This window comes from Macaca nemestrina, chromosome 18 (assembly GCF_043159975.1).
Source record: "Macaca nemestrina isolate mMacNem1 chromosome 18, mMacNem.hap1, whole genome shotgun sequence".
Lineage (NCBI taxonomy): Eukaryota > Metazoa > Chordata > Mammalia > Primates > Cercopithecidae > Macaca > Macaca nemestrina.
Window position 1 is genome coordinate 57,831,316 of NC_092142.1, and position 65,946 is coordinate 57,897,261.

General features: G+C 43.8%; 1 protein-coding gene and 1 non-coding gene across 2 annotated transcripts; both read right to left on the reverse strand.

Annotated features, from left to right (window-relative positions):
• Nucleotides 1-263: 263 nt before the first annotated feature.
• On the reverse strand, nt 264-26,097 carry LOC105491499 (glutamic-oxaloacetic transaminase 2). The gene is made up of 10 exons (XM_011757981.2): nt 25,965-26,097; nt 15,268-15,424; nt 13,678-13,806; nt 10,329-10,388; nt 9,669-9,830; nt 9,044-9,148; nt 7,502-7,652; nt 6,858-7,023; nt 2,530-2,680; nt 264-1,422 (listed from the first exon to the last, which is right to left on the reverse strand). Exons 1-10 carry the CDS (start codon nt 26,051-26,053, stop codon nt 1,300-1,302), a joined length of 1,293 nt encoding a protein of 430 aa, XP_011756283.1. The 5' UTR covers nt 26,054-26,097; the 3' UTR covers nt 264-1,299.
• An 11,196-nt stretch (nt 26,098-37,293) lies between these two features.
• Nucleotides 37,294-37,400, reverse strand: LOC112428300 (U6 spliceosomal RNA). Its single transcript, XR_003020340.1, has one exon. It is a non-coding gene; the product is annotated as a U6 spliceosomal RNA (small nuclear RNA).
• Between the last annotated feature and the right edge of the window lie 28,546 nt (nt 37,401-65,946).

The following is a 65,946-nucleotide window of genomic DNA, read 5'->3' on the forward strand; positions in this document are numbered from 1 at the left end:
TATATCCACAGTATCCTTCATGGGACTCCATTTGTTCCCCACAAGGTCCAAGAGATTACACCCACATTCTCAGCATCTTTGGACTGCACAAACTGAATGGCAACACAAAGAAGAAAACGATGAATCTTCAGCCAATATTTGGAAGAGTGCCTACATCTACTGGCTTATGATCAGCTACACGATTCCAAACTCCTAGGATATTTATTTACCCACTCTTACTCCTTCCTCCCATTAAAGAAAAAAGATAACTTAGTAGACAGTAGTTGGGTCTACAGTAATTTTATTGTAACAGAGAAACCAGGCCGCAATAAGTCTACATGGTTAGAGCAGATGGTGGTTCTTTCCAGTGGGTGAAGCCTGAACCCAGCTAGCAGCACACAAAGCCTAGAATATCCTCTTTCCTGGTACCACCCTGCGCCACAACTCACGGTGTGAGATGAGCGGCTGTATACCACATTCAACAAAGGGAGGAGGTCCAACTGGGCAGAGACAACATCCCAACCAGAGAAACTTACACAATCATTCAAGAGGATGCCTAAAGTACAGTTTCCTACTCTCCACTATTCTTTGCTGAGAAAGGTGAGGGTATGGCATCAGCAGAAAATTTTGTTCTTCATTCTTAAATAAATCTCGATAGGATGGAGTTGATGGTCAGTCAAGCAGTAGAATGGGATGAAAATCTGCAGTAGTTAAAAATGTTTGTACATAAGGAAAAGAACAGCAATGACAAGGGAGAAAAAGAGAGCCTTCTCTTTTTCTTACATAAGACAGGAAATTGCATTATTTTCCTTGCTGGAGTGGCAGCAGCCTCATTGGTTTTCATAAAACAGCATTTCTGCAGTGCGGCCTGTTGATAAGGTTGCTCCAAGATGGGAGGACAGACACAAGGTTGACTGCTCACGACAGAACTAGGTCTTCTCTCAAAGCCTCTAACGTGTGTTATTTCTCACAAGGAACCTGACACTTCAGTTAAAGCTTCTGAAATATTGCAATGGCATAATTGACAGGTTTTTTGGTGCGATGACTTTCTTGCACATGTAAACTCTTTGAGAAAAGTTGGAGATAAAAGGACAGGGGAGAGAGTTTGGTTTAATGTTCCAGACACCAGCCATGGATGCCTCTGCCCTGTGTCACTACATGTTCTTTTCGGAGAAACATTCAAATGCTGAGTGTTACACACTGTGGTTGAAAGAAATGATCCACTCACCACCATCCACCCTCTCTCATCGTCTGTGTGAAGCTCTCAATAGCAGAGGCTGAAGACAGAAAGGTTGTCTCTGTTTCCTTGCACCAGGGACATTACTTGGTGACCTGGTGAATGGCATGGGCAAGGTAGCCCACATTGCCGGAGGTGACCCCTGCCACAGAGATGCGGCCGTCCTTGGTCATGTAGATGGAGAACTCCTTGGTCAGTCGCTCCACCTGCAGAGAAGAAAGAGTTTGGGTACCTCTTCCCGGTAGGGGGGATTCTCCCCGGCCTGGCATGGTACAGCAGCCAACTTATTAAAGTTCCATTTCCTCGCTTAAACCCTGTTCCCAGAATTTGCTGTTAACTTGGAATAAAATAAGAATAAAAAGCTACTTTAAGGCTGGGCGTGGTGGCTCACGCCTATAATCCCAGCTATTCAGGAGGCTGAGGCAGGAGAATAGCTGGAACCTGGAACCTGGGAGGCAGAGGCTGCAGTGAGCCGAGATTGCGCCACTGCACTCCAGTCTGGGTGACAGAGTGAGACTCCATTTCGGAAAAAAAAAAAAGCTACTTTAAAGTAGGATGATGAATTCTGAGGCATAAATAGATGGGGAAAAACACCTTTAGATTCAGCAGAGCCAGGATTCAATTACGAAACAGCTATTTCTCCTGTTGCTCTCTTGGGAGAAGCAACAGTGATCATGAACATGATCAAAACAAGCTCTGCTCTTTAGAAGTTTGTGAGTTCATGGGTGATACAGAGAGGTAAACAACTAAAAAAAAAAAAAGAAAAGCCAAATAAATGCTAAAAAGTATTACAATACTTTTACCTAAAAGGGCTCCAAAATAACTGTTTTAATTATTTTTAGGTTAACTTTGAATAGGTGGGTGATCTATGAAGAATCCTCCTGGGGCTGGGCTCAGTGGCTCACACCTGTAATCCCAGTAGTTTGGGAGACCAATGTGGGCGGATCGCTTGAGTCCAGTAGTTCAAGACAAGCCTGGGCAACATGGCAAAGCTACGTCTCTACAAAAAATATAAAAATTAGCCAGGTGTGGTAGCATTCACTTGTAGTCCCAGCTGCTTGGGAGGCTGAGGCAGGAGGATCACTTAAGCCCTGGGAGGTGGAGGTTGCAGTGAGCTGAGATTGCACCACTACACTCCAGCCTGGGTGTCAGAGCAAGACTGTCTCAAAACAAAAACAAAAACAAAAACAAAACAAAACAAAACAAAAAACCCAAAAACATTAAATAAAAAAGAAAAAAGAAAAAAAAAAGAATCCTTCTGGTTTGCAAAGACTGATCAGTTAGTCTGCTGCAGAGAAATCAGAATCACTCACCTGTTCAGGCTTTAACCCTGTGAAACAGAACATGCCAATTTGGTCAGTGATGTGTTGCCAGTTGTGGGTGGAACCCTCCTTCTTGAGGTTGGAGACCAGTTGAGTCCGCATGCCAATGATGCGGTCGGCCATGCCTTTCACTTCTTGCAACCTGTAAAGAAATCCTGAGATGCAGCTTATTCTGCCTAAGCACTGACAGATATGCCGGAGTTTGCAGCATTCTTACCCCCGACCTGAGCGCTCCCCTAGCGTGCCTCAATTCTCAGGCCATGAGTGAATCACATGCTGTCACTGGCCAGGTAAGAAAGCTATTTTATAGCATTCTGTTTTATATCAGAACACTATTTCCATCAGGCAACTAAAACAGTTAACACATTTGAGTAGAGACAGTCCTTGACTTACAGTTTTTCAACTTTATGACGGCACAAAAGCAATATGCATTCAATAGAAACCGTACTTTAAGTATCCATACAGCCATTTTGTTTCTTTCAGTATGTTATTGAATAAATTACATGAGACATTCAGCACTTCATTATAAAATGGCTTTGTGTTAGATGATTTTGCTCAACTGTAGCCTAATACCTGTTCTGAGCATGTTTAAAGTATGCTAGGGTAAGCTATGATGTTTGGTAGGTTAAGCGTATTAAATGCATTTTCTTTTCCTTCCTTTTTCTAAAAAAAAAAATGTAGAGATGGGGTTTTGCCATGTTGCCCGGTTTGGTTTCAAACTCTGAGGTTCAAGCAATCCTCCTGCTTTGGCCTCCCAAAGTGCTGGGATTACAAATGTTAGCCACCACGCCTGGCCTGTTTCTTTTTTTAAGATATAGGGTCTCAGTCTATCACCCAGCTGGAGTACAATGGTATGATCATGGCTCACTGCAGCCTCAATCTTCTAGGCTCAAGTGATCCTCCTGCCTCAGTCTCCCAAGAGGTGGGACCACAAGTGCATTCCACCATGCCTCGCTAATTTTTTTTTTTTTTGTAGAGACAGGGTCTCCCTATTTGCCCAGGTTGGTCTGGAACTCCTGGGCTCAGGTGATTCTCCCACTTTAGCCTCCCAATGTGCTAGGATTACAGACATAAGACTGGCCTTAAATGCATTTTTAATTTATGACAGGCTTACTGGGATGTAACCCCATTGTAATTGCATACGTATTAAGAAAAGTGAATGAATCACTCTAAAACCTACTAAGATTAAGGTAAAAGCTGTGGGTTAAACAAAAAAAATGACCTTATTTTTGACATGGATGAAATATACATTCTCATCTCCACAATTGAGACAATATACTACGAATCTACAATGAGCGAAGCTATCGTAGGTGGTGAAACCGTCTCTAATAAAAACACAGAAATTAGCCAGGCATGGCGGTGGGTGCCTGTGATCCCAGCTCAGGGGAGCCTGAGACAGGAGAATTGCTTGAACCCATGAGGCGGAGGTTGCAGTGAGCCGAGATTGTGGCACTGCACTCCAGCCCAGGCCACAGAGCAAGATTCTCTCAAAAACAACAACAACAAGAAAGTCATGTGTGTATCTTTCTCATCGGATTATAACCACCCTGAGGGTAGTCATTAACACAGTCTGGCATCTTTGTCTACTACAAACTCTCAAATTGTGTACTGAAATGCAAGCACTAAAAAAAATCTTCATAACCAGAGAATATGAAAATATTTTAGAAAATATTAAGTAAAAAAAGTTTAGTATAATTCTAAGTGACAAAACCAAAACCAGTCCTGCTCATACATATATAACAGTATGTCACAACTACAGATAACAATGGGTGGCTGGGCCCGGTGGTTCACGCCTGTAATCCCAGTACTTTGGGAGGCCGAGATGAGCGGATCACCTAAGGTCGGGAGTTCGAGACTGGCCTGATCAACATGGAGAAACCCTGTCTCTACTAAAAATACAAAATTAGCTGGCCATGGTAGCACATGCCTGTAATCCCAGCTACTCCGGAGGCTGAGGCAGGAGAATCGCTTGAACCCAGGAGGCGGAGGTTGCAGTGAGGCAAGATTGTGCCATTGCACTTCAGCCTGGGCAACAAGAGCAAAACTCTGTCTCAAAAACAAACAAACAAACAAAACAAAACAAAACAAAAAACCCGAAAAACCACACACACAAACTTAAAAAACAAATAAACAAAAAACAAACAAACAATGGGCAAGGGAAAAAAAAAAAAGCTGAGTTAGAATAGCTAGAGTTATGGTTTTTTCCCTTTCACAAACTTTCTGAAATATACTTACATGTTAATATCATGCTGCAAAAAAAAATGACTTAAAAAGTAGTCAATTTTTTGGTAAGTCTAGCGTGAACCTATTATATCATAAAGAACTATCCTGAGCTGGGTGCAGTGGCTCACAGCTGTAATCCAAGCACTTTGGAAGGCTGAGGTGGGAGGATGACTTGAGCCTAGGAGTTTGAGACTGACCTGGATAACACAGTGAGACCTTGTCTTTATAAAAAAATCAAAAGGAAAAAACAAAACAAAACAAAACAAAAAAACAAAAAAAACTATCCTGAACCAGACTCTTAGTATTTACTTTAATGTTCATGACACAGAAACTGAAGACAGAAAAATAGTTGCAACATGATGACTAGGGGAGGTACATATCAAGTTTCTTAGAGATAGCAGATTTAGCTTTTCTACCCAAGTGCTGCTCAGAGATGTGACCTCTCAACTAAGCAGCTACACAGAATAAACTCATATAACAAATCACGCCTTCCACAGGCATCATGGTTTTATAAACTCATAGAGTAGGGGTTGGCATACTTTCTGTAAATGGCCAAAGAATAATTATTTTAGGCTTTACGGGCCATATGGTCTCTGCCTGCTACAACTGCTCACTTGGCCATGGCAGCAAAGAAGTAGCTATACAAAACGCATAAATAGATGGGTACAGCTGTGTTCCAATAAAGCTTTATTTACAAGAATAGGAAGCAAACTGGATTGACTCTCAGAACAGTTTGCCAACCCCTTTCTGGAGCAGTGTTTTCTAAATTATGTGTCATGACCCATTGGTAGGTTATATTTTTATTTTTTAATTTTCTTTTAATAGAGACACAGTCTTGCTATGTTGCCCAGGCTGGTCTCGAACTCTTGGGTTCAAGGGATCCACCCACCTTGGCCTCCCAAAGTGCATGCTGGGATTATAGGTGTGAACCACGTTGCCTGGCTTAGTATGTTAAATTCAACTTAGTAAGATGCAACTGGCTGGGCATAGTGGCCTTAAATATATTTCTTATGTGGATTGTGGTCAAAAAGATTGAGTAACACTAATTCACAGAACAGATGTTGAGAGTCAGATACTACAGATAATAAAAAACAGGCTGAGTGCAGTGGTTCACACCTGCAATCTCAGCACTTAGGGAGTCCGTGGTGGGAGGATCATTTGAGCCCAGGGGTTTGAGGGAGACCAGCCTGGGCAAGACAGCCAAGTCCCTGTCTCTACAATAAAACACAAAGAAATGCAAAAATACTGATTCAATGCTAGCAATTATTAGGACACAAACAAAAATATGTTTTTAAGGAAGTTTTCCTATGTGAGGTACTTAATTTGAAACTGATTTTAGGGGAAAGCAGGTTCTATTTAACGCGGAGATAACGGAATAAAAGGAACTACCAATTAAAAATTATGTCTGTCTCTTACAGAGAAATACCAACTAATTTGGTTCAAAGTGCTAACAAATACTTGGGAGGCTGAGGCTGGAGGACTGTTTGAGGCCAGAAGTACAAAGTTACAGTGACTTAGGATTGCAACACTGCACTCCAGCTTGGGTGACAGAGCAAGACCCTGTCTCAACCAATCTCTCTTTCTCTCTCTCTCTCTCTATATGTATGTGTGTGTGTGTGTGTGTGTGTGTGTGTGTGTATATATATATATTTGAAACGGAGTTTTGCTCTTGTTGCCCAGGCTGGAGTGCAATGGTGCAATCTCAGCTCACTGCAACCTCCGCCTCCCAGGTTCAAGCAATTCTCCTGCCTCAGCCTCCCAGGTAGCTGGGATTACAGGTATGCACCAACCACACCTGGCTAATTTTGTATTTTCAGTAGAGACGGGGTTTCTCCATGTTGGTCAGGCTGGTCTCGAACTTCCAACCTCAGGTGATCCACTCAGCTCGGCCTCCCAAAGTACTGGGATTACAGGCATGAGCCACTGCACCCGGCCTCAGTTTTTTAAACAAGGAATGCACATTTTTTGCTCCCTTCCCTGCCTTCGCATATGGAATCTATGGGGTACTGTATATCACTAGAGGTCAATTAAAAACTAGCTTTGAAGGAGCAGTGGTGGGAATAGGTGGGTGGCTGGGGAGTGGCATAAGCCTTTACCATTGTTTTCGCAAATCTGGGGTGTTCAGAATGGCAGCAGCAATCCGGGCCCCATTGAGGGGAGGGTTGGAATACATGGGACGGATCAAGATCTTCAACTGTGACTCTACCCTTTTGGCTTCATCCGCATCTTTGCAGACCATAGTGAAGGCTCCTACACGCTCACCTGAAAGACAAAAATGGATCTTGTCTTCTACTTCTACTATCTAATGTGCTAAAGCAAATCATGAGTGTATTTGCTACGCATTATCTGTTTCCATCCAAAGGACCCCAAAATAACTTTATTATAAATAAAAAGCTTTCAACAACCAGAATGGTGAACTGAGGCACAAGGAAGTTTTGAGTACTCAGAGTATTCAAAGGTATTTTTTATTGTATCTATCTTCTTGGCTGACGCATTTGTTACTTTTTGTTTAGAGAAGCAGTAATCAGTTTCCTTTGCTGGAAAAATTTAAGAATACTGAAGAATATATGGCTAAGAAAATCAGTAAAATCTACGATACCAGTCTTTCATCTTAGGGTAGGGAGGGATGTGGACATGGATGGACACACACACACACACCCACCCACCCCACAAGCTCTATGCCTTCGTGGCATTCTCTCCCAGCATGAGAACATGTGTCATGCTGGGTGCCGTAGCTTACCATATAAGCCCATGTTCTTGGCGTATGACTGGCAGAGACAAACATTAATGCCCTGTTCGATGAAGTGGCGCACAGCCCAGGCATCCTTATCACCATCACCACTGGCAAAGCCTTGGTAGGCCATGTCAAAGAATGCAAAGAGATTCCTTTTCTGAGAAGGAACAAAAGATCGAAGCTTCAGCAGTCTGTCTGAAGAGGCCCTAGATGTTTATAAAAATCTGAAAGACGTTTCTGTGAGGTGGGCATGGTCCCAATAAGCACAATAAGCCTTTTCTGGGGCTAACGTAATCTTGGAAGACTCATCTTACATCCAGGGCTCACGAGACAACCTCATTAGAACCATTTTATCTTGAAAGTGCTTTCCAAATGCTGTTTCTGTCTCATTCTGTGTGCAGCTTAGATTTGACAGAAGTTAAAGAAAGGGAAACTGGCCAGGCACGGTGGCCCATGTCTATAATCCCTGCACTTTTGGAGGCCAAGGTGGGAGGACTGCTTGAGCCCAGGAGTTTGAGATCAGCCTGGGCAACAAAGTGAGATGCTGTCTCTATAAAAACTAGAAAGAATTAGCCAGGCAGGTGTGGCACACATGTCTGCAGTCCGAGCGACTCAGGGGCTGAGCTAGGAGGATTGTTTGAACCCTGGAGGTAGAGGTTGCTGTGAGCCATGACTGTGCCACTGTGTTCTGGCTTAAGGTGACAGAGTGAGACTCTGTCTCAAAAGAGAAAAAAAAAAAAAAGAGAGAGAGAGAGAAAAGAAAGGGAAATGAAAAGGAGTGAAAAGGGAAAACAGGGAGATGAGACAACAGGAATAATATTTTCCTCTCTAGGAATTTTGACTAGTGTCTTCTCTGACAGCTGTCTACACTTTTAGAGTGATCATGGCGATGCTGCAAAGGAAAGGCCATGAAAAAGTGTTTAAACAGATCACTAAGCAACCACTGACCAGGGTGAATGTAGGCATCAACAGCAGACATCCTGGGGTCAGTAGACAGGTTTTATCAGAGTTCCCTACATCCAGGATGAGGAAAAAAATTATTTTCTTTTTTCCTTTTTAGAGACAGAGTTTTGCTCTTGTTGCTCAGGCTGGAGTGCAGTGGCACGATCTCGGCTCACCACAATCTCCACCTCCTGGGTTCAAGTGATTCTCCTGCCTCAGCCTACCAAGTAGCTAGGATTACAGGCATGGGCCACTACGCCCAGTTAATTTTGTATTTTTAGTAGAGACAGGGTTTCTCCATGTTGGCCAGGCTGGTCTCGAACTGACCTCAGGTAGATCCACTTGCCTAGGCCTCCCAAAGTGCTGGGATTACAGGCGTGAGCCACTGCGCCTGGCCAGAAAAAATTACTTTCAAATGCTCATGCGTCATCAATCCCAGAACTGCTAATCACGCAAATGGGGAGCCCTTTTCTGGCAGCTTAACCACCTGTATCGACATTTCACGCAGGTTCAAGGTTAAGACTCTCTGTTAAGACATTGCCAAATTAAGCCTCCAAAGCTGGTTACTAAACACAGAACTGTCGCCAGTGAGTTCATCCTCCTCACCTTTACCACTGTTGCTATTTCCTTCCATTGTTCCGGACGCGGGTCCACTCCCGTGGGATTGTGGGCGCAGGCATGCAGAAGAAGAACACTCTGCTCTGGTATTTTCTAAAGAGAAAAACAGCCAAGAGATGACTTTGAAGCTTTAAGGCAAACAGTTTATCTGAAATGCCACAGGATTGTCATCATTTGATAAGTAACAAAGGTAACCAGAAGTCTGGGAATCACCTCTTCTCCAGTATTTTTTTTTTTTGAGACGGAGTCTCGCTGTGTCTCCCAGGCTGGAGTGCAGTGGCGTGATCTCGGCTCACTGCAAGCTCCGCCTCCCGGGTTCACGCCATTCTCCCGCCTCAACCTCCCAAGTAGCTGAGACTACAGGCGCCCGCCACCACGCCTGGCTAGTTTTTTGTATTTTTAGTAGAGACGGGGTTTCACCATGTTAGCCAGGATAGTCTCGATCTCCTGACCTCGTGATCCACCCGCCTCGGCCTCCCAAAGTGCTGGGATTACAGGCTTGAGCCACCGCGCCCGGCCTTCCTCCAGTATTTTAACTCAGATATTGGAACACGGTGGGAGACATCAAATGTCTGCAAGCAAGTTTTATTCTCACCCTGAAAGCCACACTTACTGAAATATCCTCCACAGCGCCTGTGAAGTCAAAACCGCAAGTCTTGGGGTCATAATACCGATAACCTTGTAGCTGCATGCCAGCATCCCTGAAGATGGGTGTGTGGTTTCCCCAGCTTGGTTTGGGCAGAAAGACATCTCGGCTGAACTTAAAAAATCTTTGCTAAAAGATGGGACGAAAGGAAACAGAAAAATGAACAAAGGAGACGCAAAAAAATGTTGACGTGTTTTACTGAGGGAACATTTTTCTCCACTGAAACCCAGTTTCTCTCAATGGTTGAGCAGTATTGACTCAGCAGTAAGACTGCCTGGGTTGGAATAGTCTCCGACAGTTATACTGGCTGTATAGCCAAGGACCTTTCTGGGTCTTGCTTTCTTCACTTGTAAATGGGGTTAATTGTACCTCTGTCATAGGGATTAAACAAGTTAAAAGGCAAAAGCTCTCTAGTAAATAGTTTCTAGTGAACTTAATTTACCTTCATCACTACTATATCTTTCTTGTAATTTCTTTAAAGTCCTTTCATTTTTTCATCAGAGAATAGGACATCTGCAAATTCATGGAAAGAAGAAATCTACTGCATCAACAGTCAAATATACACACAACAGGAAGCCCTGTCATCTGGAATTTATAGTTCTTTCCTGAAGAAGCTTCCAGACTCACCAGAAAACTGGCTCCGATCCTTAAGGCTCCAGTTCCAGAAATGGTCTGCACAGTGACAAACTGAAGGAGAGATACCCACGGTCAGTGATGTGCGACACTCTCTATACAGGACCAGCCCAGGGGCACTGCTCTGTCCAAGACCCTTCCGTACTTCAGAAGCTCATTCTTTATGGCCTGTTAGTATCATTCCATGTTACACGGGAAACTTTCAGAACACAAACATTCCTCCCCAATATGAAAAAGGGGTGAATTATATAAAAGATATAAAAAGACACTGAGAGGCTGGGTGTGGTGGCTCATGCCTGTAATCCCAGAACTTTAGGAGGCCAAGGCGGGTGAATCGCCTGAGGTCAGGAGTTCGAGACCAGCCTGGCAAACATGGCGAGATCCTGTCTCTACTAAAAATACAAAAATTAGCTGGGCATGGTGGTGCACACCTGTAATCCCAGCTACTCAAAAGGTTGAGGCACGAGAATTGCTTGAACCTGCGAGGTGGAGGATGCAGCTGTAGAGGACTACGTGCTCACAAACAGCGTGTTCCCGATAAGTCCTGCTCTCGCAAACGAAGCACGGCGTTCCCCATAAGTCCTGCTCTCGCAAACGAAGCACGGCGTTCCCCATAAGTCCTGCTCTCGCAAACGAAGCAGGGCGTTGGGGGCCTGTTTAAATGTAAACATCTTGAAAATCCAGAAAGTCAGGGAAAGGTCAGAAAAACAACAATGTGTCTTGTGACTTGGCAACATTCCACAAACGACTGTATAAAATAAAGTGGAGCGCGCCATTTGAGACGGCCGCCATGTTTGTTTTGTCTTGTGTTGTCTTGTGTGTTCATTCCTTTGTTTAGGAAACACGCGGACCCAAACATGCAGTGAGCCGAAATTGTGCCACTGCATTCTAGTGTGGGTGAGTGAGACCCTGTCTCAAAAATAAATAAATAAACAAACAAACAAATAAATAAATAAATAAAAAGACACTGAGAATAGTCACTACATTAAGACATTACTCTAGAATTATACAAAGTAGAATGACTCTCTAAACATCAAAGTTCCTTGAAAAGCAAGTCAACAAATATATAAGGATAACATTACAACATTTTAAAGGTTTTCTGGCCAGGCGCAGTGGCTCACACCTGTAATGCCAGGACTTTGGGAGACCGAGTTGGGCGGATCACCGGAGGCTGGGAGTTCGAGATCAGCCTGATCAACATGGAGAAACCCTGTCTCAACTAAAAATACAAAATTAGCTAGGTGTGGTGGCACATGCCTGTAATCTCAGCTACTCGGGAAGGCTGAGGCAGGAGAATTGCTTGAACCTGGGAGGCGGAGATTGTGGTGAGCTGAGGTCGTGCCATTGCACTCCAGCCTGGGCAACAAGAGCGAAACTCCATCTCAAAATAAATAAATAAGTAAATAAATAAATAAATAAATAAAGGTTTTCTAAGAGGTCCCCTTCTATGTGTTTTCATAATCTGAAAATATTCATGTTTTGGGTAATAGGAAGATGCCTGAGGTGAATCTGCTTATTCAAATTGGTCAGCTTTAAGGGACAAACAAGAAATCACTGTAGGTTTAAGAGGTTTTCATTTGTTGTTTTTAAAGGCATTGTAGAAGTACAAGGCTCTACAAAGCACAAATGTATTTTCTGGACTGGGGTGGCAGTAGATTAAAGAGGGAAAAACCCAACTAAAAACTTATTTTTAAATAGTTTGTCTCTGCAAACTTTGGCATGATGGAAATAAAAACCTCACTGTAGGTCTGATAATACTATGATTCACAAAGGCACAACAGCTTTTTTTTTTTTTTTTTGAGACAGGTCACCCTCTGCACTGTCACCCAGGCTACAGTGCAATGGCATAAACTCGGGTCATTGCAACTTCCACCTCCTGGGTTCCAGCAATCCTCCCACATCAGCCTCCCCAGTAGCTGGGACTACAGGCGTGCGCCACCACATCGAGCTAATTTTTGTATTTTTAGTAGAGACGGGGGTCTCACCATATTGGCCAGGCTGTTCTCGAACTCCTGACCTCAAGTGATCCACCTGCCTCGGCCCCCGAAAGCAATGGGATTACAGGCGTGAGCCACTGCACCCGGCCGAGGCACAACTTATAAAAGACAAGTTAATGTTATTTTAAGGTAGGCCAGTTTCATACTTAGGTTATTATCTAGATGGAGCAGAGACTAGGCAAAAAAACACATGAATTAAAAAGTACAGAAATTTTTAGGAGGGGCTAACAGGCAGTTGACTGTATGGACAGAACTAAACCACATCTATTTGATGTAGGATAATTACTACCTAACCCTGGGGTTGAGGTTGTTGTGCTTTACTCTGAGTTAACAAATTCACGTGTGGACTTAGACCAGTCTTGTAAATAAAGTGTATTTATTCTGGCTTTTCAGAGGGGGAAGGGAAGAGAAAATATTGACTTAAAGTTGCTAGTTTGTATGTTTCTTCACTCCCCAGGCTCACCTAGAAAAACATACAAATGCACTCATTAAAAAACATGTTTTTTTCCAAAATAAAGTGAACCACAACGTGCACGAGTTCACATGTTGGGAGCGTGGTCTTTTTTCTGTGTCCACACGGGCTGTGAAGGGATAGCAGAGGGCTGCCAGACTGGTTCAGTGCCCACAGTCCACCCATGGCTTGTTTCCTGCTTTTGCTGCTTCTGTGCAAGTTGGAAGCTTAGGACATGAGGGTTTGGGCTAATTGCAGGCCTAAAACTTGGCGTAGTTAACATTTCTAAAGCATATTCAATGTAAAATGAACGTAAGCAGGTAGAGACTAACAGCAAAAGTAACGTCAAATCTATCAGTCACATGACTACCACATTTTCAGGATTACTAGTAGTACATTTTTGGAATTGGTGTCATGTAGATTATTTTATTTAATGATGGCAATTTACTATCAAATAAGAATTATTAGAAATAGTGTGGCCTCCTCAAAACAATCATTACACACAAAATAAGTTATCTTTTCATATTTCTTAAATTTTTTTTTTTTGAGACAGAGTTTTGCTCTCGTTGCCTAGGCTGGAGTGCAATGGTGCGATTTCGGCTCACTGCAACCTCCACCCTCCAGGTTCAAGTGATTCTCCTGCCTCAGCCTCCCGAGTAGCTGGGATTACAGGCATGCGCCACCACGCCTGGCTAATTTTGTATTTTTAGTAGAGACGGGGTTTCTCCATGTTGGTCAGGCTGGTCTCAAACTCCCCACCTCAGATGATCTGCCCGCCTTGGCCTGCCAAAGTGCTGGGATTACAGGTGTGAGTCACCACGCCTGGCCTAAAATTGTTTAAATAACTACAAATTTGTTAAAGACCTGGGATGATGCCAGAGCCTGCTCAGCTTACCCGGCCACTCTTCAAGACTTCGCTGTTCTCACCCAGGGCTAGTTCTGCAGATGCCTTGCAAAATTCAGCCAGTCCCCCAATGGGCAGGTATTCCTTGTCCAAATTTTTTGCGGCAATCTGGGCCTCGGCCTAGACAAGAGAAAATACATTCATTGAGTTTCTTTTCCTTACTCGGAATTACTATGATTAATATTTAAAGTTTTATAAGTTAAGTTTTGGAGGTAGTCTTTTTTTTTGAGACAGAGTTTTGCTCTGTCACCCATGCTGGAGTACAGTGGTGTGATCTCGGCTCACTGTAACCTCCACCTCCCAGGTTCAAGTGATTGTCCTGCTTCAGCCTCCTAAGTAGCTGGGACTACAGGCACCTGCCACCATGCCTGGCTAATTTTGTATTTTTAGTAGATATGGGGTTTCACTATGTTGGCCAGGCTGGTCTCAAACTCCTGACCTCAAGTGATCCACCTGCCTCAGCCTCCCAAAGTGCTGAGACTATAGGCGTGAGCCACTGCGCCTGGCCAAACCTTTTTTTAAAATTTGAAGTTACTCTCTGAGAAGAATGGTAGGTAGAATGCTTGATAGTTTATACTGAAGAACAGAAATACTTACTTTTTAAAATTGTATTTTATTGTTTAAGTTAAGTTTTATGTGGATGGGTATGGTCTCTCTTGGTTACAATTTAACATAAAATGAGATTCTTGGAATGCACAAAACCAAGGTTTAAAAGCAACACCTAAAATAGATATAAGATGATTAAATCAAACTAAATACATACAGGAGAAGCATTTCAAGCTATATGCCAGTCTAAGAGCTTCAAAGGGTTAACAGTGATAGCCACACATCTTCGTGCTTTGGCATTGGAGGCCTGGCTGTCCCTTACTAGTTGTGTTACCCTAGGCAAGTTATTTAGCCTTCCTGAGCCTTGGTTTCCTCCTTTGTTAAATGGAGGAACTATTTCTACCTCTCACAGTGTTCAGAAGTGTGAATGAGGGTATGTACAATAGTGCTTGGTTGTGATGCAGGTTGCAGTAGCAAATACTTACTGAATAACTTAAAAAATTAGTCTAAAGGGATTTGTTACATTATTTAGTTAATGAATAAAGATGCTACTAATAAAAATATAACAAAAGAGGTGAAAAAAATTCCATAGCTCAGCAGGAAGAAAGGACGGAGCATGCCTGTGTACAAAGGTTTGATTAAGGTAATCACAGTTAGAGAAAGGGAAAATAACAATAGTAATCCACGAAGAGCTATTCCTCTCACCAAGAGACAGTGCTTAAAGTCTTGGTCATCTCGTGCACCTTCAGGATTAAACTAGACATAGCTAAGCATTTCTAAAGCATATTTAATGTCTATTTTACAGATGATCACAGAACCATAGAAAGTTCAATCTTGGAAAAAAACAGATGGTTCCAACCTCTTACCTTTACAGCCAAGGAGACTATAGCCCAGAAAACCCGAGTGATTCATGCCATTAGTGCCAGAACTAAAGCCCAGGGCTCCTGATTCCCGGTCCAGCACTATTCCTGCCACTCTCCAGGGCTCTCTTCAGTTTATTCATCCCACTCAGAAGGAGATGAATGGCAAGCTCACCTTGCGGACGCTAGGCAGCACGTAAGGCTTTCCGTTATCATCCCGGTAGGCACCAACTCCCAGATTCATCTTTTTGCTATTGGTGTCCCTCTTAAAGGCTTCAGTGACTCCCAGAATGGGATCTGGAGGTCCCATTTCCACATGGGTCCACCAGGAGCTGAAATGAGAAATACATTAGCTCGATCCCATTAGCTAGATCCAAGATCCATTTTACTTATTTATTTATGAGATAGACTCTTGCTCTGTCACCCAGGCTGCAGTGCAGTGGCGCTATCTTGGCTCACTGCAGCGTTTGCTTCTTGGGCTCAAGTGATTCTCCCGCTCCAGCCTCCTGAGTAGCTGGGATTACAGGCACGCACCACCACACCAGCTAATTTTTGTATTTTTAGTGGAGACAGGGTTTCACCATGTTGGCCAGGCTGGTTTCGAACTCCAGACCTCAGGTGATCCACTGCACCCGGCCATATTACTCTTATATGTTTAAAATTATGAAAACTACAAATTTGTGTTAAATGAAATTGAATTGCTATTCTGACAAACTTTATTTATTTATTTGAGAAAGAGTCTCACTCTGTCACCCAGGCTGGAGTGTACTGGTGTGACCCCGGCTCACTGCAGTCTCTGCCTCCTGGGTTCAAACAATTATGCCTCAGCCTCCGTGAGCCAAAACAGTATTGATTTACAGAAAATTGAGCAGATAGTACAGTCCCATCTACCCTTACCCCCAGGTTTCCCCTATTAACATTTTACATTGGTATGGCACATTTGTTACAATTAATGAATCCATACTGATACATGATTTTTTTTTTTTTTTTTTTTGAGACGGAGTCTTGCTCTTTCGCCCAGGCTGGAGTGCAGTGGCCGGATCTCAGCTCACTGCAAGCTCCGCCTCCCGGGTTTACGCCATTCTCCTGCCTCAGCCTCCCGAGTAGCTGGGACTACAGGCGCCCGCCACCTCGCCCGGCTAGTTTTTTGTATTTTTTAGTAGAGACGGGGTTTCACTGGGTTAGCCAGGATGGTCTCGATCTCCTGACCTTGTGATCCTCCCGTCTTGGCCTCCCAAAGTGCTGGGATTACAGGCTTGAGCCACCGCGCCCGGCCCATTATTATTATTATTATTTTTGAGATGAAGTTTCCCTCTTTGTCACCCAGGCTGGAGTGCAATGACGTGATCTCAGCTCACTGCAACCTCTGCCTCTGGCGTTCAAGTGATTCTCCCACCTCAGCCTCCCGAGTAGCTGGGATTACAGGTGACCACCACCATACCCAGCTAATTTTTGTATTTTTGGTAGAGACGGGGTTTCACCATGTTGGCCAGGCTGGTCTCACACTCCCAACCTCAGGTGATCCACTCGCCTTGGCCTCCCAAAGTGCTGGGATTACAGGCGTGAGCCACTGCACCTGGCCCATACATTATTAAGCCACACATTACTTAGATTTCCTTAGTTTTTACCTATTTCTGTTCCACGATTCCATCTAGGACACCACGTTACACTTAGCTGCATGTCTCCATAAGCTTCTCTTGGCTGTGACAATTTTGGGAATGCAGGTCAGGTATCTTGTAGGATGCCCCTCTACTGGAATTTGTCTGATGTTTTTCTTATTAGACTGGGGATATAGGCTTTCGGGAGAACAGTAATTGCATTTTGTAATATGCCAGCTTGATGACAATTTCTTTTTCTTTTATTTTTTTTTTCGTCCAGGCGGTGGGGGATGGAATCTCACTCTGCCGCCCAGGCAGTATAGTGGCGCGATTTTGTCTCACTGCAAACTCCGCCTCCTGGGTTCAAGTGAGTCTCCTGCCTCAGCCTCCCAAGTAGCTGGGATTACAGGCGCCCACCACTACACCCAGCTAATTTTTGTATTTTTAGTAGAGATGGGGTTTTACCATGTTGGCCAGGCTGGTCTTGAACTCCTGACCTCATGTGATTTGCCCGCCTCAGCCTCCCAAAGTGTTGGGATTACAGGTGTGAGCCACTGAGCCCGGCCTTGAACACAATTTCTAAGATCTTTAGAGTAACTCATACTTTTGGTCTAATATTACAATGAATTGATTAACAGATTATTATTCATTGCACACCTAATTTCTAAGATAGACTACAGACACATTGATTGCCAAGTATAATTTAAAATTTATATATCTTTGCTTATTTTTACATGCTCAAGAGGCTATAGCTTTGAGTCATTAAAATAAAAAGATCTTTCCTTGTTGCCACTTGAAGGAGGTATAAAAGGGATATATGCGGCGGTAGAAGTTGTGCTGCGTGTGTTCACAAGTTTTGCCAGTCTGCTTAGAATGCTTGTGTAGGACTGACATCACCACCCTCCCTTCTTAATTTTCTCTGGGAAATAGAAGCTACTTTGGTTAAAAGATAAGCAATGAGTGTTGAGACCACACTAGGATCAATAGTGACAAATAAATACAACTGTGTGCTTTTAAGGAAAAAGAGTAGTATTGGTCTAAAGCAGCAGTTCTCAAACTTTTGATCTTTAGATCCTGTTATACTCTTAAAACTTACTGAAAACCCCAAAGAGCTTTTATTTATGTGGGGTATAACCACTAATACTTACTATATTAGAAAAACTGAGCAGCTTGTTATACTTACAGATTCATTTGAAAATAGCAATGATGGAAACACATTGCATGCTAACATAACTAACATGGAACTAACATGTTCCCAGGGAGAACTACCATCCTAAAGGATCAGTTTGTTTTAAATATGAAAGAGCATATAAGGACAAAACTTAGAAAGTGAATTTTGTTTATTTTTTATTTTTTTGAGATGGAGTCTTGTTCTTGTCATCCAGGCTGGAGTTCAATGGCACGATCTCAGCTCACTGCAAGCTCTGCCTCCCGGGTTCACGCCATTCTCCTGCCTCAGCCTCCCGAGTAGCTGGGACTATAGGCACCTGCCACCACGCCCGGCTAACTTTTTGTATTTTTAGTAGAGACGGGGTTTCACCATGTTAGCCAGGATGGTCTCTATCTCCTGACCTAGTGATCTGCCTGCCTTGGCCTCCCAAAGTGCTGGGATTACAAGCGTGAGCCACTGCACCCAGCCTAATTTTTGTATTTTTAGTAGAGACAGGGTTTTGCCATGTTGGCCTGGCTGGTCTCGAACTCCTGACCTTGTGGCCCACCCACCTCAGCCTCCCAAAGTGCTGAGATTACAGGTTTGAGCCGCCCCTGGCCTGTTTTTTTAAATTTTTATTTAATTTTGAGACACAGTCTTGCTCTGTCACCCAGGGTGGAGTGTAGTGGAGCAATCTCGGCTCACTGCAACCTCTGTCTCTGGGTTCAAGTGATTCTTCTGCCTCAGCCTCCCAAATAGCTGCGATTACAGGTGTGTGCCACCACACCCGGCTAATTTTTGTATTTTTAGTAGAGACAGCGTTTCACCCTGTTGGCCAGGCTGGTCTTGAACTCCTGACCTCAAGTGATCCACCCACCTTCGCCTCCCAAAGTGCTGGGATTACAGGCGTGAGCCACTGCACCCAGATGTGAATTTTGTTTTGATTTATAGTAAGTGAATCTGAAAATAAGTTAACTTTTTTGTTTTTCTTTTTTAAAGAGATGGGTCTCGGCTGGGTGCAGTGGCTCACGCCTATAACCCCAGCACTTTGGGAGGCCAAGGCAGGCAGATCACCTGAGGTCACGAGTTTGAGACCAGCCTGACCAACATGGTGAAACTCCGTCTCTACGAAAAATACAAAAATTAGCCGGGCAAGGTGGCAGGCGCCTGTAATCCCAGCTACTTGGGAGGCTGAGGCATAGGAATCACTTGAACCCAGAAGGCGGAGGTTGCAGTGAGCCAAGAACGCACCACTGCACTCCTGCCTGGGTGGTAGAGGGAGACTCAGTTTCAATAAACAAACAAAGAGATGGGTCTCACTCCGTCCCCCAGGCTGCAGTGCAGCGTTGACCTCCTAGACTCAAGCCATCCTCCCACCTCAAACAGTTGGGACTACAGGTGCACACAAGTTAACATTTTAACAAAGTTTGGCCAATCTTGATGACCTAGTTTCCTTGGTTTAGTGATTAATGACTTCACCCACAATATAAAAGTTAAAGAAAAAAAACAAAACAAACAAACAAAAAAAACCTCCTGTGCAATCAGTTTAGATTGTAGAGATTCTCTGCCTTGCCAGAACACTTTTCTAGGCTTTATGATCTTCCAAAGCAATCATTAAGAACACTATGCTAAGGGCTGGGAACGTAAAGAAGAGTATAACACAATCCCTTACCACCTTAGTCCACTGTGGTGATCAGCAGGGAGCTACAAGCAATGCAGGCTGGGCACTGCAGGGAGATGATGGATAGTGATATACACTGACCCAGGGCATTATTATGGGATATTACTTATGGGAGCCCCGAGCAGAGGACCTAATAGCTTGGAGAAGGGAAGGAAAGTACTGCACAAGGTTAGGAAGGCTTCCTGGAGGACGTGACTTAGCAGCTGAGTGCTAAGGCTGAAAAGAAGAGAAAAAGGGCTTTCCAAGTAGAGGCTTAAGAATAAAGGCTCACGGTGAGAAAGAGCTGGGGGTTGTTGCAGGAGAATCGCCCAAGTTCTCCTAGCAATCACTTATCTACTGTGAATCAGCCACGTGTTTCAGTATGGTACCATGGAAGTTCTCCGTGTTCACCATGCTGATAAACTCATGAATTACCTCATGAATATTTCTTTCCCAACAAAGGTTCTCTTAACGTACTTGTCAGCATTCATACACCCACTCCTCCATGGGGCATACTGGATGGCAGTACAGAGTTTAATTCATGCTCTCTTGACAAGTTAAAGACTGCTGCAGTCTCAATCATTGTAATGAATTAGTGTATACAGTCAATTCTCTGTTATTTAAGGGCAGATTATTTCCAGTTTTTTTGATTTCCTAGGCTCTTATTTCTTTCAATGGTTCTTTTAGTTTGCCTTGGGTAATTTCAGTACTGGGCAAACTGCATGCATTCAAATACCAGCTCAGTCATCTGCCAGCTGTGTGAGCACTGGCAAGTAAATTAAGCCTCAACTTTCCTTACCTGTAAAATGGGGTCATAGTACTACCTATCTCGCAGGGCTGGTATAATGATGAAAAAAAACACTCAGAACCTAGATTGGCAGAGTGTGTGATGTTCGCTAATAGTCATCATTACTAAATTATCACCGCTCCACTTTTATTTGTAACCATCCTGCATCCTAGTACAGAGCCTGGTGAGGCCAGTATGTAGAGAATTCAAGGAGCATATACAGTTGTAAGATTATGACCAAATGCAGGTCCTTTCTGCTTTTCTTTCTCTTTAAATACAAAGCTAATCAAGCATGGCTGTAGGGGGAGATAATGTTAATCAGTTTAACAATAACCCACAACCCTCCGACCAACTAACCTTTTCTGCTTTTCTTTTTTTTGAGACAGAGTCTCACTGTGTTGCCCAGGCTGAATTGTAGTGGCGTGATCTCGGCTCACTGCAACCTCTACCTCCCGGCTTCAAGCGATTCTCCTGCCTCAGCCTCCCAAGTAGCTGGGATTATAGGTGCCTGGCACCACGCCCGGCTAATTTTTTTTATTTTTAGTAGAGATGCGGTTTTGCCATGTTGGCCAGGCTGGTCTTGAACCCCTGATCTAAAATGATCTGCCCGCCTCAGCCTCCCAAAGTGCTGGGATTACAGGCATAAACCATCGCGCCGGCCCTTTTCTGCTTTATCAATTACTACCGCATAGGTTTTTCCAGAGTATCAGGAGACACTACCATTATCGCCCTTCCCCCTCACTAGTGTTGGTGCCAGTTCTTTTAATAGCTTGCCTCTCATTTTGTTGTTGTGGCTCTAGGTTGCTTGGCTGTTCCTAGTACCTAGGCGATAGTAAGAAGCACAGATACCTTAAACCAACTTCTGAACTGGGCCTGAAGAAAGCTTTCCTTATGACTTATCCACAATTCAGACCCTGAAAACATGTAGCCACCTGTCTGTCTACATCACTGTCATTAACTGCTGAGTGAAAGGAATACCCTGAATGTCAAGGACATACTAGATTATAAAAGAGAACACTTCTGGAAAACAGTTTTCATTTTTCAAAAGATGGCCTGGCTGGGCATAGTGGCGCTTGCCTGTAGTCCCAGCTACTCAGGATGCTGAGGTGGGAGGGTCACTTGAGCCTACTGTTTGAGACCAGCCTGGGCTACATAGAGACTCTGTGTCAGGAAGAAAAAAAAAAAAGAAAAAAGAAAAAGAAAAAACAATGGTCTGTATCCTCCAAGGCCCTCGATCAATAATAACATTGCCCACTGCTCCCTACCACAAGGAGAGAAGGCATCATTCTTGTTAAATGGTGTGAAAAGCACTTATTTTTCAGGTTCTTTAAAATGTTAAGCATAGAAACTCAGAAACCATAGCCTTGAGTCTTCTGGGATATCTCTTAAGAATTCTCAACACAATTTCAAAATACTGAATTTGTAAACAATCTAAATACAGGAGCAGGGATACTCAATTAAAAAAAATGTAATAAATTATGTTCATTTTACAATTACAAAGCTAGTTTTGAGATTGAACATGAAATACAGATTAAAGTACACAGGTATGAAAACCACTATCTGTTGCTTGAGACAAGCTTGATAATCCAGATCACAAGGAAAGTGGTTCTTAGCCAGAGAGAGAGGAAGGGGTTGCCTAGCTAGGGAACACTGACAATTTCTGGGGACATTTCTGTTTGCTGAAACGCTGGGGGAAAGCAGATGCTACTGGCATCTAAAAGGCACGGGCCTGGGAGGTTTTTTTAACTTTTATTTCAGGTTCACAGGTACATGCGCGTGTCCTGGGGGTTTGGTGTACAGATAATTTCATCATCTGGCTAAGAAACACAGTACCTGACAGTTATTTTTTCTCATTCTCTCCCTCTTCCCATTCTCTACCCTCAGGTAGGCTCCAGTGTCTATTGTTCCCCTTCTAGAGGGATAAGATTTTTTTTTTTTTTTTTTTTGAGACAGGGTCTCACTCTGTCACCCAGGCTAGAATGCAGTGGGGTGACCACGGCTCACTGCAGCCTCTACCTCCCGGGCTCAAGTGATCCTCCGTGAGTAGCAGGGACTAGGGTGCGTGCCACCATGCCTGGCTAGTTTTTTGTAGAGATGGGGTTGTGCCATATTGCCCAGGCTGGTCTCCAACTCTTGGGCTCAAGTGCTCCTCCCACCTCGGCATCCCAAAGTGCCGGGATTACAGGTGTGGGCCACGGCACCTGGCCTAGAGGGAATACTCAATTTGATTAGCCACACATTAGTAACCAGCTTTCAGCTCCTCCATGCCTTTCATTATTCCATTTCTTAACATGGTAAAGACTACACACACGTTGTAAGAACTCTGATGTTTTTAAAGGAATTGAGTAGATGAAAAGAAGAGTGTTCTAGGGGCAAAATTAATGCTGACAACCTGTGACCTAGAAAGTGATTCCTATCAGTACACTTTGGATACAGGAACAAAGCCTCAAACATTGAGCAATATCGACTGGTCATCCAAGAGAGGTTAGGTACAAAGTATTCAGGTAAGCCTTTCCAATCGAAATGCATTGCAATTTCCCTGGAGCTTAAGCCTACTTAAAGTTTTAGTTTTTAAACTGCTTTTCCTCACATCTTCTCATTTTAAAATCAGAAGGGAAGTTAGTTAGCTTGCCCACAATCACAGAGCTAAAAATGGCAGAGACAATAGCACAGCTGTGATCTTTTTTTTTTTTTTTTCTTTTTTCTTGAGACACAGTCTTGCTTTGTTGCTCAGGGTAGAGTGCAGTGGCGTGATCGGCCTGGCTCACTGCAACTCTTCACCTCTCAAGCGATCAGGCTCAAGTGATCCTCCGACCTCAGCCTCCCAAGTAGCTGGGATTCCAAGTGCACATCACCATGCCCGGCTAATTTTTTGTATTTTATGTAGAGACGGGGTCTTGCCATGTTGCCCGGCTGGTCTAGAACTCCTGAGCTCAAGCAATCCACCCGCCTCAGCCTCCCAAGTGCTAGAATTACAGGTGTGAGCTACTGCGCCTGGTCTGTGATCTTCTAACCAATGGTTATGGTACCACAGTTGCACACTGCATTTTTAAAGTCTCACAAGACCTGCTCAGTTATTCCACCAAAAAGTAATCAGAATTAAATAATTAAAAACGAATCATTATAAATCAAAATACATTAGCATCTTTTTTTTTTCTTCATTGAACTGCAACTATGTCTGATCTCATGTCACTATACATTTACAGTACAGGTCAACAAGAGAAAGTTATATTCGCAGTGTTTAGCTAAATGATACACTTGAATTTACAAAGAGTTCCACATATTTACGAAGAGTTCCAAGATTGGATAAATCCTCAGTTCTTCAGAATAACAACTGACAAGGTTTTATTATATTAGTCATTTAAATAGAAATGTCGATGAGTTCAGTTTAAGTATTTTCCACTTTTGCCACTCGGAGCTAGGTAAAGATCACTTCCACAGTGGAAGGAGTGAAGTCTGATCTCCTTGCATGAACAGTTAACCTTCATGCTAAATAGGGCATCTGGTTCTATCATCTAATCAGGTATCATTGTTTAAATCTGAAGAGTAATTCCTCAACATTAGGTGCTCAACTATTTCAAGAATTTATTTTCTGGTCAGGTGGAGTCGATCAGTCTATAATCCCAACGCTTTGGGGGGCTGATGTGGGAGGAGTCTGAGACCAACATAGGGAGAGCCTGTCTCTACAAAAAATAAAAAATTGGCTGGGTGTGGTGGTGCATGCCTGTAGTCCCAGCTACTTGGGAGGCTGAAGCAGGAGGATCACTTGAGCCTAGGAGGTCAGGATGCAGTGAGCCATGATTGTGCCACTGCACTCCAGCCGGGGCGACAGAGTGAGACCCTGTATTTAAAAAAAAAAAGAGAGATAATTTATTTTTTTTCTACATATTTTGCAGCACTATGGTTCCCCTGTGTGTTTAAGATTAGTCGAGAGAAGGAACAATAAAATCTGTAACTGGTTATGATCAATTAGTTGTAAACACCATTACACTTGGACCAGCCTATGTTCAGATTTTGATCTAAGACACAACATTAAAATGTCATACTGTATTTGTTTCTGTTGCATTAAGTGAAAAATCTGGGCTTAAAATAAAAATATCCAATATGAGAGACATGCCAGGAACTGTTAATAGTGCTGAGATGTAACAGTGAATATAAAGTAGGTGAAGTCTCCGCTCTTATGGAACTTACATTCTAGTGAGAAAAATACAGAAAAGAAACATGAGTCAGACTCTCAAACTGAAAGAATGACTAACCCTGACCCCAAGGGATTTTCACCAAGCACTAGAGCTTCAGGCGACCTAGCCAAATCCATAAAACAAGGTATTATTTTAAGATTACTACAATAGGGAAACATACTTTCTCTTGCCCGAAATTTTAAGCACTACTTTGGTTTTCCAAATTTGTTGTATAAATAACTCCTCCTGGCTCTAGTCCACTAGGTAGGCAGACTTAAAGAGGACACACGTTGACAGTGGGCCAGGAAGGAGCCAAGTCAGGAAGAGAAGAAAGTGCGAAGCCCAGGCAAAACTGTACTGCCAAGGCTGTGGGGCATTGGAAAGGACAGATCGTTCTGCTGGGCTGAAAGACACACAGCATACATTCAAACGAAAGGCCGAGCTACGCTTTGCTCCTTGCAGTTAATACCTGCTTGGGGGTGGTTTTAAAACTCAGTTCCTTATTAAGGTAGCACTTAAGGAGAGTGCTCCAAATCGGCTTCTTGAGTTGAATTAATCGTCTGGCTCCGGTCTCCACTGGGAATGAATTACTAGAGCTCGTTTCAAGCTCTGAAATTTCCCTCCATACTATTATACACGCCACAGTACGAAATTACGTTGTCATTTTTTGAGCAATGGCAATTTGTCATTGTCTCTCCCTCGCCTTGTTCACAGTTGTATCGCTAGCATCTGGTCCAGAGCCTGGCTCTGAGAAACTGCAGTTACGAAACATTTACTGAATGAAAGAGCACAGGGAGATGGAGAGGAAGATTGATGGCCTCCCTGCAACCGGACCTCCTTAGGGGCAATAAGGAAAAAATAAAGGAGGCACACTACACCTCGACCCTTTCCCAAGCAAAGGCCAAACGGGCACCGGGGTCACAGGGACCTCGGAGGGTCGCAAGGTCTCGGGGATGCCGCACGCCAAGGTCGCGGATGCCGGGAGGGAAGCGAGGCCCGAATGCCGACGCCCGGGAAACCTTCCTCTCGCGCGCTTCCCGCCCAGGGCACACACGCGGCAGCCAGCCGCCGCCGGCCCACCGGCTCGGGCGGGCCGGGAGCCAGGACAGGTGCGCCCGCCGCCCCCAGGGCACCCTATCAAGGGCACGGGCGTTCCCGGGCGCCGCTGCCCCAGTACTCTCCGCACCCCTCCCACTTGAATGGGAGTCCGGGAGCCGCCGAGGGCCACACTTCCTTTCCCCAGGGATTGCGTTGCACGCCCTCTTGCAGGGCCCGGTGCGGGGACCAGAAGGATGAGGGATCCTGAGGGTCATTGTGGGGCACGGACGCTCAATCCTCAGTCCCCATTAAGGGAAAGCCGAGGGGGTGGCAGAAAAGTGTGTGTGTGTGTGAGTGACAGTGTGTGTTTGGGGGCCGGGAGGAGTGAATGTGCTGGGGTGCTCGCAGCTCAGCGGGGCAGGGCCATCGCCCTGGCTCCATCTCCTTTTCTCTTGGCTTACCTGGCTCTGGCAGAGGCCGCGGCGGCGAGGCCCGGGTGGAAGGCGGCGGCGATCCCGGAGAGGACGCGGCCGGAGTGCAGCAGGGCCATGGTGGACGGTAGGAGGGCAGTGGGCCGCCGCAGGACGGAGCAGAGGGCGAGCGGACACACACACAGGGAGCCGGCTCCTGTTTAAGGTAAGGACAACGACTTTCCCGGGCCAGAGCGGCCGCGTGCTGGGCCCGAGCCGCGTCACAGCGACCCCTGGCGGCCGGTGGGCGGAGCGGCGTGGGCTCCGCGGAGGTCGTGGAAGAGGATGACTGCACAGTTTACCTAAGCCCAGCCTTTGCTGCACTTCATTCATTTAATCCAGCCGGCCGAAGAGTGGCTGCTGTTATGGCGGTTTGAAAGATGAGAAAATGGGCCGGGCTCGGTGGCTCACGCCTGTAATCCCAGCACTTTGGGAGGCCGAGGCGGGCGGATCACGAGGTCAGGAGATCGAGACCATCCTGGCTAACACGGTGAAATCCATCCCGTCTCTACTAAAAATGCAAAAAGTTAGCCGGGCGTGGCGGCGGGCGCCTGTAGTCCCAGCTACTTAGGAGGCTGAGCCAGGAGAATGGTGGGAACCCGGGAGGCGGAGCTTGCAGTGAGCCGAGATCGTGCCACTGCACTCCAGCCTGGGCGACTGAGCAAGACTCTGTCTCAAAAAAAAAAAAAAAAAAAAAAAAAAATGAGAAAATGTAGGCTGACATAGTTGACGTATTTTGTCTGATGCCTTACAGCCACTAGGACCCAGCCAAGGTGCCTTACTTTCAACCCTAATAGTTTCCCTAAACACAAGTCATGTCACCTCCTTCCTGAATGTTTCCTTATCCCCCACCCTTTTTTTTTTTTTTTTTTTTTTTTTTGAGATGGAGTCTCACTTTGTCACCCAGGCTGGAGTGCAGTGGCGTGATATCGGCTCACTACAACCTCTGCCTCCTGGGTTCAAGAGATTCTCCTGCCTCAGCTCCCTGAGTAGCTGGGTTACAGGCGCCACCACTACGCCCGGCTAATTTTTGTATTTTTAGTAGAGACGGGGGTTTCACCATGTTGACCAGGCTGGTCTCGGACTCCTGACCTCAAGTGATCCGCCCGCCTCAGCCTCCCAGAGTGCTGGGATTACAGGCGTGAGCCACTGCGCCCGGCTTCCTTATCCCTTTATGGAGAGGGTCGCATGCATATTTTGTGGGGCCGTTGTGAGGATTAATAAGATTAGCAGATTATGTCTAAAACAGGGCCTGATTTAGTAAGCAGAAAATAACCCATGGTCATTAATGACAAACTCGTGTATGTCAAATCCTGGTGACTGTTTGTGGAAGGAAATGAATCAGTTTTAAAGAAAAAAGCAAAGGAATTTCAGACACATCCACAAGTCAAACAAGTCTTTCTCATGTGTAGTCTATTTCTCCGATACTCGTATCTTAAACCCAGATAGGGGCCCAGTGTGTTGGCTTATGCCTATAAACCCAACACTTTGGTAGACTGAGGCAGGAGGATGGCGTGAAACCAAGAGTCTGAGACCAGCCTGGGCAACAAGATGAAACCCCCATCTCTTAAAAAAATAAAAACATTTAGCTGGGTGTGGTGTCACATGCCTGTGGTTCCAGCTACTCAGAAGGCTGAGGAGGGAGGATCTCTTGAGCCCATTAATTCAGGGTGCAGTGAGCCAAGATTGTGCTACTGCACTCCAGCCTGGGTAACAGTGAGACGCCGTCTCTAAATAAATAAGTACACACATAAATAAAATAAAACCGAGATAGAACTGTGTACCTTGGCAATTTAATATCTCCTCTGTGGCTCCATGTTGCCTGAATGGTAAAGTCTAAACCCCTCCTTAGGGCCACATTATAGGTCCTTCCAGCCCAGCTCCAATTTACTGTCTTAGACCCTTATGCTCTCATATGACCTTGACCTATGCTCCTATAGGCCATGATTTGGGATTCTACCTGTAAAAGGTAAAGTAGAGGTTCTTCTTCAAAGACTTTGCTCCCTAATTAGAAATAAATAGTAAAATGACCAGGCGCGGTGGCTCAAGCCTGTAATCCCAGCACTGTGGGAGGCCGAGACGGGCGGATCACGAGGTCAGGAGATCCAGACCATCCTGGCTAACACGGTGAAACCCCGTCTCCACTAAAAAATACAAAAAACTAGCCAGCGAGGTGGCGGGCGCCTGTAGTCCCAGCTACTGGGGAGGCGGAGGCAGGAGAATGGCGTGAACCCGGGAGGCGGAGCTTGCAGTGAGCTGAGATCCCGCCACTGCACTCCAGCCTGGGCGACAGAGCGAGACTCCGTCTCAAAAAAAAAAAAAAAAAAAAAAAAAAAAAAAAAAGAAAGAAATAGTAACTTCTCTTAAAAACAAAATTTATTCAAAGACCCGTACTGACATTCTTAAATATCTGCTAGCCATAATAAAGAAATCAATGTACTTTATGTTCTTAGCTCCCACAATTTAGCCTAAATATTTGCCCTGGCATGCTTGTACTGGTCCAAGCAAGCATCAGGTCATAGCCTGTTCCTCTTCTGTATTTTACCATTCTCAGCATTCTACAAGTTACTTCCTCCTTCCTTTGCTCTCCTCTGCCTTTGCCTCTTTTAAAAAGTTCTAAGTCGCTAGCCAATCAGAACAAATACAAAATGTGAGGACCCGTTCCAGCCAATGAAAACAGGACACAGCAGCAAGGTGGACGCATCAGCTTATAAATGACCCTGTCTCCTTTGTTCGGTGTACTCTCATGGCAAAACTGCTGTCGAGTGTACCCTTTCTGCAGAAAGTATAAAAATGGCCTTGCTGGCCGGGCGCGGTGGCTCAAGCCTGTAATCCTAGCACTTTGGGAGGCCGAGACGGGCGGATCACGAGGTCAGGAGATCGAGACCATCCTGGCTAACACAGTGAAACCCCGTCTCTACTAAAAAATACAAAAAACTAGCCGGGCGAGGTGGCGGGCGCCTGTAGTCCCAGCTACTCGGGAGGCTGAGGCAGGAGAATGGCGTGAACCCGGGAGACGGAGCTTGCAGTGAGCCGAGATCCGGCCACTGCACTCCAGCCTGGGTGACAGAGCGAGACTCCGTCTCCAGGAAAAAAAAAAAAAAAATGGCCTTGCTAAGGAAATTAAATTTATGTTCAAGTGCTGTTTCTTTACGGCACCAAGAAACAAGCATTTCAAACATACTAGTACATTAGTTTGCTCAGGCTGCTGTAACAAATCCCCATGAACTGGGTGGTTTAAAACGACAGAAATTTATTCACTCACAATTCTGGCGGGCAAAAGTCAATAATCAAGGTGTTGGCGGGGTTTGTGCCTTATGGGGTCTCAGAGACTCTGTTCCATGCTTCTCCTAGCTTCTGGCAATTGTCTGCAGTCCTGGGCATTCCTGTGCTGTCAGAGGCATCACTGATCTCTGCCTCTGGTGTCACACAGTGTTCTCTCCCTGTCTGTCTCTCCTCTTCTTTTAAGGACACCAATCATATTGGGGTAGGGTATATCTTAATTGCCTCATCTTCGCCTGATTACATCTGTAAAGACCCTATTTTCAAATAGATCACATTAATGATTTCCCCAGGTTAGAACTTAAACATATCTTTTTGGGGGGCACATTTCAACCCGTAACAACGACTATTCCCAAAACAATAACACTTCCAGGTATAAACCCTAGAGATCTCCTCACACATTTTTAAGGCTGTCAGTGAAGCATTGTTTATAAAAGCAAAGCGGAACAACCTAGTCGCCCATTGACGGAGGAAGAGATGGATGTTCTGCTACAGTCCCATGATGGAGCGTTACAGAACTACCAACATGAATGAGCTCAATAGATGTCACCATGGAAACACCTCAAAAACAAACACACTATAGAATTATACATATAATATGGTGCCACTTAGATAATATTTTTAAAATACATGAAACCAGAACATACATTCATTCATAAGTGTATGTAAAAGTTTGAAAAAATATGCCAAGGATATAGTTCAATCCAGGATTAGGAGGGCATGAGCGTATTTGCCCTTGTGGAGGGAGGGACGCAACTTTGTCATATTGCTTCATAAAAATTACAGATAAGAGGCAGGCGCGGTGGCTCACGCTTGTAATCCCAGCACTTTGGGAGGCAAACGTGCGCGGATCACCTGAGGTCAAGAATTAGAGACCAGCCTGGCCAATATGGTGAAACCCTGTCTCTACTAAAAATACAAAAATTAGACAGATGTGGTGGCGTGTGCCTGTAGTCCCAGCTACCCGGGAGGCTGAGGTAGCAGAATCACTTAAACCTGGGAGGCGGAGGTTGCAGTGAGCGTAGATCGTGCCACTGCACTCCAGCCTGGGCACAGAGCAAGACTCTGTCTCAAAAAAAATAAAGAAAAAAGAAAAAGAAAAAATACAGATAAGATTAACAATTGTCACCATTTTGGGGTTGAGTATTTGTTACATTGGATTCTGTACTTTTCCGTGTGTGTGTGTGTGTGTGTGTCTGTGTGCATATAGTTTTTTTTGTGTGTGTGTATGTGTATATATATACATATAGATATATGCTAATTTGAGTTCCTGATATGAAAGGTGGATTGGAAGGAACGACCCTACAGTGGGGAGACTAGGTAGAAGGAAGGTTTACACAGGAATCCAGGCAAGAAATTCTGATTGCCTGAGTTCAGCTAGAGGTAACAGTGATGGAGAAAAGGTTACAGATCTGGGGCATATCAAGGAGGTAGAATCAGATGGATTTGGTGATTAGAGTCAGAGAAAGGTAGAAAAGGAGTCAGAAATAATTCCCAATGCTTTAGTTAAAATTGGGGTTGGGGCCGGGCGCGGACGCTCAAGCCTGTAATCCCAGCACTTTGGGAGGCCGAGACGGGCGGATCACGAGGTCGGGAGATCAAGACAATCCTGGCTAACACGGTGAAACCCCGTATCTACTAAAAAAATACAAAACACTAGCCGGGCGAGGTGGCGGGCGCCTGTAGTCCCAGCTACTCGGGAGGCTGAGGCAGGAGAATGGCGGGAACCCGGGAGGCGGAGCTTGCAGTGAGCTGAGATCCGGCCACTGCACTCCAGCCTGGGAGACAGAGCGAGACTCCGTCTCAAAAAAAAAAAAAAAAAAAAAAAAAAAAAAAAAAAAAAAAAAATTGGGGTTGTCTGCAATTAACAGAGACCCCAAATAATTGACTTAACATAAAATATATCTTTCTCACATAAAAATCTAGAGATAGGCAGCCCAGGCCTGAGGTGGCATTTCTGACCCACTGAGTCCTGAGGTAGTCAGGTCCTTCCAGCTCTTTGCCCTGCCCTCCCTAAAAGGTGGCTGACTCTCAGTGGTCCAAGATAGTAGCCATAGCTTCAGCCATCACATCTCCATTCAAGGCAGCTGGAATGCAAAGGACTTACACCAGTTAACTTTTAAAAGAATTAAAATATGGGCCAAGTGCAATGGCTCATGCCTGTAATCCCAGCACTTTGGGAGGCTGAAGCAGGAAGATTGCTTGAGTCCAGGATCAGTCTACACCAGTCTAGGCAACATAGTGAGACTCTGTCTCTACAAAAAATGCAACAATTAGCCAGGCATGGTGGTGTGCGCCTGTAGTTGCAGCTACTTGGGAGGCTGAGGTGGGAGGATTGCTTGAGCCTGGGAGGCAGAGGTTGCAGTGAGCTGAGATTGTCCAACTGTACTCAAGCTTGGGCAACAGAGTAAGACTCTGTCTGGGGGTGGGGGGTGGAGGGGAAGTTAAAATAGGAGGAGGAAGAGTGTGACAAAGATCAGATGGAGGAGAGAGTGAGCCAGGGGAGCACAGAGGAGGAAAGGGCTCAATGCCAGCTGTGGAAATCAGGGAGGCCTTCATGGGGGAGGTGACATTTGATCTGAACTTTAAAGGACAGTGTTAATGTGGTATGTGGAGGAGGAAGGAAGGAAAAGACATGGCCTATGCCCCTCCTGATTATCTTCCTTGTCCTGGCTGTTTACCTCCCCAGTCTCCCTCCTCTTTTGCACACCTGCCCCTTCTGGCCATTGCCCTGGGCTTTTTCACCCACGCACCTCATACTTCCAACCCTACTATTAATTACTTGAATTCATGAATCCTGCATTTCAGGTTTTGGTACTGAGCCACGGTTCCTTTAAGCCGTCCACCTGCTCTTGCAGTCTCAGGAGCAAATGACAGCACTCCTTCTCCCTCGGGGTTAATCACCATGTCCCTACTTCTCTGTATTTTACAATATGGAGTAAATGCTCGTTAAAAAAAATCATCAGTTATTTTATTTTTGAGCAAGACTCCATCTCAAAAAAAAATCATAAACTTTGTTAAAACATTATGAGTTGTTTTTTTTTTTTTTGGTGATTTTTTTTTTCTTTAGCTCTTCAGCTATTGTCAGTGTTAGTGTATTTTATGTGTGGCCCAAAACAGTTCTTCTAGCGTGGCCCAGGAAGCCAAAAGATTGGATACCCCTGTCTTACACTGTCACCTCGGGACATCTATTAAGCGTAGATGTTGCAAAACAATGAACTTTGTCCTCAATAAACACAAGTACTTTACTAAAAATGCACATGTAGACCTATGATTTTAATTTAAAACCATCTTCTAGGTATTTAGTGAAGAGCCCTTCCCTCTACCCTTTCTCTTCTCCTTCCACCATTCCAGGGACTAAGTACAGGACTATGTCTAGCTCCAAGAGGTCTAGGGACAAAGGTCTCTCCCAGAAGACAGGTGTTCGTAAAAATGAACAAGAGCACATTTATAAAGGGATTATTTTACTTCCTCTACTTTTAACATACTTTGAGCATTATAACTTATTTTATTATTTAATGCACAGCAATAATAACTAAAATGCGCATATAGAACGAGGGTTAGGCGATCTGAACTAATCTAACTCCTGGGCATAGAACCCTTCTCTCTGCAAAATTCCTCCTCCCCACCACCCACCACTACCCAATGAGCAGTCAGCATACCCTCCAAGACATCAACTTTAACAATTCTGTCCCCAAAATGCAGCGACTTCTATAATATTAAAAAAAACCCAAAACTTGAAGGGTATTACTTTAGTTCTTTTAGCATATTTTGTGCATTTTTAAACATCTAGGAAGATGAGATGTTTCAAATAGGACTGAAGTTTTTCACTATACACACAGTCCCATTGAGTAAACAGTGCACATACATAACAAAGGCTATAATTTCAATATGTTTTCTGACTAGGAACATTCTGGCCTAGAACCCTTCCCCTTCCTACCTCTATCAACCCAGGGGACAAGTATAAGCATCTGCAATGCTTAGAAGGGATTTTTAAATTCTAATTTTAATTAATTTATTTTTTTAAGATGGAGTCTCGTTCTGTCGCCCAGGTTGGAGTGCATTAGTGCAAGCTTGACTCACTGCAACCTCCGCCTCCTGGGTTCAGGAGATTCTCCTGCCTCAGCCTCCTGAGTAGCTGGGATTATAGGCACGTGCCACCATACCTGGCTAATTTTTTTTTTTTTGTATTTTTAGTAGAGATGGGGTTTCACCATGTTGGTCAGGCTGGTCTCTAACTCCTGACCTCATGATCCACCTGCCTTGGCCTCCCAAAGTGCTGGGATTACAGGCATGAGCCACTGAGCCCAGCCTGGGATAGAGCCTCGCTCCATCACCCAGGCTGGAGTGCAGCGGTGCAGTCTTGGCTCACTGCAACCTCTGCCTCCCAGGTTCAAGCCATTCTCCTGCCTGAGCCTCTGGAGTAGCTGAGATTACAGGCACCCATCAGTATTCCCAGCTAATTTTTGTATTTTTAGTAGAGACGGGGCTTTGTCATGTTGGCCAGGCTGATCTCAAACTCCTGACCTCAGATGATCCACCCGCCTGGGCCTCCTAAAGTGCTGGGATTACAGGTGTGAGCCACCATGGCTGGCCTTACAAGGAATTTTAACAATTTCACTTCCATAAGTGTTTTTTTTTTTTTTTTTTTTTGAGACGGAGTCTCGCTCTGTCACCCAGGCTGGAGTGCAGTGGCCGGATCTCAGCTCACTGCAAGCTCCGCCTCCCGGGTTCACGCCATTCTCCTGCCTCAGCCTCCCGAGTAGCTGGGACTACAGGCGCCTGCCACCTCGCCCGGCTAAGTTTTTGTATTTTTAGTAGAGACGGGGTTTCACTGTGTTACCCAGGATGGTCTCGATCTCCTGACCTCGTGATCCGCCCGTCTCGGCCTCCCAAAGTGCTGGGATTACAGGCTTGAGCCACCGCGCCCGGCCTCATAAGTGTTTTTAAGAACAGTCTTTCCTATGAATTTTAACGTAAAGTACTCAGTGTATTAGTTTACTAACTCCACTTTTGTCATACGCTGGCAAATTCTTTAACATCTTGAAAGACTAGATGTTGTAAAGCAGGACTCATTTGACCTTTATATACACTAGATACACAGCAAAGTAAAATTAAACGCACAGACGTGAGGGACAACGGTCAAATGTTGTTCACCAGAAACACTCTTGTATAAAGCCCTTTGAACTTTCTCCTCCTTCCTCCCTGAACCAGCACAAATATAATAATGTGTACTGCTCAGAGAAGTGGTGTGATCAATTTCTAAAAGACAATATTTCATATGAATTTTAACAGAAAGATATCTACAAAATGTATTATTTACTACTTCTACTTTTAACATACTTGGTCCACTTCTAAATATCTAGAAAGAGTAGATGTTTCAAATAAGGACTTAGGCCGGGTGTAGTGGCTCATGTCTGTAATCCCAGCACTTTGGGAGGCTGAGACGGGTGGATCACGAGGCCGGAAGTTCAAGACCAGCCTGATCAACATAGTGAAACCCCATCTCTACTAAAAATACAAAAATTAGCCTGGAGTGGTGGCACGCGCCTGTAGTCCCAGCTACTTGGGAGGTTGAGGCAGGAGAATCGCTTGAACCCGGGAGGTGGAGGTTGCAGTGAGCCGAGATTGTGCCACTGCACTGCAACCTGGGTGACAGAGTGAGACTCCATCTCAAAATAAATAAATAAATAAAATAAAATAAAAAATAAGGACTTAAGTTTTCTCCTATATACACAGTAGTGTTAAATAAATGACACATGTAGCAATGGTTATATCCGAAAGTATCTTCTAAATAGGAACATTCTGGTTTCTTTTCTTTTTTTCTTTTTACATTTTTCACTTCCTTGTTAGTGCAATGGAACATTCTGGTTTGAATCCTTCCTTTCTTCCAACTCCTCTCCACCACCAATCTGGTGGATATAGGGACATGTGTCACTTAGGAGAGACGTTATCATTTCATGTCCAAAAGTCCTTTTCAGAAGACAGCCTTTTCATGAGTTTTAACACAAACTGTACAAAATGTGTTATTTACTAATATTCAGAGACTAGATATTAAAAAATTAAGACTCATTTGTCCAGTATATACACAATACAGACAGTACAACAAAGTTAAGTGAAATGCATGTAACATATAGGGCAATGGGTAAGGAAAATTTTCTTTTTATTTATTTATTTGAGATGGAGTTTCGCTTTTGTTGCCCAGGCTGGAGTGCAATGGCATGATCTCAGCTCACTGCAACCTCTGCCCCCCGGGTTCAAGCAATTTTCCTGTCTCAGCCTCCCAACTACTTGGGAGTAGTTGGGATTACAGGTGCCTCCTACCTCACCCGACTGATTTTTGTATTTTTAGTAGGGATGGGGTTTCGCCATGCTGGCCAGGCTGGTCTTGAACTCCTGACATTGGGTGATCTGCCCCGCCTCAGCCTCCCAAAGTGCTGGGATTACAGGCATGAGCCATGAGCCACTGCACCCGGCTGATAAGCTGAAATTTTCAAGTACACAGTAGCAAAACACATTTCATAATATCTTCCCTCCTATCTCCCTGAACCCAATGAACAACCACAGAGATTATACTGTTCTCAGAGGTGGTTTCACAATTCTGCTTCCAACACAGTATTTTGATTAGTTTTTTAAAGCCACTTACACAAAGTGTTATTCTACTATTTCTTTTTTCTTTTCTTTTTTTTTTTTGAGATGGAGTTTTGCTCTTGTTGCCTAGGCTGGAGTGCAATGGCACGATCCCTGCTCACGCAACCTCCACCTCCCGGGTTCAAGCCATTCTCCTGCCTCAGCCTCTCAAGTAGCTGGAATTACAGGCATGCACCACCGCCCCTGGCTAATTTTGTATTTAGTAGAGATGGGGTTTCTCCATGTTGGTCAGGCTGGTCTCGAACTCCTGACCTCAGGTGATCCTCCCGCCTCAGCCTCCCAAAGTGCTGGGATTACAGGCATAAGCCACTGCACCCAGCCTACTACTTATACTTTTAAATACATCAAGCGTTTCTAAATATATAGAAAGACTAGATATTTCATATTAGAACTTGCCCACTGTATACACAGCACTGTTAAAATTACACACAATTGTTACAGGTTGGTGCAAAAGTAATTGAGCTTTTGCATTTAATCTGAGGTATCTTCTAAATATGACCATCGTGGGCTTGAACCATACACTCCTCACTTCCTTCTCTCTGTCATCAATGCAGAGGACTAGTACAGGCATGTGTAATGGTTAGAGAGGTTGAACAAACTCATATCCTAAAGCCATTTACAGAGGACAACATTTCCTGTGAATTTCAATACAAACTGTACAAAATGAGCCAATTTTACTAAGACTTGGTCATAGGCTGGCAGCCTTTTTAACATCTAGAGACTAGATGTTGCAAAATTAAGGACTCATTTGTGCATTACATACACTAGATACACAGCAAAACCAAATAAACAAAATGTGCAGAAAAACGGTGTCTGAAAACTTCCAAGTGTGAATGCACTAGTATATTACCTTTTGCAATTCCTTCCCTCCCACCTCCTGCAAACCATTGAACAAGTATAGATGGTACTATCCTGCTCATAGAGGTGGTTTAACAATTTTATTTCCAAAAGATAATATTCCTTATGAATTTCAGCAACAAGATATTTACAAATTGATATTTTACTATCTCTATATTGAATATGCGTTGGGTACTTGTAAACATCTACATAGACTAGGTGTTTCAGGTAAGGATAGTTGTCCTCATAGACAAAGCAGTGTTGAATGAGCCTCACATATGAAGCAATAGTTGCAGTTTTTTTCTTTTCTTTTCTTTTCTTTCTTTCTTTCTTTTTTTTTTTTCTGATATAGAGTCTGGCTCTGTGATGCAGGCTGGATCTCAACTGACTGCAACTTCCACCTCCTGGGTTCAAGCAACTCTTGTGCCTCAGCCTCCCAAGTAGCTGGGATTACAGGCACGGATCTGCCCACCTTGGCCTCCTAACAACTGGGATTACAGGCATGAGTCACTGTGCCTGACCGGTTTTTTTTTTTCTTTCTTTCTTATTAGAAAATATGGGATGCTTCATGAATTTGCATGTCATCCTCGCACTGGGGCCATGCTAATCTTCTCTGTATCATTCCAACTTTAGCGTATATGCTGCCAAAGTGAGCACAATAGTTTTCATTTGACAGTGTCTTCCCAACATGAACATTCTGGCCTAAAACTGTTCCCTTCTACACCAATGCAGTGGGCTATAATGCTCAAATTTTCAGATGACATTCTTTCCTAGGAATTTTTTTTTTTTTTTTTTTTGACGGAGTCTCACTCTGTCGCCCAGGCTGGAGTGCAGTGGTGCGATCTCGGCTCACTGCAAGCTCTGCCTCCCTGGTTCATGCAATCCTCCTGCCTCAGCCTCCCAGGTAGCTGGGACTACAGGTGCCCGCCACCATGCCCGGCTAATTTTTTGTATTTTTAGTAGAGACGGGGTTTCACTGTGTTAGCCAGGACGGTCTTGATCTCCTGACCTCGTGATCCACCCGCCTCGGCCTCCCAAAGTGCTGGGATTACCGGCGTGAGCCACCATGCCCAGCTTTTTCCTAGGAATTTTAAAACAAAATGTACAAAATATATTAGTTTAACTAACTCTACTTTTGCTTTTGTCATACACTGGCAACCTCTCTAACATCTAGAAAGAGCAGCTGTTGTAAATTAGGACTTGTTTATCTTTTATGTACATTATATACACAGATAAGTAAAACAAAATGCCCAGACAGAAGGGCTAGTGGTTAATCTTGCTTCATTATAAGCGCAGTGGTGCAGAGTTCATTGTACCTCCTTCTCTTCCTTCTTGCCCTGAACCGCGCACAAACATAACATACTACGCAAAAACAACATTTCATACGAATTTTAACAAAAAGATGCCTGTAACCCCAGCACTTTGGCAGGCCGAGGCCTGCGGATTGTTTGAGGTCAGGAGTTCAAGACCAGCCTGGCCAACATGGTGAAACCCCATCTCTACTAAAAATACAAAAGTTAGCCGGTTGTGGTGGTACATGCCTGTAATCCCAGCTACTTGGGAGGCTGAGGCAGGAGAATGGCTTGAACCTGGGAGGTGGAGGTTGCAGTGAGCCGAGATTGTGCCACTGCTCTCCAGCCTGGGCAGAGCGAGACTCTGTCTCAAAAAAAAAAGTTTTACAAAATGTGATATTTTACTACCTCTACTTTTAACATATATCAGACACTTCAGAACATCTAGAAAGACTAGATATTTCAAAAAAGTACTTTGTACTGTCAACTATATATAAAATAGTGAAGAATAAAATGTACACAGAAAACAACGATGATAATATGAAAACATCTTCTCCATATGACCTGCCTGGCATAGAACCTTCTCTTCCTTCTCACAGTCTTCTGCTCCATGTCCTCTAAACCCCTGTACAAACGTGGACGTGTGTTACTCTTGGTGCTTCTACATTTCACAAAGTCATTTCTAGCGGAGGTGGTGGGGTGAGGGTGGGGTAGCTCATGCTTGTAATCCCAGCACTTAGGGAGGCTGAGGTGGGAGGATTGTTTGAGGCCAAGAGTTCTAGGCCAGCCTGGGAAACATAGCAAGACCCTATCTTTACAAAAAAATAAAAAATTAAAAAAAAATTAACTGGTTATGGTGGCATGTGCATGTAATCCCAGCTACTCAGGAGGCTGAGGTGGGAGGATTGCTTGAGTCCAGGAATTTGAGGCTACAGTAAGCTATGATCACATCACTGCATTCCAGTCTAAGTGACAGCAAAATCCTGTCTCAAAAAAAAAGAGAAAAAGAAAAAAAAGTCATTTTCAGGAGACACACCTCTTCTATGATTTTTTAAAAAAACAAATGGATGTTTACAAGATGTGTGATTTTCTAACTCTGTCATAGTTGGCAACCTCTTGACATCTAGAAGGACCAGATGTAACAAATTTTTTTTTTTTTTTTTTTGAGATGGAGTTTCGCTTGTTGGCTAGGCTGGAGTGCAATGGCGCAATCTCGGCTCACTGCAACCTCTGCCTCCTGGGTTCAAGCAATTCTCATACCTCAGCCTCCCGAGTAGCTGGAATTATAGATGCCAACCACCACACCCAGCTAATTTTTGTATTTTTATTACAGACAGTGTTTCACCATGTTGGCCAGGCTGGTCTCAAACTTTTGACCTACCCACCTTGGCCTCCCAAAGTGCTGGGATTACAAGTGTGAGCCACCGTGCCTGGCCACAAATGTTTTCCTTTTTCTTTTTATTACTATTTTTCAGACAGAGTCTCGCTCTGCTGTGTTGCCCAGGCTGTAGTGCAGTGGCACACTCATAGCTCACTGCAACCTCTGCCTCTGAGGCTCAAGCATCCTCCTGCCTCAGCCTCCTGAGTAGCTGGTATCATAGGTGTGCATCACCACACTTGGCTAATTTTTAAATTTTTTGCAGATAAGGGGGTCTTGCTATGTTGCCTAGGCTGGTCATGAACTGCTGAGCTAAAGCGATCTTCCCACCTTCACCTCCCAAAGTGCTGGGATTATAGGCATGAGCCACTAACCTGGCCAAATTTTTTCCTTTAAAAGATTGGGGGGCGGCTGGGCGTGGTGGCTCACGCCTGTAATCCCAGCACTTTGGGAGGGTGAGGCAGGTGGATCACGAGGTCAGTATTTTGAGACTATCCTGGCTAACACGGTGAAACCCCGTCTCTACTAAAAATACAAAAAATTAGCGGGCGTGGTGGTGGGCGCCTGCAGTCCCAGCTACTCGGGAGGCTGAGGCAGGGGAATGGTGTGAACCGAGGAGGTGGAGCTTGCAGTGAGCCGAGATCGTGCCACTGCACTCCAGTCTGGGAGAGAGAGCGATACTCCATCTCAAAAAAAAAAAAAAAAAAAAGTTGGGGGGCAAGTCGAGATTAGCTTTTAGCTTTTTCATATTATATACACAGGCCTTCTGTGTATTATGCACATAGCCAGTAAATCTTTCCAAAGGGTGGTAGGCATTTCCAGTTGGCCAAATGTGGTCTCTTATTCTACGACTTCTCTCTACCTTATTAAAGTCTGGTAGACTTGTCGGATGGCTGTTGACTCATCCATCTGTGGTTGTCCTGGGCTTCCTCATCTCCTGGCTGGTTCAGGCCTAGGGAGGTCTTGTCCAATTGGGACAGAGCGGGCACCGGAGGATCCAGATCTGTGCGGCCCCATAGCCTACAGAGGTGACCAAGCCTGTGTCAATAGACCCGCTTTTTCACCCGGCCACACCTGTGCCACTCAAGGACATGTATCCTAGCAGCTTGCAGGGGGTTCACCTGGGCCTGGCAGGACTGGGCCGGGAGACCGGGTGGCTGGTATGGTCCAGGCTGGGAGAGGCTGCCACTGCCATCAAGTCACCCAGGTGGGGAGGGGAGGGAGGTTCCCTGCTGCTTGGGCCTGGCTGGTGGGCAGCCACAGCAAGAGCTCTGTGCGACTACAGCGCAGAGGCTGCAGCCTGTCCTGGGGACCCCCAGTTCATCTGCCAACCTGGAAGAGCTGGCCTCGTTCTGCTTCTCACCCAGCTTTCTGCTGGAACTTAAAATCAGTTTTTGTTTTGTTTCGTTTTTTTGGAGACAGGGTCTTGCTCTGTCACTTAAGCTAGTCTTGAACTCCTGGGTGACTGTGCCCAGCCAGAATCAGTTTTAATGAAACAATGTGCAAGTCCTTAGATTACATAGTCTGAGTGACCTTTGGGTTCAGGCGTTCATGGCGCCAGGTTCCATCACTTAGAACTTACTGGACACCATGCTCTGTTCTGCTGCATTTGGAGCTTCTCTGGGCCTCTCTTCCATTTGTTTCCTGCTGGCTCCCAGACAGACCCAGAGGAAGCATTTCCAGAATGACCTCAGAAATGATTGCGGGGATCCTTTTCACCCAGGGATCTAGTTATATAATGATTCTCCTGGGAGGAAGGGTTTGGGAAGGTCTAACAATGAGGGGGTCCTGAGTCAAAGAAGGGTCCCTTCTTCACCTACCCACTTACATCATCATTTATATTGTTATTTAATATTAGTTTTTATTTTAGAGACAGGTTCTTGCTCTGTCACCCAGGCTGGAGTGCAGTGGCACAATCATAGCTCACTGCTGTCTTGAATTCCTGGGTTCAGGTGATCTCCTGCCTCAGTCTTCCTATAGCTGGGACTATAGGCATGTACCACCACACCTGGCTAATATTTTATTTTAATGTTTTGTAGACATGGGGTCTCACTGTATTGCCTAGGCTGGTCTTGAACTCCAGGGCTTTAAATGATCCTCACATGTCAGCCTCCCAAAGTGCTGGGATTATAGGCATGAACTGCTATGCCCAGCTGTATTGTTGTTTTAAAATTACTTTGACCAAAGTTGGACGTTCTACTGAAATTATGAAAGCTGTTCTGTGGTCACCAGGGATCAATACAGACAAAGCTTTCCTGGTAAGTAACTCTTCTCACCAAAAGCCTCATGCTCCCACCTCAATCTTTTTTTTTTTTTTGGAGACGGAGTCTCACTCTATTGCCCAGGCTGGAGTGCAATGGTGCGATCTGGGCTCACTCCGCCTCCCGGGTTCCAGTGATTCTCCTGCCTCAGCCTCCCAAGTAACTGGGACTACAGGCACCCACCACCACGCCCGGCTAATTTTTTGTATTTTTAGTAGAGACGGGGTTTCACTGTGTTAGCCAGGGTGGTCTCGATCTCCTGATCTCATTATCCCCTCGCCTCAGCCTCCCAAAGTGCTGGGATTACAGGCGTGAGCCGCGGCACCTGGTCTTTTTTTTTTTTTTTTCTTTTGAGACGGAGTTTCACTCTTGTCACCCAGGTTGGAGTGCAGTGGCACCATCTTGGCTCACTGCAACCTCTGCCTCCTGGGTTCAAGTGATTCTCCTGCCTCAGGCTCCCATAGCTGGGATTACAGGCGCCCACCACGCCCGGGCAATTTTTTATATCTTTAGTAGAGGCGAGGTTTCACCATGTTGGCCAGGCTGGTCTCAAAATACTGACCTCGTGATCTGCCCGCCTTGGCTTCCCAGAGTGCTGCGATTACATACACCCGGCCATTCCCACCCCAATCTTGTTGAAATTGTGGAGTATATAATTCCAGAAACTTGAAAAAGCTTTTAGAGCTCGTTTGGAGCAGTGCGTCTCATGTTGTACATCACCCTGAGAGCTTGTGAAATTGCAGGTTCTGATTCAGCATGGTGTTGGAGGGTGAGGGGAGGGACTGTACTTCTTTGTTTTTTGTTTTGTTTTGTTTTGTTTTTTTTGAGACAGGGTCTCACTTTGTTGCCTGGGCTGGAGTGCAGTGGTGCAAACAAGGCTCACTGCAGCCTTGACCTCCTGGGCTCAAGCCATCTGTCCACCTCAGTCTTCCGAGTAACTGGGACTTCAGGCACACACCACTACACCCAGCTAATTTTTGTATTTTTTTGTAGAGATAGGATTTTGCCATGTTGTCCAGGCTAGTCTTGAACTCCTGGGCTCAAGCGATCCACCCACCTTGGCCTCCCAAAGTGCTGGGATTACAGATGTGAGCCACCATGCCTGGCTGCTTCTGTATTTTTATTTTAAAAAATATTTATTTATTTGAGATGGAGTCTTGCTCTGTTGCTCAGACTGGAGTGCAGTGGTGTGATCTTGGCTCACTGTAACCTCTGCCTCCCACGTTGAAGAGATTCTGCTGCCTCAGCCTCCCGAGTAGCTGGGATTACAGGGGCCTGCCACCACGACTGGCTAATTTTTTTTTTTTTTTTGTATTTTTAGTAGCGATGGGGTTTCACCATGCTGGCCAGGCTGGTGTTGAACTCCTGACCTCACGTGACCCACCCACCTTGGCATCCCAAAGTGCTGAGATTACAGGTGTGAGCCACCGCATCTGGTTCTGTATTTTTAATAAGCTCCCAGGTGAGGTCAGTGTTGGCTAGTGGACTGCATTTTGAGTATCATAGATCTGGTTCATGCCCTGGCTGGGCGTGGTGACTCATGCCTGTAATCCTAGCACTTTGGGAGGCTGAGGTGGGTGGATTACCTGAGGTCAGGAGTTCGAGACCAGCCTGGCCAACATGGTGAAACCCTGTCTCCTGTCTCTACTAAAAGAAAACAAAAAACAAAAAACAAAAAAAACTAGTCTGGCGTGGTGGCATGTGCCTGTAATCCCAGCTACTTGGGAGGCTAAGTCTCTTGAACTGGGAGGTGGAGGGTGCAGTGAGCCGAGATCGCTCCATTGCACTCCAGCCTGGGCAACAAGAGCGAAACTCCGTCTCAAAAAAAAAAAAAAGGTCTAGTTCATGTCTTACCAGCCATTTATAGATGTTAGACTGAGGCCTGAGACAGGAAACTCATGTCCCAAACTCCAGACTTTCCACAATATATATAGAAAATCTGAGGCCAAAAGAGGGAAGTATTGGTGAAGATCACATAGCAAAATGGGGTTTGAGACTAGAAACAAAAGCGCAGATGAAGCGTAGATTCCCATATCAATTTCAACACCAAATACAACATCTAAGAAGACCCGTTGATCTGTGCCCAGCCCTGAGTTGCTTCTGTGGCCTGTCCAGGAATCATCTTGGAGCTTTCACTCCCAGCCCAGGCTATAGGATGGATTCTACATAGCCTTCAGGCTATAGGAAGAAAAAACCTGAAAGTCTTCCCCAGGGCCAGAACTCTGAGAGGGAGTGTCCTGTGCAGACTCCTACTATCAGGGAATGCGCTGGCAATCCCTGAGCAGCAAGACACAGCCCCCTCTACACAGACATTTATTTAAAGGTGTAAGAGCAAGTGTGTGTGAGGTGCCCCTGTAGACATGGGTGGGGTGTTTGTGTGCGAGGAGCCGACTATGGAGCCTGTGAAGGGTGTGGACTTGGGGTCATTGTGTTTGAGCATGACCTTGTCGTTTTTGCACGTGTGTGCGTATGTGAAAGTCGGTGAGTGGCGTGTGTCTCTGTGCAGGTGTCTGTGTATGTGCATGTTTGCATGCCTGTTTTCTGTGTGTGGGAGGCATGAGGAATGGATGTGTGGCAGATTCCAAACCTATCAGGCCAGAAGGACAGAGGAGGCCGAGTGAGCCAGGGACAGGGACGCTGGATGGCGTCGGTAGCATCCTCATGGGGGATAGTGCTGGTTGAAAGGACTGCTTTTTCTTTTGTTTCTTGAGACAGGGTCTCACTATGTGGCCCAGGCTGGTCACAAACTCCTGTGTTCAAGTGATCCTCCTGCCTTGGGCTCCCAAAGTGCTAGGATTACAGGCATGAGCCAACACACCCGGCGGAAAGGACAGCTTTTATCTGGAGCAGTAGCCCTTCCTTTGGAACACAGTCTTTTGTATTCCTACAACCCTGCCCTCCCGTGCTCAGCCTGCTCCAGGGGAAATGCAAAGCCTCAGGAAGAACTGAAGAAGTCCTTCGGGGAGGCACTGCCTCGCCACCGGCAGCCTGGCCCAGGAAGAGGCAGGAGGGGTCATCGCTGGTGACTCTGTTCCTCCTCATGGTCAGAGAGCATCTCCTGAGCCCCCACAGAACATACTGGTTTCTGGCTAGCAACCCCTCTAGAGACCTCTCCCACTGGCCCACAGAGTGTCTTCAGATACTTTTCTGTGCACGTGAAGTTATTCAGAAAAATTACAACCACATACCCTACCTGATAATTATAAGGACTTTAATAAATAATTTTAAAAAATCCTTTATGGTGGTGTCCATCTGTGGCCCCTGTTTTGAGCCCCTGCGGGGGTGCCCTGATTGCCCTTTGTTCTGCCCCACACTCAGACTTTTCACCAGAAGAACCCCAGTTCCCTTGCTGGCTTGAGTCACCACAGCAGGAGCCACAGGTTCTAGACTGGCCTTGGGCTCCTGTTAGCCGCTTACAGGGATGGGGAACAGAGCAGCAAATGTGATGGCGAGTGCCTGGGTGTGTCCTGCACTGTGCCAGGGCCTGGGGTAGATAAAAGTACTCAATGTGGAGGTTCTAGGGGTTTAGAGTGGAGGGAGATTGCTTCTGGCTGGGGAACTGGGAAAGGTGCATGGAGGAGGTGGTGTGTGAGCAGGGCCTGGAAGGAAGAGGGGGAGTTTCAGCATCATCATCCATACTTCATGGCCATAGTGTCTAGAAGGGCTGGGCACAGTTGTCTTTCCCATTCACACCTGTGAGCACAGGTCCCAGATGGTGAAGTGACTCAGCCAGGGCCACATGGATCTCCTCTGTCAGCTTTGCCTTTCAGATAGGTGGCCTATGTTTTTTTTCCCATCAATTTCCAATCAGCCCTGCCTCTCTGGCTGCCTGTGCTGGATCCACCCTGTCCTGTTCAGGGGGGTGAGGACCAGGCACCAGCACCAGCCAGGGCTGAGGCATGAGGGCCTGAACATATCCCACCACAGATTCCAAATATATATCCTCCTCCCGCCACTCCCAAGACCTGACATGCCCATGGGTGAGTCATATTTGACTTATCTATCCATCTCCCTTAAGCCAGAGACCCAAGAGTCATCCTTGGGCTGTCTCTCCCTCACCTCCCGTGCTTCCCAGTTGATCTCCAGAACATGTTTGGAATGGTAATGTTCCATGAAAGGGTTGTATATGCAAAGCAACCGCTAAATGCTGAAGGAGCTCTGAAACCAAAGAGGGAGGCAGACAAATCTAGTTTTTCTGTATAATGTGACTTATTGGGGAAACTTAGCAGAAACGTGGTCTTGGGCAGCTGGCAAGACAGGCAGATTTTTGCACCACAGCCACCTTGACCCAGGGCTTACATCTTGGGGGAAAAAGCGTGCATGCTGTGGGAGGAATGTGTAGGTGCTTCTGGGGGCATCACAGTGCATGATTTCTGTGATAGCATTCAGGTGGTTTTTTTTTTTTTTTGGAAGAGGTGAAACTTACAATGAATAGATGTTTTTACAGAAAGAGTAATATATCAACTAAACATTTTAGAGGCATTCCTGGACTTGGGATTAGTCAGGAGTCACATGGTGGATTGACGTTTAAAATAAAGCCACTCTTGTCCCCACAAGTGTGGGGGTAACTATAAACACTCATTCACTTGTGTATTCCTCACAGTGATACTATGAAGTTGGTGTCCAAGAACCATAGCCAGGGAGGAGCAAAGTGGGGATTCAGCCGCAGTCATCTCCTCACCCCCTGGCTTTCTCCATCTGCATGGCCACCATCATCAGTGCTCTCTTGGGCCACACCCAAAGCCCCTCAATGGACTGCATGACTCATCTCACTCATCCAGAACATTCCCCACAGACCAATCAGTGAGATCCTTCTAAAACAAGCAGCCACTCATCTCTCCTTTGCTTAAAACCCTTCAGAGGCTCCCTAGTGCCCTCAGCCTTGAGTCCAATCTTCTCCGTATAGCACACATAACTTCATGTAACTCCACATCACCCATGTAATTCCACGTAACTTCAGCAGGCCTTGGGAGATCTGCCCACTGACAGAGAGAAGCAGGTGCCAGCCTCCTCCCATGAGGAAGAGGTAATGTTCAATGCAGGTAAGTTCAACTGTGTCCAATGGGGCCCTCAACTGCCTTGGGGTCCCCTGTTCCCTGTGTGCCTTCAGTCTCGATGATCAACCATTATGTGCTGAGAGCAGAAGTAGCCACGCTAGGAGATGTTGCGAAACAGGGCAATTATGAAAGAATATACTGCATCTGCCACAGGCCTATGAGCAGCTTGAAGGTGGGAACGGTGATTTTGGGCTGTCTAAGCACAATGACAAATGTTACTAAATTCAAGTGCAACTGCCAGAAGAGTACAGAACGGGCATCCAGCCTGGGATGGCAGGAACACCTGGGCTGAGTCTAGAAAAACGAGTGAAAAGTTTATTAAGGAGGAAAAGGGCAGATGTTATCAGAAGGAGCAGCACGGGTCAAAGCTAGAAGACATCAAAGAACGAGGTAGCACAATCAAGGTCAAGATGTTCCCAGGCAGGAGAGGGGCAAATGTCCCACCAGCCTGATGAGGCTTTCTGTCTTTCTTTTATTGAGATGGAGCCTCCTTCTGCCACCCAGGCTGGAGTGCAGTGGCATGATCTTGGCTCATTGCAATATCCGCCTCCCCAGCTCGAGTGATTCTGATGCCTCAGCCTCCAGAATAGCTGGGATTACAGGTGTCCGCCACCACGCCTGGCTCATTTTTGTATTTTTAGTAGAGAGGGCTTTCACCATGTTGGCCAGGCTGGTGTCGAACTCCTGACCTCAGGCGATCTGCCCACCTTGGCCTCCCAAAGTGTTGGGATTACAGGCGTGAGCCACCATCCCTGGCCTTTTTTTTTTTTTTTTTAATAAGGGTCTTGCTCTGTCACCCAGGCTGGAGAGCAGTGGCGCAATCATGGCTCACTGAGGGGATTCAGACAAACCCCAGGCCTGAGTCAGCTTGCAGAGTGTGGGGAGCAGGGAGAGGGGTGCAGTCATTAACTTCAAAGTCAAGACTTGAGGCTTTACTGGGGAGAGGTTCTTTGTGCTCAATATTAAGGATTTTTTTTTAAAAAAGTTTTATTTTAAAATGTTTATTTATTTAGAGATTGGGTTAGAAGACTGGCTAATTTTTGTTTTTTGGTAGAGACAGGGTTTTGCTGTGTTGCCAGGCTGGGCTTGAACTCCTGGGCCCAAGTGATCCCCCTGCTTCCCAAAGTGTTGGGATTACAGATGTGAGCCACTGCACCTGGCCAATAGTTAGGATTTGCGCTCTGTCCTCCTAACCACAATTTGGAGAAACAGAAACCAGTATACAAATTCACAACATTTAATTCCTCCAAATAGTTCTGTTTAAATCATGCTAATGTTGACTAAAGAAACATCAAGCTTTTAAAGAATTAAAGATAGTGTTATTCAGAAGTCTTACTGAGGGCTAGAAACCAAAGCCTACAGCCTGGGAGCGGCCTGTTAGAGGTGTCCTATCAGACTGCTCCAGAAGTTCTTCAGCCCACTGCTCATACACAGGTGGCAGAGGTTCAGTATGTGTAAAATCACATCCAGGCCAGGCACAGTAGCCCACGCCTGTAATCCCAGCACTTTGGGAAGTCGAGGCAGGTGGATCACCTGAGGTCAGGAGTTTGAGACCAGCCTGGCCAACATGGCAAAACTCCATTTCTACTAAAAATACAAAAAATTAGCTGGGCATGGTGGTGCACTCCTGTAGTCCCAGCTACTCTTGAGGCTGAGGCAGGAGAATTGCTTGAACCCGGAAGGTGGAAGTTGCAGTGAGCCGAGATTGCGCCATTGTACTCCAGCCTGGGTGACAGAGCAAGACTGTCAAAAAAAAAAAAAAAAAAAAAAAAAATCACATCCAATGTGTTCAGATGTTACACTAAAGCAGAATCCCCTCAAAGTTTGGATATAAGAGTATATCCGGTTGGCTGGGTGCAGTGGCTCGCTCCTGTAACCCCAACACTTTGGGAGGCTGAGGTGGGCGGATCATGAGGTCAGGAGATCGAGACCATCCTGGCTAATGGTGAAACCCCATCTCTACTAAAAATACAAAAAATTAGCCGGGTATGGTGGCATGTGCCTGTAGTCCCAGCTACTTGGGAGGCTGAGGCAGGAGAATTGCTTGAACCCGGGAGCAGAGGTTGCAGTAAGCCAAGATTGTGCCACTGAACTCCAGCCTAGTGACAGAGCAAGACTCCGTCTCAAAAAAAAAAAAAAAAAAAAGTACATCTGGTTATAGCTTATAGAAGCATAACCACTAACCTTATTGGATATTATCTTATGTATAGGAAAAGGCAACACAAGGATCATTTACCTTTAATAAAATGATTTTTGAGAATGGGTCTTACTATGTTGCCCAGGCTGATCTCTAACTCCTGGTCCCACAATTCTCCTGGCTTGGCCTCCCAAAGTGTTGGGATTATAGGCATGAGCTACAGCACCTGGCTTCATTTATCTTTTAAGGAATGTAGTAACTCAGGTGAGAGATGTGGGAGGCTGTGTGCTGTGTCCTCTTCTGACTTCAAGACATTCTTCCCAAGAGCTGTATTTTATCACAGAGTCAGGGGTTCAAGCAGAAATGAGCAAATACGGCCTCTTAGCACTTGCTGCTTTGTCTCACACTAAGCACCTGAAAGAGCCATAAAAGTAAGAACAAACTTTAACTTCAAACTGGAAGCTGTTCTCCTACCTTAATCTAAGCCATGGTGTCTGGCCCACTTCCAGGCCCAGGGCTAGTTCCTTGCTTTTGTGAGTTTCAACTTTAGTAAACCCTTTCTTCAGTAAACCCTTTTACATAACTCCATGTAACCTTAAATAAAGAGTCTTGCGGATGTTTTAATTATTAAAAAAGATGGCCAGGTGTGATGCCTCACACCTGTAATCCCAGCACTTTGGGAGGCCAAGGCAGGCGGATCACCTGAGGTCAGGTGTTTGAGATCAGCCTGACCAACATGGTGAAACCCTGTCTCTACTAAAAATACAAAAATTAGCTGGGCGTAGTGGTGTGTGCTGGTAATCCCAGCTACTTGGGAGGCTGAGGCAGGAGAATCCCTTGAACCTGGGAGGCGGAGACTGCAGAGTCGAGATTGTATCACTGCACTCCAGCCTGGGTGACAGAATGAAACTCCATCTTTGAAGGAGGTCCTAGAAAACTGAAAGAACACTTTTTTTTTTTTGTTGAGATGGAGTCTCGCTCTGTCCCCCAGGCTGGAATGGAATGGCGTGATCTCAGCTCACTGCAACCTCCGCCTTCTGGGTTCTAGCAATTCTCCTGCTTCAGCCTCCTGAGTAGCTGGGATTATAGGTGCCCAACACCACACCTGGCTAATTTTTGTATTTTTAGCAAGATGGGGTTTCACCATATTGGTCAGACTGGTCCTCAACTCCTGACCTCAGGTGATCCACCCACTTCGACCTCCCAAAGTGCTGGGATTACAGTCATGAGCCACCGCGCCCAGCTAGGAGCACTGTTTTTAGGGGGAAAATCTTCTCATTCTATCTCTGTTATTCAGTTCATTCCCAGTTACTGCTTAGGTCTTAAATTAGGTAACCTTTCTTTGGGAATCCTTCTCTACCTTCTCTGACTACCCAGAGACAGAGTTAGGTGCCTTTTTGATGGGCTTCTTAACACAGTTCTTATTATAATATGTTTCATACTTTATAATGATAATTCCCCATTTTTTTTCTTGTCTGTTCTCTCTGTAAAGGCTGTGAGGGCAGAGACAGATCCCACCTCCAATATTTTCTGTGCACCTAGAACCTAGCATAGCGCATCACATATATATTATAGAATGATATTCTGCTTATGGATTTCATCAGTTTCATGCAGGATTTTTCTTGGACACTCTGCCAGCCAGAGACCTCCGGTGGCTTGGGCCTGGGCCTTACTTGGACCTGGGCTCGCTGTTGGAGATGCCCAGTCTACTCAGCTCACCAGGCCACACCAGGCTTGCACTCCAGCACAATCCTATGGCCGCTGCAGCTGTGTGCTCAGCTCCTGGCAGAAGTGGGTGTGTGAGCCATTGAGTGTGGGATCTGGCCGGCTGCTTCAAGTGCTGGCACAGGAGTGGGCTCCATGTGGGGCTTTCGGCTAGACCAGGTGTGTTGCACTGAGAGGAACACAGTGGCACCCAAGCAGGGGTGCCTGAGACTACAAAGCACCAGAGGGGGTGTAATAGCATGCTCACAGTTCTTTTAGTCTGGCCGTCTGCAGCCTGACAGGTGGTAGTATGTTAATAGCTCTGTCAGTCCTGTCACCCTGCTATGGCCAGCATCTCTGGGGCTGGCTCTGCCCTGCCACTGCTTCCCCTCATGTGGGGCAGCTGCCCTCTGCCAGCAGAGGGTGGAGGGCCATGGAATTGCATCCTTCTTTATACCCATGTTCAGTGGGTCCTAAGTTCTTGTCCCGCATCCAAGAAGAATGAGGTTATGCTGACAGTTGAAGGGTGAGGAGGGTGGAGAAGAATTTTATTGAGTGATGAAACAGCTATCAATGGAGAGGGGATGTGAGGGTGGTCCTCCACCCAAAGTCTACCAGTCTCTTTCTAAGTGTGACTGGGTCCGGATCTTTTATGGGCTCAGAATGGGGAGTGTGTGCTGATGTCTTGTGATTATGCAAAAAAGGCTAAAATAATGGTACCACTCAAGGGTGGGCATGACAGTGTATATAAAACCAACTGGGGAAGGGTAGGTGTATGTAAAATAAGTGAAGGGTGGGGATCCATCAGAGGAAAGCATGCCAAACAGGAAGAGAGGGTCTCAATCCAGTCTGTGGATTTACCTGGGACTTGTAGCTTGATTTTCAAGCTTTAAACTGTCTTTGGTTTGAAGGTCGGGTTTTCACTGGGGACCTGCTCACATCTGCCTAGGGATTTGTCTGCCTCCTGCTGCTATCAAGTTTATCAAATATTTGTTGATGCCCTCACCAGGCTGCCCATTTCACTGTGAGACAGTGTGGGGTGTGACAGTGCTTTTCCTTATGGTGAGATAAACTCTATCTGTGTACCTTCTATTCATCTGATCATTAGAGCTAGAAGAAAAAAATAAACAAAACCCTGCCTATTTGAATACAGGTGTTAGTGTTTTAATAATCTCTTCTTTAGCCCACAGCATGAGAAACAACTGAGGACCTGGGGCTGTCTGGTCTGTAGCCCTTGCCCTCCTAATCTCTCTTCTCTGGCTAACAAAACATTGAAATGTTGTGATAAGAATTTAGAACCACACTGCTGCTGCTTGTTTGGTTTACAAAAATAAAATAAAATTAAAAAATATAAAAAAGAATTTAGCACCAAAGGAGATGTCTGACCTAGGCAAGTAGAGTGAGATGATCACTTTATCCTTTTATTAATACAACTCAAGCACATATTGGTGTGTTGATGATAATGGCCTGTGGCCAGCAGTAGCATATGAAAAAGGAATCCTGCCTTGACATGGTGGCTCATGCCTGTAATCCCAGCACTTTGGGAGGCCAAGGCAGGCGGATCATGAGGTCAGGAGATTGAGACCATCCTGGCCAACATGGTGAAACCCCGTCTCTACTAAAAGTACAAAAATTAGCTGGGCGTGGTGGTGCGCACCTGTAGTCCCAGCTACTGGGTGATAGAGCGAGATTCTGTCTCAAAAAAAAAAAAAAAAAAAAGAAAAGAAAAAGGAATCCTGAGTCAGAGTTACTTTACCTCTAACTTCAAACTAAGGGCTGGACGTGGTGGCTCATGCCTGTAATTCTAGCACTAGCACTTTGGGAGGCTGAGGTGGGTGGATTGCTTGAGGTTAGGAGTTTGAGACCAACCGGACCAACATGATGAAACCCTGTCTCTACTAAAAATACAAAAATTAGCTGGGTGTGGTGGTGGCGGGCGCCTGTAATCCCAGCTACTTGGGAGGCTGAGGCATGAGAATCGCATGAACCTTGGAGGTGGAGGTTGCAGTGAGCTGAGATCACACCAAACTGCACTCCAGCCTGAGCGACAAAGCGAGATGCTGTCTCAAAAACAAACAACAACAAAAACAAAAAACAAAAACCGAAGAGTGCATAGTTTATTTTATTTATTAACCTTTTTGAGAGTGTGGCAATTTTCATATAATTTTTAAAAAGTGGCTGGGCGCGGTGGCTCATGCCTGTAATCTCAGCACTTTGGGAGACTGAGGCGGGAGGATCATGAGGTCAGGAGATCAAGACCATCCTGGCTAACACAGCGAAACGCCGTCTCTACTAAAAATACAAAAAAATCAGCTGGATGTGGTGGCGGGCGCCTGTAGTCCCAGCAACTCGGGAGGCTGAGGCAGGAGAATGGCGTGAACCTGGAAGGTGGAGCTTGCAGTGAGCTGAGATCGCACCACTGCACTCCAGCCTGGGCAGCAAAGCAAACTTTTGTCTCAAAAAAAAAAAAAAAAAAAAGTATATGTGGTGTTGAGGCGTTTTAGGCACTATTGTGATTACAGAAAATGCCATTTTATGCAATACCTTTGAGAATTCACGTTGACTAGAATTCCACATTCCATTCCATTCAGCTATGGCTTGTCTTTGGTAGGACAATTACTATTTAGCACTTGGCAAAATTCTTTGTGTAATTTGACTGGATTTATTGGTGAAAAGAAGAAAAATTGCAAGTGACACTAAATTCTTCTCAGAGACCTGGACCTTCTTGTTTTTCCAGTATTTTAGAAAACGCTGGAGCAGGACAAAGAATGGTGTTTGGAATTAGACACAGTTGGCTTTGAATCTGTTTTCTACCACTAGGTAATTGTATGACAATGGAGAGGTGATTACTGCACTGAAAATCAGTTTCCTGAAGCGAAAAAGGGAATCAAGTTATGTCACAGAGTCTGGCGTGAGCAGCGTGCAGTCAACACCAGCTCTTCAGGGGTTGTGGTTTCCTCCAGTTGCTGGATGTGCAGAGTTCATCCTCCACTGACCGGCGCTCCGGTCGACAATGAGGTCTGATGAGTCCTGCCGCTGAAACTGTTATTGAATGTGCTAGATCTCCAATGACTTCTGTGTTTAAAATAGGAAGTAAGGAAGAGATAGATGCAAGATCCCTCTGAACCTTGAGATGTGGTAGTTTAGGAGCGTTTTCTCAGCTTGGACATCTTGTGCAGGGTGGTTATGTGCATGTGTATGTGTGCGTGTGTATAACAGGCACACCTGTATAGAAGGTAACAGGACCCTTGAAGTGAACGAGGGCGTGAGTGTGTACCTGTGGTTGCATGGGGAGGGCGGCCCCGGACCAGGAGATGTTTTCGGACGCAGCCCCTGCTCCTACCAACAGTTCTCAGGGCCCTCTAGTGTTCCGTGAGCTTATTGCAAGGTGTTACCGAGGTCGCTTCGGCTGGTGGTAGCATCTCTAGGCAGCGGCCGCCATCTCGTGGTAGAAGTCTCAGGATGCGTCCTGCAGAATGCTGGCTGCAAGGGCTGAGGCTTTTACCCCGGCTTCTCAGCAGACCAGATTCTGCTTTTCAAAGAGAATTAGGTGATTGCCCCAGAAAGCAATTTAAAAAATGTTTAAACTGAACAAAGGTAGATGTATTCTGGAGTAAAATGTATGTCATATTTATTTATTTGTTTATTTTTATTTTTTTTGAGACGGAGTTTTGCTTTTGTCCCTCAGGCTGGAGTGCAATGGCAAGATCTCAGCTCAATGCAACCTCCGCCTCCTGGGTTCAAACGATTCTCCTGCCTCAGCCTTTCGAGTAGCTGGGATTACAGGCGCCCGCCCTCACACCCGGCTAATATTTTTGTATTTTTTAGTAGAGACGGGGTTTTACCATGTTGGCCAGGCGAGTCTCAAACTCCTGACCTCTGATCCACCTGCCTCGGCCTCCCAAAGCTCTAGAATTACAGGCATGAGCCACCGTGCCCGGCCCTGTCATATTTATTTTTAACTTTATAGAAACTTTACACAATGCCAAACTACTTAAGGTCATCTATCCAAGCCCTTGATAAACCCATTCACTCTCCTCTACATTGTTTACTTAGGGGAAAATATCCAGATCTTTATAATATAGACTTGTATACTTACTGAACCAAAAAAGGTCCAAATCCACTCTCCTGTTTACATTTTTAAATTTAGAAATTCTAACACGGGTATATGTTAATTGGAAAGGGCATAAGATAAAATGAAAAGAAGAAAACATTTTTCTCCTCACATCCTCTCTCCCCAAAGGGAACTAATATAAATGGTTCCTTCTATATTTTTTTTTAAATTTATTTTTATTATTTAGTTTTTTGAGATGGAGTCTCCCTCTGTCGCCCAGGCTGGAGTGCAGGGGCGCAATCTCGGCTCACTGCAACCTCTGCCTCCTGGGTTCAAGTGATCCTCCTACCTCAGCTTCCTTCCTACCTCAGCTTCCTGAGTAGCTGGGATTACAGGCCCATGCAACCATGCCCAGCTAATTTTTGTATTTTCAGTAGAGACAGGGTTTCACCATGTTGGTCAGGCTGGTCTCAAACTCCTGACCTCAGGTGATCCACCCACCTTAGCCTCCCAAAGTGCTGGGGTTACAGGTGTGAGCCACTGAGCCTGGCCTTAAATGTTTAATTTAGATGTTTAATCAGGCCGGGCACGGTGCACCTGTAATCCCAGCACTTAGAGAGGCCGAGGCCAGTGGATCACTTGAAATCAGGAGTTTGAGATCAGTCTGACCAACATGGCAAAACTCCATCTCTACTAAAAATTCAAAAATTATCCGGGTGTAGTGAGTGGCACATGCCTGTAGTCCCAGCTACTTGGGAGGCTGAGGTAGGAGAATTGCTTGAACCCGGGAGGCGGAGATTTCACCACTGCACTCCAGCCTGGGTGAGAGTGAGATTCTGTTTCTTTTTTGTCAGGTGTTTTTTTTGTGTGTTTGTTTTTGTTTTTTAAAAATTTTTAATAGGTTTTTTAAGAACAGTTTTAGATTTACAGAATAATTGAGAAGATAGTACATTAGCAGAGAGATCCCACATACTACACATGTGGCTTCCCCTCTTATTAACATCTTACCTTAGTGTGTTACATTGCTATATTTGTTATATATAGATATAGAAATATATATAATATATAATATATTATAGATATAAAATATCTATAATATATTATAGATATAGAATATCTATAATATATAATATATTATAGATATAAAATATATAATATAATATATAAATATATAATATATATAATATAATATATTATATAATATATATTATATAATATATATAATATATAATATATATAATATATATAATATATAAATATATATATAAATATATATTATATATAATATATATTATATATAAAATATATAAAATATATTTTAAATATAATTTAAATATAATTAGATATAAAATATATAAAATATATATAATATATAATATCTATAATATATAATATATAATATATATAAAATAATAGATAATATATATATAATATATATAAAAATATATAAAATATATAAAATATAGATATAATATATCTATAATATATATCATATAATATATATTCTATAAATGTTCTATAAAATTATGTTTACTCTATTGATTATTTCTCTTGCTGTGCAGAAGACTTTTGGTTTATTAAGTCCCATTTGTCTATTTTTGTTTTTCTTGTTATTATATATTATAATATATATTAATATATAATATATAATATAAAATATATAATATAATATATAAATATATAATATATAATATATAATATAATAATATATAATATATAATATATATTTATATATTATATATATAAAAAAATATATATTTTGAGATGGAGTCTTGTTGCGACGCCCAGGCTAGAGTGCAATGGCATGATCTCGGCTCACTGCAACCTCTGCTTCCTGGGTTCAAGTGATTCTCCTGCCTCATCCTTCAGAGTAGCTGGGATTACAGGCGCCCGCCACCATGCCTGACTAATTTTTGTATTTTTAGTAGAGATGGGATTTCACCTTGTTGGCCAGGCTGGTGTAGAACTTCTGACCTCAGGAGATCCACCCACTTAGGCCTTCCAAAGTGCTGGGATTACAGGTGTGAGTCACTGTGCCCAGCCACACCTTTGCTTTCTGATGGTTCAACATATGAACTTAGTTTCATGAACAAAATTATTAGAAATGTTCTATAAAATTATGCACAGGATATGTGTAGACAGTGTATATGAAACATAAGTGCTAAGACTTGGGTCTCATCCAAAAGATATCATATTATGTATATGCAAATATTCCAAAATCTGAAAATATTCAAAATCTAAAAGACTTCTTCATATTTTTTGTTCTTATTTTTATTTTTATAGATTTAGGAGGTACAAGTGCAGTTTTGTTACATGAATATTTCACATAGTAATGAAGCCTGGGCTTTTAGTGTACTCATCATCTGAATACTGTACATTGTACCCAATAGAAACAGTCTCATTCGTCACCCTCCTCTCATTCTCTCACCTTTTGGAGTCTCCACTATCTATTATTTATTTGTATGCCCATGCCTACTTGTTATTTAGCTCCCACTTACAAATGAGAATATGTGATACTTGACTTTCTGTTTCTGAATTATTTGATTTAGGATAATGGCCTCCAGTTCCATCCATGTTGCTGCAAGACATAATTTCATTTTTTTTATGGATGAGTAATTTTCTCTGATGTACACATCATATTTTCTTTGTCCAGTCATCTGCTGATGGACACTTAGGTTGATTCCATCCCTTTACTATTGTGAATAATGCTATGATAAACATATGAGTGCAGGTGTCTTTTTTATATCATGATTTATTTTTCTTTGGTAGGTAGAGACCTAGTAGTGGGATTGCTAGATTCAATGGTAGTTCTATTTTTAGCTCTTTAAGAAATCTCCATATGGCTTTCCACAGAAATTGTACAAATTCACATTCCCACTAACAGTGTGTAAGTATTCCCTTATATACCTGTATACTTAAAAGTGTTCCATTTTCTCCACATCCTCACCAATATCTCTTGGTTTTGTTTTTTTGACTTTTTAATAATGGCCATTCAATTGGTGTAAGATTGCATCTCATTGTGGTTTTAATTTGTATTTCTCTGATGATTAGTGGTGTTGAGAAATTTTTCATGTTTGTTGGCTGCTTGTATGTCTTTTGAAAAATGTCTGTTCATGTCCTTTGTCCACTTTTTGATGGGGTTGTTTTTTTCTTGTTGAGTTCCTTGTACATTCTAGATATTAATCCTTTGTTGGATGCATAATTTGCAAATATTTTCTCCCATTCTTTAGGTTGTTTGTTTACTCTATTGATTATTTCTCTTGCTGTGCAGAAGACTTTTGGTTTATTAAGTCCCATTTGTCTATTTTTGTTTTTCTTGTTTTTTCTTTTGAGGTCTTAGTCATAAATTCTTTGCCTAGGCCAATGTCCAGAAGATATTTTCCTAGGGTTTCTTCTAGTTTTTTTTTTTTTTTTGAAATAGTTTCAGGTCTTACGTTATATTAGTCCGTTTTCATACTGTTGTAAAGAAATACCCGAGGCTGCTGGGTAATTTATAAAGGAAAGAGGTTTAATTGACTCACAGTTCCACATGGCTGGGGAGGCCTCAGGAAACTTACAATCCTGGTGGAAGGTGAAGGGGAAGCAAGAACCTTCTTCACATGGCGACATGAGAGGGAAGTGCAAGCAGGGGAAATGCCAGACACTTAAAAAACCATTAGATCTTGTGAGAACTCAGTATCAGGAGAACAGCATGGGGGAAACTGCCCCATGATCCAATTGCTTCCCTCCCTTGACACATGGGGATTACAATTTGAGATGAGATTTGTGTGGGGACCCAGAGCCGAACCATTTAAGTCTTTGACCCATCTTGAGTTAATTTTTGTATATGGTGAGAGGTAGGGGTCCAGTTTCATTCTTTTGCATTCGGCAATTTGATTTTCCCAGAACCGTTTATTGAATAGGGTGTCCTTTCCCCACTATATATTTTTGTCAGGTTAGTCAAATATCAGTTATTTGTAGATATGTGGATTTACTTCTGGGTTCTCTCTTTTGTTCCATTGACCTGTGTGTCTTTTTTTTTTTTTTTTCTTTTTCTGAGACAGGGTCTCCTCTGTTGCCCAGGCTGAGGTGCAGTGGCGTGATCTCGGCTCACTGCAGCCTGGACCTCCCAGGCTCAAGTGCAATCCTCTCGCCTCAGCCTCTGAGTAGCTGGGACCACAGGCATGTGCCATCATACCCGGCTAATTTTTGTACTTTTTTGTAGAGATGGGGTCTTGCTGTGTTGCCCAGGCTGGTCTCAAATTCCTTACTCAAACAATCCTCCCACCTTGGCCTCCTAAAGTGCTGGGATTACAGGTACGAACCACCGTACCCAGCCTATGTGTCTATTTTTCTACCAGTAGTGTGCTGTTTTGGTCACTATAGGCTTGTAGTATATTTGGAGTCATGTAATGTGATGCCTCCAGATTTGCTCTTTGTGCTGAGGATTGCTTTAGTTATTCGGGCTCTTTTTGATTTCATATGAATTTTAGGATTATTTTTTCTAATTCTATGAAAAATGATATATATATATTTTTTTGAGACGGAGTCATATTAGCAATTTGCTAGGAATTGCATTAAATCTGTAGATTGCTTTGGGCAGTATGGTAATTTTCACAATATTGATTCTGCCCATGCATGAATATGGGATGTGTTTCCATTGTTTGTGTTGCCTATAATTTCTTTCAGCAGTGTTTTGTCATTTTCCTTGTGGAGGTCTTTCACCTCCTTGGTTAGATATATTCCTAAGTATTTTATTTTTGCAGTTATTATAAAAGAGGTTGAGTTCTTGATTTGATTCTTATCTTGGTTGCTATTGGTATATAGCAGAGCTACTGATTTGTGTACATTAATTTTGTATCCTGAAACTTCGCAGAATTCATTTATCAGTTCTAGGAACTTTTTGGAGGAGTCTTTTGGGTTTTCTAGGTATCTAATCATATCATCAACAATCAGCGACAGTTTGACTTCCTCTTTACTGATTTGGATGCCCTTTATTTCTTTCTCTTGTCTGATTGCTCTGACTAGGACTTCCAATACTATGTTGAATAGAGGTGGTGAGAGTGCGCATCCTTATCTTGTTCCAGTTCTCATGGAGAGTGCTTTCAACTTTTCCCCGTTCACTATAATATTGACTGTGAGGTTGTCATAGATGGCTTTTATTAAATTAAGGTATGTTCCTTCTATGCCAGTTTTGCTGAGGGTTTTAATCTAAAGGGAGACTGGATTTTGTCAAATGCTTTCTCTGCATCCATTGAGATGATCATGTGATTCTTGTTTTTAATTCTGTTTATGTGGTATATCACATTTATTGACTTGTGTATGTTAAACCATCCTGAGCATGGGATATTTTCCATTTGCTGGTGTCATTTATGATTTTTTCATCAATGTTTTGTAGTTCTCCTTGTAGAGATATTTCACCTTCTTGGTTAAATGTATTCCTAGATATTTTATTTTATTTTATTTTTGTAGCTATTGTAAATGAAATTGAGGTCTCAATTTGATTTTCAGCTTGATTGTTATTGGTGTATAGAAATGCTACTGACTTTTCTTTCTTTCCTTCTTTTTTTTTTTTTGGTAACAGGATCTCACTCTGTCGCCCAAGCTGGACTAGGGTGGCATGATCATGGCTTACTGTAGCCTCAGCCTCTTGGGTTCAAGCAATTCTCCCACTTGAGCTTCCTGAGTAGTTGGGACTACAGGTGCACACCACCGCACCTGGCTAATTTTTTTGTGTTTTTTTTTTTGGTAGACATGGGGTCTCATATGTTGCTGAGATTCATCTCTAACTCCTGGCCTCATGTATGCCTTCTTTTGAAAAGTGTTCATGTCCTTTGCCCACTTTTTAATGGGGTGGTTTGTGTTTTGCTTATTTAATTTCTTTAAGTTCCTTGTAGATTCTGGATATTAGACATTTGTTGAATGCATAGTTTGCAAGTATTTTCTCCTGTTTTGTAGGTTATCTGTTTATTCTGTTGATAGTTTCTTTTGCTTTGCAGAAGCTCTTTAGTTTAATTAGGTCCCATTTGCCAATTTTTTGTTTTTGTTGCAATTGTTTTTGGCATCTTTGTCATGAAATCTTTGCCAGGGTCTATGTCCAGAATATTATACCCTAGTTATCTTCCAGAGTTTTTATAGTTGTAGGTTTTTAAAAAAGAATTTTTTTTATTGATGGGGTCTCACTATGTTGTCCAGGCTGACCTTGAACTTCTGGCCTCAAGCCATCCTCTCGCCTCTGCTTGTCAAAGTGCTGGGATTACGGACATGAGCCACTGCACCTAACTCACACCATTTGTTAATAAGGCCATCCTTGGCCGGGTGCGGTGGCTCAAGCCTGTAATCCCAGCACTTTGGGAGGCCGAGGCGGGCGGATCACGAGGTCAGGAGATCGAGACCATCCTGGCTGACACGGTGAAACCCCGTCTCTACTAAAAAATACAAAAAACTAGCCGGGCGAGGTGGCGGGCGCCTGTAGTCCCAGCTACTGGGGAGGCTGAGGCAGGAGAATGGCGTGAACCCGGGAGGCAGAGCTTGCAGTGAGCCGAGATCTGGCCACTGCACTCCAGCCTGGGCAACAGAGCGAGACTCCGTCTCAAAAAAAAAAAAAAAAAAATAAGGCCATCCTTTCTGTGTTCCTGATATTCTTTGTAAAAAATCAGTTGTTACTTATATATGTGGATTTTTTTCTGGACCCTTTATTCTATGTGTCTATTTTTTATGTCTCTGCTATGCTGTTTTTATTACTGTATCTTTTAAACAATTATCGACTGGGCACAGTGGCTCACACCTGTAATCCCAGTGCTTTGGGGTGCCAAGGTGGGAAGATCGCTTGAGCCCAGGAGTTCAAGGCTGCAGTGAGCTGTGATTGCCCTACTGCACTCCAGCCTGGATAACAGAGCAAGACCCTATCTGAAAAAAAAAAAAGGAAAATCATAAAAAATTATTGAAATTAGGGTAGGTTAGTTCTCCAACTTCATTCTTCTTTTTCTGAATTGTTTTGGTTATTTTGGGTCCTTAGCATTTGCATATGAATTCTAGAATCACCTTGTCAATTTCTACAAAAAGCCTGCTAGGGTTTTGATTGGGATTATTTTGAATCTATAATTTGTGGAATAATTGACAACTTACCAATATTGAGTCTTTTGACCCATGAGCAAGCTATATCTTGTCATTTATTTAATTCTTTTAAAATTTCTCTAAACGTTTTATTTCTAGTGTCTGAGTCTTTTCCCATTTAAAAAATGATTTATCTCTAAGTATTTAGTATTTTAGAATGCTATCGTAAGTGGTATTTTAAAAATTTCTATTTCCCGGCCAGGCGTGGTGGCTCACACCTGTAATCCCAGCACTTTGGAGGTCGAGGCAGGTGGATCACCTGAGGTCAGTTCAAGACCAGTCTGGCCAACTTGGTGAAACCCCATCTCTACTAAAAATATAAAAATTAGCCTGGCATGATGGCAGACACCTGTAATCCCAGCTACTCGGGAGGCTGAGGCAGGAGAATCACTTGAACCTGGGAGGCGGAGGTAGCAGTGAGCCGAGATCGTGCCACTGCATTCCAGCCTGAGCGACAGAGCCAGACGCTATCTCAGAAAAAAAAAAAAATCTATTTCCAACGGTTTGTAGCTAATAAAAAACTATATTAGATTTTTGTATATCGATCTTGCATCCTACAACCTTTCTATATTACTTATTCGTTCTACTAGCTTTTTGGATGATTTCATGTTTTTCTGTATAGATTTTCATGCTATCTGTGAGAAGACAATGTACTTCTTCTTTTCCAATCTGGATGCCTTTTGTTTCTTTTTCTTGCCTGATTGCACTGTCTAAAACTTCCAGTATGATGTTAAATAGAAGTGGACATCCTTGACTTGTTCTTGATCTTAGGGAAAAAGCATTTAAGTCTTTCCCTATTAAGTATGTTAGCTCTGTGTGTGTGTGTGTGTGTGTGTGTGTGTTTGTGTGTGTGTGAATGGCTTTTACCAGGTTAAGGAAGTTTTCTCTATTATTTGTTTGCAGAGAGTTTTTATCAGGAATGATGTTGGATTTTGGCAAGTGCTTTCTCTTCATCTGTCATGTTTTTTTTCTTTAGTTAGTTAATATAGTAAATTACATTGATTGAATTTTGAATGTTAAACTAACCCTGCATTCTTTGAATAAGCCTCACTTGGCCCTGGTATACTATTCTTTTTATATATATATAACATATGCATATAATTTAGCATTTGACAAGCTAAAATTTTGTTTAGAGTTTTTGTGTCTAAGTTCAAGAGGATTAATGATCTACGTATTTCTTTGTAATGCCTTTTTCTGGATTTTAGTGTTAAAGTACTGTTAGCTTCATAGAGTAAGTTAGAAAGTATCCTCTTCTCTTTAATTTTTGGAGGAGTTTGTATTGAATTAGCATTATTTCTTCTTTAAATATTTGGTGAAATATACCCGTGAAGCCATCTGGATTTGGAGTTTTCTTTGTGGGGATGTTTTAAATTATAACTTCAATTCCTTTTATAGATAGATCTTTTCAGTTTTTTTTTTTTTTAATGAACTTTGGTAATTTGTGTCCCATAAGGATTTTATTTTCATTTGATCTAAGTTTTTGAATTTGTTGCCGTAAAGTTGTTTATTATGTTTGCTTTTTATCTTTAATATCTGAAGAAATTTAAATGATGTAGCTCATTTATTCTTGATATTAGTGATTTGTGTGTCTCTGTTAGTCATTCTGGCTAGAAATTTGTTAATTTTATTAATTTTCTCAAACGACTGGCTTTTGGTTTCATTGTTTTTCTCTATTGCTTTTCCATTTCATTGATTTCCACTTTGATCTTTATTATTCTTTTTCTTCTGCTTAATTTGGGTTTAGTTTTTCTTCTTATCCTAGTTTCTAAGGTGGAAGCTGAAGTTATTGATTTGAGACCTTTCTTCTTTTCTAATATAGGCACTAATTTCTGTTAGTATTGCTTTATGGCATTTTATAAATTCTGATATGTTGTGTTGTCATTTTCATGCTGCTTGGAAAACTTTCTAATTTCCCTTTTGATTTCATCTTTGACCCATGGGTTATTTAGATGTGTGTTATTTAGTTTCCAAATATTTTGGGATTTTTCCAGAGCTCTTTCAGTTATTGATTTCTAATTTAATTTATTTGTGGGCAGGGAATATACTTTGTATGACTTAAATTCTTTTGAAATATTTGAGACTCGATTTACGTTCCAGATTAGGATTTTTTTTTTTTAACTTTTTTTTGTGCTTTTGAGAAGAATGCTTATACTGCTGTTGTTTGGTGGAGTGTTTTATAAATGTCAACTAGGTCAAGTTGGTTCATAGATGTTCAAGTCTACTATGTCCTTGGTAATTTCCTGTCCACTTGTTATATCAGTTTTTTTTGTTTTTTTTTTCTGAGACAGGGTCTAACTCTGTCACCCAAGCACTGGAGTGCAGTGGTGTGAACATGGCTCACTGCAGCCTCGACCTCCTGGGCTCAAGTGATCCTCTTGCCTCAGCCTTCTGAGTAGCTGGGACCATAGGCACATGCCACTATGTCCAGCTACTTTTTACATTTTTTGTAGAGTTGGGGTCTCATTTTGTTGCCCAGGCTGGTTAAGAACTCCTGGGCACAAGTGATCCTCCTATCTTGGCCTTCCAATGTGCTGCGATGACATGTGTGAGCCACTGTACCCGATGTTCTATCAATTTTTGAGAGAGAGAGAGAGAGAGAGAGAGAGAGATGTATATACTGAAATTTCCAAGTATAATTGTAGATTTATCTATTTTTACGGACCACATTTTGAGTTGCAAGAATCTGAGTATTCCGTGCTTCTTACTTCTCTGGGAAGCTTTTTCTGACCTCTCAGCTCATCCTAGAATGAAGTACATTCTACTTTTGCAATCAGAGCATTTAACAGTGTTTAATTACCTGTTCATTATTCTGTCCCCCCACTGGATCTTTATGTCTTAGATAACAGTGATTGGGTTTTGTTACATTTATATATATGAATGTTACATTTATATATATGTTACATTTATATATATGTTACATATATATATATATGAAGGAATTGAGAAATATATATATTTTAATCGAGACGGAGTCTCGCTTTGTCACTCAGGCTGGAGTGCACCAGTGTGATCTTGGCTCACTGCAGGCTCCGCCTCCCAGGTTCAATCAATTCTCCTGCCTCAGCCTCCCAAGTAGTTGGGATTACAGGCATGAGCCACCATGCCAGGCTAATTTTTGTATTTTTAGTAGAAACAGGGTTTCATCACGTTGGCCAGGCTGGTCTTGGACTTCTGTCTTCAAGTGATCTGCCTGTCTCGGCCTCCCAAAATGCTGGGATTACAGGCTTAAGCCATCACGCCCGGCCAACTTAAGAAATATTTGATGATATAAGAAAGACATTTAGGACCCAGTAAATGAACATGTGGCATAACTAAAATCAGAAATCAGAATTCAGCGGAGTTAGGAAATTGCGGAAAGGAGTGGCAATGAGAATATAAAGATCTTAAAATTGAACAAAACTTATTGGGAAGGGCATGACTTTTCACATGATGCAAAACGAAGAGTGAAAGTTGGCAAGAACATCTGTTATTGTTTTTGTTTCTTCTTTCTTTTTATTTTCTGAAACATAGTCTTGCTCTGTCACCCAGGCTGGAGTACAGTGGTATGATCTTGGCTCACTGCAACCTCCGTCTCCTGGGCTCAAACGATTCTCCTGCCTCAGCCTCCGAAGTGGCTGGGATTACAGGCACCTACCACCATGCCTGGCTAATTTTTTGTACTTTTTTTTTTTTTTTTTTGAGACGGAGTCTGGCTCTATTGCCCAGGCTGGAGTACAATAGCATGATCTTGGCTCACTGTAACCTCCGTCTCCCAGGTTCAAGCAGTTCTCCTGCCTCAGCCTCCCAAGTAGTTGGGACTACAGGCACGTGCCACAACCCCGGCTCATTTTTTTTTTTTGTATTTTTAGTAGAGACAGGGTTTCACCACATTGGTCAGGCTGGTCTTGAACTCCTGACCTTGTGGTCCACCTGCCTTGGCCACCCAAAGTGCTGAGATTACAGGCGTGAGCCACTGCACCCGGACAATTTTTTATATTTTTAGTAGAGATGGGGTTTCGCCACGTTGGCCAGGCTGGTTCAAACTCCTGACCTCAGGTGATCCACGTTGGCCTCCGAAAGTGTTGGCATTACAGGCGTGAGCCACCACTCCCGGCCTGTTATTGGGTTTTGTTAGCATCTACTCAAATTAAGAGGGTCATATTGCTGATCCTTTTTGTTTCCCTTGCTTCCAAAGGATCCAGGTAAAATGTTGACCAACAGGCAGGAAGTAGGTGTCAATCAAGAG

Excerpts from the sequence above, each read along its gene's own strand:
- LOC105491499 (XM_011757981.2), bottom strand. The coding sequence starts at position 26,053 with ATGGCCCTGCTGCACTCCGGCCGCGTCCTCTCCGGGATCGCCGCCGCC. Across the intron at positions 15,425-25,964 it reads GCGGCCTCTGCCAGAGCCAG|CTCCTGGTGGACCCATGTGG; the intron begins GTAAGCCAAGAG and ends TTCTCATTTCAG. Across the intron at positions 13,807-15,267 it reads TGCTGCCTAGCGTCCGCAAG|GCCGAGGCCCAGATTGCCGC; the intron begins GTGAGCTTGCCA and ends TCTCTTGTCTAG.